Source organism: Gopherus evgoodei, chromosome 3 (genome assembly GCF_007399415.2).
Source record: "Gopherus evgoodei ecotype Sinaloan lineage chromosome 3, rGopEvg1_v1.p, whole genome shotgun sequence".
In the NCBI taxonomy this organism is placed as follows: domain Eukaryota; kingdom Metazoa; phylum Chordata; order Testudines; family Testudinidae; genus Gopherus; species Gopherus evgoodei.
Window position 1 is genome coordinate 77,763,570 of NC_044324.1, and position 72,089 is coordinate 77,835,658.

General features: G+C 41.1%; 1 protein-coding gene across 4 annotated transcripts; it reads right to left on the reverse strand.

Annotated features, from left to right (window-relative positions):
* Positions 1-2,815: 2,815 nt before the first annotated feature.
* CNR1 (cannabinoid receptor 1) lies at positions 2,816-29,893 on the reverse strand. Of its 4 annotated transcripts, none has more exons than XM_030555906.1 (3): positions 29,875-29,893; positions 14,489-14,546; positions 2,816-8,669 (listed from the first exon to the last, which is right to left on the reverse strand). In XM_030555906.1, exon 3 carries the CDS (start codon positions 8,604-8,606, stop codon positions 7,185-7,187), a length of 1,422 nt encoding a protein of 473 aa, XP_030411766.1. In that variant the 5' UTR covers positions 8,607-8,669; positions 14,489-14,546; positions 29,875-29,893; the 3' UTR covers positions 2,816-7,184. The 4 variants fall into 4 exon arrangements, with proteins under 4 accessions (XP_030411766.1, XP_030411765.1, XP_030411768.1 ...); XM_030555905.1 differs by lacking the exon at positions 29,875-29,893 and adding an exon at positions 28,152-28,259; XM_030555908.1 differs by lacking the exons at positions 14,489-14,546; positions 29,875-29,893 and adding an exon at positions 28,152-28,259.
* Between the last annotated feature and the right edge of the window lie 42,196 nt (positions 29,894-72,089).

Genomic DNA, 72,089 nt, shown 5'->3' on the forward strand with positions numbered 1-72,089 from the left:
ACCTAGGGAGGTGGTGGAATCTCATTCCTTAGAGGTTTTTAAGGTCAGGCTTGACAAAGCCCTGGCTGGGATGATTCAGTTGGGGACTGGTCCTGCTTTGAGCAGGGGGTTGGACTAGATGACCTCCTGAGGTCCCTTCCAACCCTGATATACTATGATTCTAAGTAGACCTTTTACGCCCATTTCTGAAAGAGGTTGAGGTATGCCAGCAATGTGGAGGTGCAAAGGTATTCTAACATCTGAAGGGAAAAATCCATTTTTTTTTACTGGGACAGTCTTATTTAATTATGCTGGGAAAGATATTTTTTGTTTCGGCACTGATCGTTCTTTCATTGGGTATCAAGACTTCAGCACTTAATCTGGTCAAACACTAGAGATGAAAAATACATATTGTTGTGAGTGGGATGATGCCATGACTTGTTAAACAGAACATCAGAAGAATAGGAATGATGATGGGTTTGATGTTAACTTGAATGGCCCAAATGATGATGGTATATCTGACTGCATAGTTCCTGAATAAGACCAGTTTTGAAATACAGTTGCTTGGGTATTTGTCATTATTTCCTCTTGTTTTGTTAAAAACAGACATACAATTTGGTTATGTAGTACTTTCAAGAGGAAATGTTGATTTGTGGCAATATGGCTAGTATTTACCAATGAAACATTATATGGCATGCTAACAAAACATGAGTATTTTCCTAGTTGTCTTGATAGTGAGAGTTTTTTCCTGAGATGTTCAGATTTTGATCTTAATTTTCTTTGCTTTCATCTTGTTAATTATTTCTCAATGATTAATGATCTAATATTTTCTAAAATATAAATAATTTGTCAAAGTAACAACATCAAGTCCCTGTCCTCTGCTCAGTCCAGGGGTGACCTCAATATGAAAATCTTAGTAGCCTTGGAAGCTTAAAGGTGGAAAGAGAAAGTTGCTCAACTTCCTTGGATCTAGATATACCACCAGTTCCTACAGAGACCTAATCCTAAGGTTACTGAAGGCAATGGGATTCTTTGGATCAGATCTTTGTGGAATTATAAACAACAGAGATTAGATTAGATAAACAAGAATTTGAATTGTCTTATCTGGTAATGGAAAGGATGTAAGCATAAATGGAGGTTTATTTATCACTATGGAACCCATTTATTTGGTCAAATAATATATCAGCTCCTACCATGAACTTTCCCAATTTGACTGACTCCCCCCTAATAGAAGACACTGGACCAGGAGATCGGGGTTCTATTCTTGGCTCTGCCGTTGTCTTGCTGGGTGACTTTGGACAAGTCACTTTAACGCTCTGTGCCTCATTTCCCCATCTGTAAAATAGGGATAATCATACTGACCACCTTTGTAAAAGTGCTTAGTACAAAGTACTATTAATGGCTTTGTATCAAACTTTAGTCGTTTCACTCTACTGTGGCTGCACTTCTTCACTAAGATGCTTGGGTCCCACTGGTACTTTGGGTATTCAACTGAAAAAGTGGAAAACATCTGTGAATAAATCTAGTCTAAACAAGTGGGATAGCTTTCAAGTTCTCCTTGTTGCCATTTTATAAGGTTACAATTTTACTTAAATTCCATTGAAAATATTTCTTCATGTAGGTTCCTACCCTGAACATTCTTAAATAGTCCCATTGGAGTTAACGGGTTTACTCATGGGACTGAGGGTGTGGGAGACTAGGCCTACTACAGTGTGAATACCATAGTTAGTGGGTTAGGTCACTCTGAATGGTGCAGAGAGACATAAATTGCGTTTTTCTTGTGACAATCAGCAATATTTCTCTTGTGCCCTAAGAGGAATTTCACCCTCATCAGGTGTTAAGTCAGGAGTTTTAGTTTTTGCTAGAAGCACTATAAAAACCCCCCACTACTAGTGTGTGCTTCAAGATATTTTTTATCAGCGTGTCGTCTAAACGTCCTGTCTATACTTCTTCACTGATAAGCACTAGCCACTTCTTGGCCTGCACTAGCTCCTGTGAGCCCTGAGCAGCAAATAGGTGGCCACAGCCTTGTGCCACTACACCCTTTCCTTTTATAGACTTCCTCTAATGCCCTTTGTGCTAGTTAATAGTGGCCAAACCTGGGGACAGTGTAACCCATCATGTTTAACTCACTGCTCTTATTATTTTTATACTTACCAGTAACTAATTCAGGGCTTTGTTTTTTGATGCACTTGGAAGATGAGACATATTTATTCCCCTCTTCTGACCTTTTATTTATCTTTATTGTATGGTACAGTTTCTTTCTTAATATGATTACATCTTCATGCATACATAAGCTTCTGACAGAGGCAAAAATTAAAACTAATAGTGCAGTATTTCATAACTTCCTTGTGCTGGAGTTTGGCTGGCAACTAAATACTTGGGGGGGGGGAATCCTTAAAATAAAATCATTCTTTTCAGAAAAAAAACAAACATTAGTAAGGCTAGAAATTCTAAGTCAGAGTTACACTCAAAAGAAAACAGGAAAATTAATTTGAAAATACAAATCGTCTGATTTGCAACACACTTTTCAGAAAAAGTCTGCCTCAGGCATAAGATATTGCTAGTGAAATTTCAAAAGTTTATGTTGGTATCAAAGTTAATTTTCATCCTTAACCTCATCTTAACAAATTTTATTGTCTAAGAATTTCCTTAAGATTTTAAAGGAGCAAAGAATCCTGTGGCACCTTATAGACTAACAGACGTTTTGGAGCATGAGCTTTCGTGGGTGAATACCCACTTCGTCAGATGCATGTCGACATGCATCTGACGAAGTGGGTATTCACCCACGAAAGCTCATGCTCCAAAACGTCTGTTAGTCTATAAGGTGCCACAGGATTCTTTGCTGCTTTTACAGATCCAGACTAACATGGCTACTCCTCTGACACTTAGATTTTAAATAACTCTTGGAAATGCTGTATCTGATTTCCCTGAAACTTTCCAGAAAAACTCCACTTTGAGAGAGCCTTCTGAATATTGGCATTCCAGGTTCCTTAGTTATGCGTTTGCAGTTCGAGGAAGGGAAAAATTTGGCTATATAATGACATAAGGGATTCAGTCTTATCCATGTCATCACACATTTGTCTCCATAACAGTATATATCTCTACCCTCAACGAAACGCAAATACAATGAAGACCCATGAAGCTTGATAACTGTTGTATATAACCAGTTGTTTACATATTTGACAAGGGAAAACCCTTATAAATAAAATCTACAGCCCCCGATTGTGGGATGAAGTGGCATCTTCTGGAATATACTCAGTAACTTTGACTTTTGGAAAACAAACATAATGGAATACTGTCTCTTTGAATAAATAACAGTTTACTTACATTATAGAAATAAAATATGGCATGGTAGTAATACATTGGAAATGTTACAGAAATACTATTCTGCTATAGGTAGTTAAATGGTCGAAGCTACTGTTAATGACAATCTTACCAGTACTTGTGTACAAAATATCATACAGGTTGCTAACAGAAAGCTATTGCAGCAGTTGCAAGGATGTTACCAGCTCAAACAAACATCTAACAATACAATATTCTTCTAAGAGGAAGTAATAATGTTAGATTTACAGACAATAAAGAGTTATGTTCTCCACTCTGAAACACTGGAAATAAAAGCTCTGGTAATCCAATTTCTCTATGTCATATTGTCACAAAGAAAGACTTTCCTTTCTCTATGACATTGCATCCCAAGAGGTCCTGTAAAGAGTTTATTCATAGGTAGCTTTTCAGATGTCACAGCAACTTCAATAATTGTCCTATCCTAAAATTACAGACTTTTTAGGCCACTGCTTGTACAGATGACTTTATTTACATACATTCAGCCCAATAAACAGCAGGTAAAATGTTCTGCTTATCTTACAATAGGCATCTTAACATTTTAATCAGAAGGCCAGTGCAAAAAAATGTTGACTGATTGCACAGCATCGAGGAGATACAATATTGTACAAATATACAATTAGATTGTTGAGAATCTAACTTTGCACATGATACATATGGTCTCTTTTATAGATATACTACACTTAAAGTTGATAAATACACTGAACTGCAACGACAGAGTTATTCATTTTATGAGAGTGGAGGGTGGTTGTGGAATGCTATTTAGGTTAGTTGTGCCATCACCAAAGGAAGGTGGGCAATTGCAAAATAGGATTACCTCAAGCAGACGTTTAAGTACAGCTAATCTAGGAACAGGAACTGATTTTCTAATTAAATATAATTATTTACTTTACATTTTGTAGGGACTTTTTTGCCACCTCAGTTGAGAAATGATGTTAAGATGAAATATAATCCACAAACCGTTCAAAAAACTCATATGTAAATGAAGATCTTGATATATGAATATTTCACAGGATGCGATTTCTTGTATCAATAAGCACCAAGTTTAGTGCCAAGACAGCCCCATTGTCCCATGATTTATCACATAAAATTTAGAACTTGAATCCACAACAACAAAAAAAACTATAAAATTTGCATTGAATTCACAAGAAGACAGTTTCAAAAAATGGCTCTTAAAATATCTTTTCATTTGACACTGTGTTCTTTCCTCCCAGACTGCTGCATGAAAAACAATGTATATTTGGAAAGGAAAGAAAGCTCTTTCATTGTTAGATTTCACCAGGAGTAGAGCAATACTCTGAGAAACCTCATCCTTAACTTATCCCATGGGCCTACTCTTACAAGGTACAGTGTACCTCCTCGTAGGGTTCTAGGCACTCTGCCCTCCCACCCAGGTTATCATGAGTGGCAGGAACTCAGCACCCTGTCAGGAATTACTCAGACATTGCAGGACTGGGCTCTTACAAAGCACCGTGCTATGACCAGTCTTAGGCAATGGACCTGAATCTTCACTGCTTTGTATCTTGGTGGAGTCATTTACACCAGTGCACAGTAGCAGTAAAATGTAACTGCTCTGATTTAGACTCAGATAGCACAGATGTAAATGACTAAACATGGAGCTAGATCCTCAGCTCCAGTCAAGTTCTGCTCAGCACAGTACCCTAGATAGGGTGGGGAGCAAAGATGACAATATGACACTCCTTTGCTTCCCCCACAATCCTGGGGCTGTCTGGTGTTTGGTGCTACTGGGCTGCTCTGACTCGTGAGCAGCTACCACATCATCCAAGAGGTCAATTCTGGCAGCCACGGATCATCAGTGATCCAGCCATGCTTCCTTTCCCTAAGCACTCCCCATAGAGCATGAACAGATGGTGTAGAGTTGGTATACAAGCCCTATGCCACTGAGGGATTCCCTTGTCTTGGGGAAATCCTTGGGTAGCTAGCTGGCTAGCTTGGCTTTGTAGCTGCTTTAGCATAAAGCAGCCAGAGCAGGGGGCAGAATATAACCTAATGTACCAGGCAGTGGAGAATAAGGCTCAATGGCTTCTTATTTAGAACGAGATTTAGAAAATATCCATGTCAGGAAGGTGATTTAGTTACATTCTTTACTAACAAAATCCAAGGTTTAAAAAAATTCCATTATAAAATGGAATTGCACCTTTGGATCTAAAAACTCTTTTTGCCTTAATTATGATGGCTTCAGGTTTCTATTACCATTGATACCTGTTTTTACAGTGAGACACCTGATTTCAAGCAAACATAGATTTAATACTCAAGGACTTTTTTGAGGAAAAAAAGTCTTATCTCCAACATTCTCAATTTTTTTTTAACCCTGTAAATACTGATTTTCTGTTGTCTATTTTTGTTCACGGCATAATTTGCCTCCTGCTCTTTCCTCCTGATTTAGTTTTACTTTAGAACAAGGCAAAAACCAAAGGTTAGTTTCTCTAATACATGGATAAGTCTCTCAGTGTGGATCTACAAGTATGTTCTGAATCTTACAATTAGTATGTTCATAGCTGGAAGAACTCATTTTTAGGAACAGAATTCATGTGCAAAGAGTGCAACAGGAAATAGTTTACATTTGGTCACAGTTTCCTATCCTAGTAATACTACTGTGACCCATGTTTTCTTAGTATATGTACACGCGTGAGAGCACACACACACACGCGCGAGAGACACACACTTATTTATATACACGCTCAAACATAAAAAATGTCTAATTTTGACAATACTTGCTCCTTGTTTAGTGAAGACTGGAGTTTGGCATCTCAGGCTTTAAATCTGTTTAATCCTGGGATATAGGAATGCAGCACAGTTCAAGTATATATCAACGCCACAGTGATAATGTTATACACTGAATCTGACACACGCTGTTTTCAGAAGTCCAGTGCTAGCAGTTGCCAATTAAAGAAGCCAGTATCCAGTACCTTTTCTTTTTACTGTTCATATTTACATAATGCCCACCAGAAAGGCATAGTCCGTAAGACAATAAATGTCCTTATGTATAAACACAGTGGTATTTAAAAGTCTGAACTAGTGCATTCCTTTCTGTGCAGTGCTAGTCTATATTCCCTTGTTGCTGTATTCTTGTACATAGATGAAAGTAAAATTAATGGGGATTTCAAATGTCAATAATTTTAGTTGAAGAAATACAATGCCTTTCCTCTAAATCCACAGAAGCCTACTAAACATGTAAATTTCCAAATAGCTCATAGGAGTTCTTCAAATACAGAAGGTATTTTCAATGGGGTGTTTACATAAACACATATTTCACATTATTTCCACACAAGTTTACATTATCACTTGGTTTAGTTAGACAAATATCAGTAACAAGTAATAGAACAGTATACATTTCACAGGACAACACATTTTACAGAACCTCTAAAACTCAGTACTGCCGCTTTTGGAAAGAAATGAAAACTTCTATGACTTATAGACATTTAATACATTTCACAATGGAATGAATATTATGATTACAAGGCTCTTATTTGATGACATGGCTTTATGATGTTTTAGTTTTCAATTAGGTTTCACAAGTTTTCAGATTCCCCTCCACTCCATCCCCAGTAACTTCTGAAGGAATTGTTGCTAGTTTGACATTTCTGTACGTTCTGCCAGAGTTTTATACTTTATTATTCAATGAGCACTTTCTTTAATTGAAAAAGTTTCTTTTTTAAAAGCAGTTTGAATCCCTAATTGTTAAACTCGGAGGACTGGCTGATGGCAATGATTCTTAAAACAATCGTATAGCTTATTATGACAAACTTAAAAATGTTACAGGTGAGGGAACAAAAGCTTTAGGTCATGTATTTTTTGTTTTAAACTAACTTCTATTCTCACAATGTTGAGAGGGCTTTGATTTACAATGCCTCTGCAGTTGTGTCTGTGGAAACAGACATTGTCACTTTGGCGATCTTAACTGTGCTTTTAATACAGCTTTCAGCTGCCCTGTGAACATTACCTGCATTGTTAGCATTTTTGTGCTGGCAGTCAGATTCCATACTGTTATCAAGAGGCTGTGTAGTCCCTTCACAGGTTGGAAACATGCTCCGGAAAGCATGTCTCAAGTCCTTGCTTCTTAGAGCATAGATGATGGGATTCACTGTTGAATTCATCAAACAGAGCATGCTACAGAATGCAAAGACAGTCTTGATGAGCTTGTTCATTTTCCCAAAGACATCATACACCATAATTGCAAGTAGAGGGCCCCAGCATATGATTAAAACCACCAGAATAAGGACCAAGGTTTTGGCTAACCTGATGTCCATACGAGTTTGATCAGGTCTAGTAATATGTACTTTACCATCCTCTGTGGTATGAATTATTATGCTTTTTTGAGTGCCACGCTGAATCATTCTAACAGCATGACTATGAGCTTTCCATAATATGTACATATAGGCATACACAATAAACAGCAGGAGTACAGTGGTGACCCCAATCCAGAACATTAGATAGGTCTCATCAATGAGAGGGAAGATGTCTGAACAAACAGAATTGAGTTTTTTGCAGTTCCAGCCGAGCAGAGGAAGAACAGCTATTACGATAGCTATGGTCCACATCACACAGAATGCTACGACAGCCTTTGGTCTGGTAACAATTCTTTTGTAAGCTAGTGGCCTGTGTATAGATATGTACCTGTCTATTGCAGTAAGGAAAAGGCTGCCTACTGAGGCAGTGAATGAGGCTGTAACTCCACCCAACTTGAACAGAAACACATTAGGACTGTCTTTCCGATGGAAAACATGGAAATCAACAAAACTGTAGACGAAAATTACACTGCCCAGGAGGTCAGCCACTGCCAAGCTGCCAATGAAATGATAGGAGGGCCTGCACCGGAGGCTTCGAGAGTGCAGGATAACACACAGCACTAGAAGGTTCTCCAGAACGGTGAAGGTGCCCAGGGTAAGGGACAGCACTGCAATGGCCAGCTGCTGGGTGGGGTTTAGAATCATAAAGCACTCCATATCCATGAAGTTCTCCCCACACTGTAGATTCTCCTCATTATCCTTGAAAGTGGATAGGGACTTGTTGTAAAAATCTGTAATATTGATCTGATCCGATGGAATGATACTTAATAGGGGATCATCTCCTGCAGTCATTTTTTCTTGGAATGGATCACCCCTGAAGGAAGATAATGGGAATTTCTGTGGGTAGTATCCTAGTTTTGAGGCCATGTCACTTTTAATATCTTCGTACTGGATATTGTTGGAACCCATGTAAAGAAGATCTGTTGTAATTGTTCGGAAAGTTGTGTCTGCGAGGCCATCTAGGATTGACTTCATAACCCCAGTCTTGTATTACGTAGGATTCAAAGAGACTTGGGAAAAAATACATGTGAGGAAATCCTGAGAAGGGGGAAAAAGATCAAACAATTAAGATAAATGGGGAAATAAAGTTTACAAACAACTCAGCTCAGTCATGTCAAATAACAATTCACTTTCCTTGCACTGAACTATAGGTCTAGACTTTGTCACCTGCTATAGTCAGAAGAGTTGATCAATTATTTAGAAGCAAAACATCAGAAATACATTAAACGGCTACACACAAGAAAGAAGCTGGAAAATGGGGAAAGATATTGCATAGAAAATTGTTTTTATTTTTCATCAAAATTTTCTGAGCAGTTCCACCAGAAAGATATTACAATTATCCTAGAATTGAACTGAGATGTCTGATTTCGAAGAACCTTGTGGAACAACATTTTCTGACTTTTTCCATTTAGAAACAATTGCCAGTGCAAAGATTACTTTAAATTGAACAATCATTGTCTTTATTTTGAAAGGTATTGAGGGTGTTGTAAATTTAACTGCAAGGAAAGAACAATGAAGGAGCCTATCAACAGAGATTGATATACCAACATAGGTTTCACTCTTCACCCTGTCCATATTACTGTATGTGTGTCAAGCTCTGTGTTGCAGTAATCTGAGCAACATATCAAAGGCCTAGTACCAGGATACTGGATATATAATAATTATTGAAAATTAATTATTAAATTGTTTTATATGCATTTGGAAGATAATGAGCATCATTATTCTGTTAATTCTATTAAGTGCACCAAGGAAATTGGTATAGCAGAATGCAAGAGAAAAGTGGTGGTATTCTACTCAAGCTGTGCCCGCAATCCCAGAATGTTTCTGATAAAATAAACAGTAGTGAAATAGTCAATATTGACATTTTAATTTGGATCAATAAAACTTCAGAGTTAACACCCCATAGAGATGAATAGGGGCAGTTCATTTTTGCCCTAAACCTACTAGGCCTGATTCTCACTTGCACTAAGGCCTCTTTACACTACTCTGACAGTATAAAAGGACCTTAAATATATACCTTAAAGCCACTTTATATTGCCAGAATGGTGTAAAAGGGTCATAGTGCAAGTGAGGAGACCCATTGTTTCTGTTTATATTAAGCCTTAATCAGACATTCAGAAGGTTATATCAGCAACTATAAGTGCTAGAAAATTGTTTTGTTTTGTGTGCGTTAAAATGGAAGCTTAAACTCTGGAGAAACTGATGGGGTCACCAGCAAAATTACTGTATATACTTATTCATAAGCCGACATTTTTTAGTAAAAAAAGGAAGCACCAGAGAAGGGCATCGGCTTATGAACAGGCATAGTGAGGGAGAGGTGGGACACAACCCCTCCCACCAACAGAGGGAGCAAGGAGAGGCAGCACAGCCAGAAGGGAAGAGGTTGGGCCAGAGTCTCTCCACTTCTGGCCACACAGCTCTCCCCCCAGCCTCTGAAGCAGCAGCAGCTCCGGGGCTGGCAGGCTGCAGCCGTGCTGCTTGGCCTCCTCCCTCAGGTGCTGGAGCACATGGCCCAGCCTGCTGGAACATGGTGTAGCTGCACCACCCAGTCTGGCCTGCCGGAGCAGGTTGCAGCCGTGCTGTCCAGCCTGCCAGAGCAGCTCCGGCCAGGCCAGAGACATCCTCCCCAGATAAGGTGGGAAGGGATGAGATGGAGAGAGTGTAGGGGTTCCGTGCTAGGGGTGAGGTCATGTGGGGGGTGGTCACAGGGGTTACTCCTTGACCCCCAGCTCCTCCTCCCCAAAAATTTCCCCACCAGTTTTTGTCCCAGTCCATCAGGGTAAAGGAGCTGGCACACTGGGACATTTTGTTTACTTAGGTTAACCTCCGTGCCTGGGGACACTCGAGGTAAACAAACCATCTCCGCCCACCAGCGGCTTATCCTCATGGCCCGGGAGCCAAAGTTTTCTGACCCCTGAATTATAGGGTTGGTTTATGAACAGGTCACAAAATTTTTCCATTTTTACTTATCCATCCGGGGGGGGGGGGTTGGCTTATAAACAAACCGGCTTATGAGCAAATATATACAGTACTAGTATTGCATACAACCACATACTGACTTCACCTGATCAGTTCGTATAGCTGGTTATAAATGTTAGAGAGCACACAAAGGGATTGGCTGGCAAAATCCAGAGAACCTGACTGCCTCAATCCTTGGAGTAAAGAGGGGAGTTCCACATTTATAAGAAAATATATCTGCTCAGTATTACTGAATATAAAAAAAAATATATAGTAAAAAGTATTAGTTTCCTCTCTGATGACAACAGAAACATTTCAAAATGGAGGTTATCATTGATATTTCCAAAAAGAAGCAGAGATCATCTATCTAGCTAGATATTGATACTGCACTTATGCTTTGGTATCTGAGCACCTAAGCTCTTGTCCAAAATCCACTGATGTCCATCAGAGGCTTTCCCACTGACTTCAATGCATTTTGGATAAAGCCCCTAGATAGCTAGCGTTAAAGGTAAGATATTAAGCTATACCTCCAGAGGACACTGCAACATCAATGTTGTAAAAATGGTGACAAAGTATATGTAATAACCGGAGAGTCTAATATGTAACAGAATGGCTGTGTGAGTTTTGTCATCATGTATAGGGTTCATAACTGGGCAAAGCAACAAAATCTTCATTATAAAACAGACAGGCAGTCTTAAAATGGATTAGGTAATTTAATTCTTACTGTCTGAATGGTGATGAAAGACAACTTTCCTGAAGAACCTATTGAAAATGAATTATAAAAAAATCTTACATTTAATGCACCTTTCATCCAAAAGGTACTTTATAAATGTTTATAGTGGATTTTATAGATTGTATATATTATAACAATGATTTTTCTGTCAAGTCTAAGGTGAACTGGACAACTTTCTAACAGTTTATAACAGTATGTGAAAAACACTTCATTAATTTCAAACTACAAAAAAAAAATCAATTAACTCTATACACATATAAAGATGATGGTAGTATTTAAATACTCAGTTGTCTTAGAATTTACTTCTGCCATAGGAACGACAGCTGTTTTAATCATTAAAGCTATAACTCAATGTCAAGAAGATCGTATCTGAGTCAAGACCGCAAATTGTTATGCAACTGAGTACATCTACTAGAAAGACAAATTATTGGGAAGGAGATACTAAATGTGACTCCAGCAGAAACTATGTATTTTCTCAGAATGAAGTACATGCCCTGGTTCAAATCCTACCTTTGTTTAAAATACAAATGAAACACATGAATTTGTGTGTGCGCATTTAAGGTTTTAGAAGGCGTATGTTACAATACCACTATGTATGCAGACACTAAGCTAACAAGATGGTTAATGGAAGCATTAGAGGCATTTCGATGATGTTTTTCTGTATTTCTACATTTAGATTATTATAGATTTGCACCTTATTGTCTTTGCATAGGAGTTTTTTCTTTGAAAGTTCATTAGTAATATAGTTTAGGCTTTTTGGGGATACAGCTGACATTAATTTTGTTTTTTGTTTGCTGCTGGAGTATCATAATTGGAAATCTCTGGCAGTATGTGTGGATGCACCTATTAAAGTAGCAGTTGATTTTTATTAAAGTTGCAGTAAAACAGCCATTCAAGTGACACTGAACTGTATTTTACTGGGGTTTAGCTTGTTTTAATATAGGTAATATGTTGTCTCTATATAAACTATAGCATGGATATATATTAACCAATTAGCAAACTTCCTCACTTCCAGCTAGTGAAAACAGAAGTCAGAGTTTATGGCTGCAGAGTTAGCAGATGACTGTGGGCCAGATCCTCAGCTGGTATAAACCAACATAGCTCCTCTAAAGTCAAAGGAACTACACTGATTTATATCAGCTGAGAATCTGGTCCCATATTTCACAAAGGCAGCCTTCATTCATGGACTCACTTGGTAAGATGTGCATGTCGTATTGTGAGATTTCATCTCTCAAATGTTCCATCTAGAAACAGTTTAGCACTATTATTGTACAAATTGAGAGATTGGTGACATGTGGAAGTGCCAATGGCAGCTGGATATCTTAGGGGACTGGAAATGAACTATTTAGCCATCCTCTTCTAAGCAATTTGTTTAAATCCAGCCCAGATCAATAGTGATCATCTGATAACAGAAATAAATGGGTGGGCTCCACTGCCATTTCCTGGTGGACAAGAGTCCACATCATGAAAATCACCAACACACTTCTCCCCTTGTTGGCAATAGTGTCCAAAATCTTTCATCCCAGGAGTGTCCCTCCAGTATAGTGTGGAGACATATTAATGCAGCCATTAGGACTTTGCATTGCAACTGCCTCTGCTGTCTGTACATGTTTTGAGGCTAGAGGACTTCAGTCTCCAAAGCTCTTAGTCTGGCACCTGAAACGAGCTCTGTAGGCTGGCTTTTAAAAATGGCTTAAAAAGAATGAAAAAATTGATTAAAGGTGAATTAGAGGCACTGCTGGTGCCAACCCTCAAAGTTTTAGTGCAATTACATAACTACATGAATTAGTTCACGGTAAATAGTGAATTCTAACTACAGACAAAAGTTAATTGATTAAAATCTCCAGCTAAAGAACAAAGTCAATACTCTTCCCTTTTATCTTAGCCTCCTCGCCACCAAAAAACAAACCAACAAACCAAATGCACACTACTTTAGGCCATATCACTTCTTCCACATAAGAAGTTTTCCACAAGCCTGTGGCTTTTTGATTCCCACTACCACAGAAAATGTACAAAGTGTCATCCATTAGCTAGAGTAGTTTTTAAAGACATGTTGGCCAGCTAGTCTGTCAATGACATGACTTGGTTTGATTTCAGTTTATCAATTATCCTTCCAGTTTGCATTATTAGGGCCCTGTAAGGTACTAACCATCCACACCTTCCACTGAGAGTTGTGGGCACTTGGCACTTTGTAGGAGTGAACCTTAAACAGCTGAAATAATTACAGCCAACTGGGCAAATTCTGCCTCTGCTCTCCATTGCATAGTTATGTAAAGCCTCTTAAGCGTTACATAGATGTTACCAGAATCCAGAAGCCGTATGCAGTAGTGATCATGGAAAGCCTGCTTAAATTTATGTTTGGATTACAGGAGGATCAACTCTCTCCTAAACCTTGTGTAGGTCCCCCATGCAAAGCTCATTTACTCATGGCACAAGAATACTACAATAATATGAATAACAATTCTCTCTTTTTTTTTTTTTTTGCAGTAGGCAGGTTATTATAATTATTGCCATTATCTACAAAAGCTGAATTTTTCTTCAAGGCAAAATGATCGACAGAGCAATTTTAATAACCTAATAAAATAAATAGTAAAATTCCTCCCAAAAAAATTAATATGACAGTGCTGCTAAAAACTGCAGATATGCTGAGAACAAGCAGTCAAAACAAACAATACTAAAATAATACAATGATAATAATCATGATTCACTAATTTCCATTTTGTAAAATATTTGGATTTCCATTTTACACAGTTCTTCCATGAGATTTACAGATAAATAAGAACTGGTCAAAGGGCAGCTTGTATAGTTGAAATATATATTTTTAAATGCACTGAAATATGTACCATATATAAAATCATATGTTGGATTGTAATCCTCTCCCCGAGTCTTCATATGTTGTTCACCATCTTAGGTTGTAAGCTCTTTGGGTTAGGAATTGTATCCTATGTTTTTGTACAATGCCAAGCAGAATGGGATTACAACCTTGACTGGTCCCATGGATCCTACCCCAGTAGAAATAATAGTAATAACAACAACAACAACAACAACAATTGACCATCATGAATAGGTAATAAAAAATGTTAGCTAAATAAGCTCTACTATAGTAAATGATAGCCTAAATGAATTAGAACAGGCTTATACAATTAACATTTAGTTTAATAATTACCTTATTATAAACGGTGGTGAACAGTACAGCCACCTAGACCAGAACGAGGTTTCCAAGTCTTAAAAAAGCAAACACAGAACATGAGAAGTGAGACTGAGTCTCAGTGAAGTGATGCAAAAAGCTTGTTGCAAAAGAATGTGAAAATGTTCTTAACATCCTGAATACTGTTTATTTAACTTTTTTTGATTTAAACAACATTTTAAGTGTACAGACACTAGCTACTGAGGAAAACTCCCATTGAATTCAGTGGAAATTTTGCCTGTGTGAGGACTTCAGATGAAAGATCATTAAAGATAATAGTAAGTGCTCTCAACAAATAAGAGTGGGCCAAAAATCAGTTCTGACATAAGTATGATGTTTATGAAAGTCACCAGACTAAATTCAATTTTGATATAATTTAGTGATGCAAGTTTTATGTTGAGTGTAAACTGGTCAGAAACCAGTGCTAAGTGATTGCTTGTTTTATTATTATTATTTTATTATTATTATTATTATTAATTATTGCTCAGAGGCCCCATCAGGATCAGGGTCTTATTGTTCTGGGTGCTGTACCATGGCCCAAAGAGTTTACAATCTAAATTAATAGAAGATACAACATGCTGGCATCACAAACAAGCAGAGAGAGTTGGGTGAGGGAGGATGAGGGTAACCGTGATGGGAAAGTATGGTTACAGAGACTGGCTCTGAAAAAAACAAAAAACAAAAAAACCCACCTTTCAGGCCTCCTTTATCTATATAAGATTCTAGGAATGTCACTCTGAAGCCTAGAATGTGCATAGAGTGTGAAGCAATGGAAACAATTCCAACCATGGCCGAGACATTTTTGTTCAGAATATCACTAGGTTCAACCATCACAGGGATTCATGGTCTGCTACCATCAAGTTTTAAGTTCTCAGCCATTTTGACTTTACGAATTAATCCAGGTGACAGCAAGGCACGGTATCTATGCCACACCAAGAAACCTAAAGAACTGTGATATCAGAGGTAACTCAAACCCATCACTACCCTTACTCTACTGCCAATCTGCATGCAACACTTTCATTGGTTGTATGAGGCAGATGGTGGATTACTTGGCCCAACAATCACAGTTCTTCAAATCCCCCCCACACAACCACAAACAGCACGCGCGCAACACACACACACACAAATAACCACAGTCACACATAGCCCCTCATTTGCAACCTGCACAAATCAACACATATTCCAGAACAGACACCAGACTGTGTCACTCTGAAGCCTAGAATGTTTGTTGCGTTAGTGTCAGGCGATGGAAACAGGTGGCTAGGCGCTCTTTTTGTTTAGAAATATCACCAGGTTCAGTCGCCAGTGGCCTGTGAGAACCAGATGGACTGTTGGAGTCCCAAAGGTTCTGTGGTGGTTGGAATGTGAACAGTTAATCAGAGAAGGCTGGAGGAATAAGGGCTACATGCGGGTAACTAAAGAGGTGGTCATGCCTCCAGCACAGCTCTGTGCACAAACAGCAACATGGTTCACTACAAACACAGGCGTGCAAACAAGAACCCCCAGTTTTGGCTCTTTTACCCATGGATTTATGAATTACACCCATGTGACAGGACAGGCATAGCTGCTAGAATATATATTAAAAAATATGGCACAAGCTCAACATTTAAAATCTTTCACGTGTCATTGTTAAGCAGTTTTTTAAAAAATGAAATAACGTTTTGGGAGACAATAAGCAACTGGCAGGACCGAGGAGGGTTCAGATTAAGAGCAGCAGTTGGAGAAGATTGATCTGGATTCAGGATAAACTCTGTTAAGGTGTGATACCAACTCAGAGTAGATTTGGCAAAGAACAACATAAGAAAACTGGTTTGATATAGTTTTTCATAATTAAATTCTGCAAACTAATTTCAACTAATGTGCACTTAATAGTAGCTGTGCCCATTCTGAGCCCAACTGAAGTCAACAGGGTGAATACATAGATACAAAGATCCACTACACAGAGCCCATTGCAGGATCTGAGACTAAATATGCACCAACAAACATAACGAAACATCTATTGCCTGGCCTCACAGCAAAATTTTCAAATGCTCATAACTTTTAAAAATCAACCTCCAGGGATTTTTCCAACCCAGGAAAAGCCTCTGTGCCCTATGCCAGCTTCCAAACTTCAGCCATTTTAGCTTTAGCCATGGATAAAAAAAATAGTGTGTGTTAGATTTTAACTGGTAGCATATTCCTTCTCCACCCTCACCAAACCCAGAACAACTGAAGGGAGATTGAGTTACTACAGAGAATTCTTTCCTGGATGTGGCTGGTGAGTCTTGCCCACATGCTCAGGGTTTAACTGATCGCCATATTTGGGGTCAGGAAGGAATTTTCCTCCAAGGCAGATTGCAGAGGCCTGGAGGTTCTTCGCTTTCCTCTGCAGCGTGGAGCATGGGTCACTTGCCGGAGGATTCTCTGCACCTTGAAGTCTTTAAACCATGATTGAGGACTTCAGTAACTCAGACATAGGTTAGGGGTTTGTTACAGGAGTGGGTGGGTGAGATTCTGTGGCCTGCATTGTGCATGAGGTCAGACTAGATGATCATAATGGTTCCTTCTGACCTTAATATGAGTCTATGAGTCTAAATATTCTAGGGAGAAAAAAAAACCTTGTTTGGACAGTGATTATAAATGGACATTTTCAGCCAAAAAGGTGGATGTTTTGAAGGGTATGACCAACCGAATACATGAGTTTATACTGGAAACTGTTCTGCAATCAATGTAAGGGGTACGTGCTCTAATCTCACTGTTTTGGATACTCTTTTTCGTGCAGACTCTAGTGCAAAAAGCTTTGCAGAGTTAATACATTGGTCAAGCAGGAATAAAAAGTGAAACCAAAGGAAGAGGGAAATAGCAGGGAAGACAAACATAGGTTCTCTTCCGATATTTGAAAATTGGTGAATGGTTGATGGGGGGGGGCAGCTGCTGGATGGGAAGATTTTGGTGGGGGCATCGTGATGGCTCTACCTGACAACAGGAGCTGCCCAGAAAAAGGCTCATATACCAATAGCTGTAAGATTCATATAGTCATAGAAATGTAGGGCTGGAAGGGGACCTTGATCAGTCATCTAGTTCAGCCCCTGCGCTCTGAGGCAGGACCAAGTATATCTAGACCCTCCCTAACCTACTCTTAAACCTTCAAACCAGAGATCCAATATATCCCTTGGAAGCATATTCCGACTTAACTATCATTATAGTTAGAAAGTTTTTCTAATATCTAACCCAGGGGTCAGCAACCTTTCAGAAGTGATGTGCCGAGTCTTCATTTATTCACTCTAATTTAAGGTTTCGTGCGCCAATAATACATTTTAATGTTTTTAGAAGGTCTCTTTCTATAATATAACTAAATTATTGTTGTCTGTAAAGTAAATAAGGTTTTTAAGATGTTTAAGAAGCTTCACTTAAAATTAAATTAAAATGCAGAGCCCCCCAGACCGGTGGCCAGGACCTGGGCAGTGTGAGTGCTGCTGAAAATCAGCTCGTGTGCCACCTTTGGCATGTGTGCCATAGGTTGCCTACCCCTGATCTAACCTAAATCTTTCTTGCTGCAGATTAAGCCAATTACTACTTTTACTACCTTCAATGGACAGGGAGAAAAATTGATCATGGTACTCTTTATAACTGCCCTTAACCTATTTGAAGACTTGTTTGAGGTCCACTCTCAGCCATCTTTTCTCAAGACTAAACATGCTCAGTTTTTTTAACCATTCTCACAGGTCAGGTTTTCTAAGCCTTTTATCATTTTCATTGCTCCCCTTTAGATTCTCCCCAATTTGTCCACACCTTTTGTAAAGTGTAGTGCTCAGAACTGGACATGGTACTACAGCTGAAACTTCACCAATGTCGAGCAGACCAGGACAATTACCTCCCGTGTCTTACATACGATACTCCTATTAACATGATATTAGTCTTTCACAACTACATCACATATTCAAATTTGTGATCCACTATAGCCTCCAGATCCTTTTTATCAGTTATTTTCCATTTTGTATTTGATTTTTCATTCCTAAGTGTAGTACTTTGCACTTGTCTTTATTGAATGTCATCTTGTTAATTTCAGAAAAGTTCTCATTTATATTAAAGTCATTTTGAATTTGAATCCTGTCCTCCAAAATGCTTGCAACCCCTCCCAGCTTGGTGTTATCCATACATTTTAATAAGTACACCATCCATTCCATTATCCAAGTCATTAAAAGAAAATATTGAATGGTACCAGACTCAGGACAGACCCCTGCGGCACTTCACTAGATACATCATCACAGTTTGACATTGAATCATTGATGACTACTCTTTGAATTCAGTCTTTCAACCAGTTATGCACCTACCTTAAAGTAATTTAATATAGACCACGTTTCCCTAGTTTGCTTATGAGAATGCAATTTGGGACTGTGTCAAAAGCCGTATTAACTTTTTTAGAGAAGACTGACCTCAGCATTCTTGATGTCATCCATTATTAGTTCTCTTTTTCTACTAAGTAATCCCGTGTCTATCTCTGGCTCCTCTATAGAACCTCTCTTATTGCCTTCTGTATCCTACTAGCTGTAATTTCTTTTGTGCCTTAGCCTTTCTGATTTTGTTCCTACATGCTTGAGCTATTCTTTTGTACTCATCCTTAGCCATTTGTCCATGTTTCCACTTTCTGTAGGATTCCCTTCTGATTTTCAGGTCAGTAAAATGCTCCTGATGGAGCCATAGAGATCTCTTACTATTTTTCCTCTCTCTCTTTTGCATCAGGATAGTTGTGCCTTTAATACTGTCTTTTTGAGAAACAGACAGCTCTCCTGAACTTTTTGCTCTTAGATTTTTCTTCTCATGGGATTTTACCTGCCAGTCCTCTGAGTTTGTTAAAGTCTGCTCTTTTGAAGTCCACTGTCCTTAATCTGCTGCTTTCACTCCTTCATTTCTGTAGAATCATGAAATCTATCATATCATGATCATTTACATTCAAATGACCTTCTACCTTCACATTTACAACCAATTCCACCATGTTAGTCAGAATCAAGTCTAAAATGGTTGTCCCCCTTCCTCTGCTTTCTGAAACAAAAAGCTGTCCTCAATACATTCCAAGAATTTAATGGACATTTTGTGTTTTGCTGTACTACTTCTGATGTCTGGGTAGTTAATACCCCCATTACTACCAGGTCTTGTATTTTGGATATTTCTGGTATTTGTTCCAGAAATGCCTCATTTATCTCCTCCTCCTGATTTGGTGGTCTATAGTAGACTTCTACCATGGTGTTGCCCCTGTTTTTTCTCCTTTTATCTTTTCCCAGAGGCTTTCAACAGGTCTGCAACACCTCTTCCCTTTTTTCCCTGCCTGTCTTTTCGGAACAAGCTATACACTTCCATACCAATATTCCAGTCATGAGATTTATTGCACAAGTCTTATTTAGCTTATGTACTAATACTTCTAGTTTTTCCTATTTATTCCCCATACCCCTTGCATTGTAGATTGTGTGAAGGGTGAGAAGAAGCTACTGCTAGGTGAAAAGAGGGGCAGAGAGACCTTTTCTCTTCGTGTTTCCTATGAGTTCGTTTGAAGCAAGTCCAAGGAGGGTTTTAAAGGCAAGGGGGGCGGGGGTTGAACTATAGCCTAACAATTAATATAAAGCCTTCTGAGCTGTTACAGGATAGCCTGATGTGATGATGCTTTTTTGTGCATGTGAGCAATTGGGCAGCAGCATTCTGTATATATGCCAGAGTCCAGAGAGCTAGTACTTAGGAAAGCCATCAAAACAACATTTCAGTAAAAAGGTGAATATTACTATATTCTAGTTATATGGTGCCAATAGTGTGCTAGACATTTTGATTAAGGATTTAGCAGAGGTGGAGTTGAGACAGTAGCATGCATAGGAAATATTGCTGAGGTGGTGATAAGCAGATTTACAGACACAGGAGATGTGGGAGGAGAAGGAGAGTTCAGAAACAAGAATGATGCCAAGGTTGTGGACAGTGGAGGGAAGTGGGAGATCTGGGTCAATAGGGAAGATATAACTCTATTTAGAGATGTTCCCCTTTGCCAAAAGAAGCACTTCTGTCTTTGAGACATTTAGCTGAAGAAAGCTGAGAAAACTCCCTTTGCCTACTGAAGGCAGAGAAAGTCGAAAGAAAACTCATTGAAGGTGTTGAAGAATGCTAGTCATCATTTTTTGACTTTTTGATGTTTTGACAAAAATTTTCTCAGAAGATTTTTGCTGTTTTTTGACGAACTTGACTGGTCAAAAAAAATTCAGAAATTCAAAATTTCAGCAACCAAAAAATGATGAAAAAGTATTTTTTCTTGCATTTTTCAACTAGCTATAATACTGAAAGATGCAGCTGCTTTGCACAGTTGAGTGTTACTCAATGTAAAAGCTACAAGTTGGGACAAGACGACCACAAGGGAGAAAGTAGACAGAAAAGAGCTGAGGCGGAGCATGGAATTATGTGGGACAGCACAGAGAACGGCTTGGCACAGAAAGGGATGATCACCAAGTACAGAGAAAGCAGCAAAGAATCCTGTGGCACCTTATAGACTAACAGACGTTTTGGAGCATGAGCTTTCGTGGGTGAATACCCACTTCCTCAGATGCATGTAATGGAAATATCCAGGGGCAGGTATATATATGTGTGCTAGCAAGCAAGCTAGAGATAACGAGGTCAGTTCAATCAGGGAGGATGAGGCCCTGTTCTAGCAGTTGAGGCGTGAAAACCAAGAGAGGAGAAACTGGTTCTGTAATTGGCAATTTCAAAGAGAAACTGCTGAGCTTCAGTTCATCTGCAAATTTGACACCATCAGCTCAGGATTGAACAAAGACTGTGAATGGCTTGCCAATTACAGAACCAGTTTCTCCTCTCTTGGTTTTCACACCTCAACTGCTAGAACAGGGCCTCATCCTCCCTGATTGAACTGACCTCGTTATCTCTAGCTTGCTTGCTAGCACACATATATATACCTGCCCCTGGATATTTCCATTACATGCATCTGAGGAAGTGGGTATTCACCCACGAAAGCTCATGCTCCAAAACGTCTGTTAGTCTATAAGGTGCCACAGGATTCTTTGCTGCTTTTACAGATCCAGACTAACACGGCTACCCTCTGATACAAGTACAGAGAGAAAGAGCAGGTTGATTTGAAGGTGCAGAATCATGAAGAGGGAACCAGAGACTACTGGATAACATTGGAGGTGATCTATGAAAGGATGGAACGGTCCACAGTGTGAAGTTAAGGAAAAACCTTAATTAACAGAAAAGAAGAAATAATTAACTACTCAGAGGTGGGCTGTTTCCATGTCATAGCAAAATTCAGAATAAAAAAGGTCATGGATATTGCGGAGGTAAACAGGATTGAAGGGAGGGAGGAAATTTACTGTACTTTGCTGAGAAAGTGAAGGTTAGAAACAGAATGGTAGGAAAAAGTCAATCTCTAAGAAGATTTTAAGAAACTGGAGCTGGGCCCATGACTCTTTTTTCCCCCATCTGAAAACAACAATATACAATTAAATAATACGGAAGCAGCAGATTTTAAGTAAAGTGCCAGATGCAAAGTAAATATTGACAGTGGTGGTTATGTAGGAACAACTATAAGAAGAAGGACGTGTGTGATTGGGGAATGGTGGGGAGCAAAAGAACAGGTGGTTTCTTAACAGATAATTGCTCACTGGAAAGGAACAGAAAAGTGTTTGAGAAAATGGAAGCACTGAGGCTGAGAAGAAAGAGAAGCATCTCAAATGTAACTACAGAATGATCAATGCAGGGGATATAATAAACAGAATGTGGAAAGGAAAGGGGTATACTGGTGATAACGAAAGGCCAGTGCAAAGAGGGTCAAAAGAGGAACTAACCATGTAATATTCATCTACTTTAGTTCTCAGGAGTCCACTTCTCGGGGAAATTATTGTTAGCCCATCATATAGTGGAATGCTCAGAATTTACAATAGCAAGGTTTTTAGTTAATTTGATGTCTCACTCCAGAACTCTCTTCAAGATGTACTCCAATTAAAAAATGGAAAACATTCTTTGGATTTTAGACCTCTATCGAGTTTTATAAAATTGAAATAAGATCAGATAATTCTTCATATTTGCATTCAGATTATAATATTCTGATATACTGCCCTTATATACACAAGAAACTTGTGAAATTATTTGCCAGAATGTTAAACCACTACACCAGATTGCTTGGCAATGGTGCATGTCTTTGAAATATGCAGATACTTTTCTTAACAGAGATAAGAATTATAGTAGATTCTGATATCCGCTATATCAGAACAAAAAGCAGAAATACATCCAACCAGTATAATATTTGCAGAAATATTTTTAAAAAAAAAGACAAAATTCATTTCTCAGTTTTAAAATTTAAAATACAGTATTAAATCTCTTTGGAGAAATGCAAAGTCTTAAAAGTGTTGCAATGGTGTTTAGCATCAATAAATCCAAATTCCTGATGCTAAACATTAGCAGACAAGTTAAAGAATAATAACTATATGTATAATACATGGCAGAGCTACTATATGTGAAATATCTGTTGGACATTGTTTTAATATATCCCTTACACAGCCTTTGTAGGGGGAAAAGCAAAAATCTAAAGTCAGTCTATCCATTGAGATCCTGTCAATGTATTTATTTTAGAACTCCAAACCCATTTTACATAATTTTCCAAGCACAGATGCAGTCTGCACTGTTAGGGAGACAGAAGTGGCTAAAAATAAAGATTCCTAATTATAGCAAGCACATTCAGATATTCACAAAGAGAAATAAAAAACAAAAACAAATAAACAAAAATGTTGAAAGGGTTTCCTAAAATGCAGGTGTGAAAATTACACCAGCTGGATCTGAAATAGATTTTATAGTATTCCCTAATCAACTGCTTCTGTTCATCACTTTTTAGTGGGTAAACATGATTTTCTCAGAAAGAATAAATACATGTTTGCCAGAGATAAAGCTTATACTGGATCAGGCAATATCTAATAAAATTTAGCCCTGATCTGTACAATTAGGACAAAGCCTTAAATCTGTATGTCTAGCTATGTTAACAGCTCAACATAAACCTAAATAAACTATATTGTATTAAATAGTATAGTTGAGGGTAAATAGGGTTAAATTGAATAGGAATTCAATAGTGAATTAGTTATTTTATCTGCAATATGAATCTGGTTAATTTGATCAGAAAAGCCTACAATGGGAGAAGGATTGGGCCCAAGGGTTGGATATTCATAAAGCCCTTGCATAATACACCAAACATGATCAAATGTTGTCCAACCTCATGTTGCTAATTGAACTATTTTTATGTTCATCAAAGGCAACTTCAGAAGTTCTCTCAACAAGAAACTGTTTTATAAGTAATTCTAACCATTCCATAGACAGCTCCAACCTGGCTTCTGTGATCAGTTACAAACACACACATTTCCAGTAAGACAGAATTACTATTCTTGAGATAAGGACTTCCACCCAGAACCTATCTGCACCTTTTACATCAGTACAGTGCCAGTCTATGAATAGAACAGAAGTAGAGAATAATTTTAACAAGATAGAGGGTTCGACCCTACTAAATCCTAACGTCTTAACTTTATATTAATAACGTAACGCTATTGCTGCCTATTCTTGCACATTTGCACGATTGCTTTTGAGTACAAGGGCCTGGCATGCATTTCTACTATCAATAGGAAAACAAGAGCAGCCTTGTTATGATTAAAAGGGTCTATCTATTTCCCTCAGCTTTCTGTCTTCTGTGTCCAGCTGCACAGCTGCTTTGAACTTGGCCAAATACCAGGTTTAGAGTCACTTGCAAGTACACATTTTAAATCAGCAGCAAACTGTACAAATTCTCTGACATAGAAAGGAAAATATCCAAGTTTTCACGTAGATGATTGATAAACGATTTTGTATGACATTCATCATTTCAGATAGTCTGAACTATTTGAGAAGCTGCAGCAAAACATCTTTATAGACATGTACTGCTTCATGAGGAGAATCAGATAAAGCCAATATAATCATGCACAAAGAAATGAAAAGAAACCACTGAGGACAAAAATGAATTCTGCATATACATAGAAACCTCTGACTGAATTGCCAGAGAAAGGTCACAAAGTTTGTATTTAAAAATACATTAATCTCTTTCTAAATATACAAAACTAAACCTAACTTTTTCTACAAGAAATTTGTGAAATGAGTGGCAGCGAGTGGATGAAAAAGACCTGTAGAGACAGGAATGAAGAGAAATTTGTAAAATTCTCAGGTTGTATTCAGAGAATATAAAGATTGGTCTGGTTTTCCACTTGCTTTTGAATATTATCACACAGCTCTATTCAATAAGAGGAGAAAGCAACTGAGTACTCAGTCTCTAGAATATAAACCTTTCAGCACTGAAATTTTCAGTTCTATTATAGTTTACAAGGATTTGTCATTAAGTCTACCTTATAGTCAAAAGGATAAAAGAAGGAAATAATTAAAAAAAACAAAACTATTTCATCCTTAAAATTTCAATAGCCAAATTAGAAAATTGTGAACACTGAAACAGAAAGATAGACTTACATTGGTTGAGACATGCCATCCTTTTAGTAAGGCATGAAAGCTCTTAATGGTGTCCTTTATGCAACTGAGCCAACATAATTAACTAAAGAACAACGGCTAAGATCAAAGGCTTCAACCAGCTTACTCTCTTACTAATAAAATCCTGATTCCATAGCATGATGTAAAGTATTTTTAATTTCATGTTTTTGAGATGTTACTGGTTAGTTGATGAGATAAATGCATAGGAAATAATCTCTCTTTACCTAGCCAACTTCCCTTCCCCCGACCCCCTCAGCAAGTAATCCCTGCTACAATCCCCAGTAATATACTTGTTTTTGTCAATTCCATTTTAAAATGTTTTTATTCAAATTGTTCTGCCTTTTATTCCAAAGAATAATATATAATAAAGCAATGAGGTACCTGTATTTGGTGGTGGCTACACAATTAATTTCAACCTGAAGCAAATAAAAAATTAAACATTCATCTTTTTAAGCTATTTAAAGGTGTTTCATGCATTTCTTTTACAGTTAATTTAATAAACTCTTTCTGCTTAATAAACACCTCCAACACAATCAATGAGCCTTTTTCTTTCTTGAGAAGGAACGGGAAAACCTATGGCAAGCAGTTATTAAGTGTAATCTGCAAAGAATAATTAACTGCTCTCAACTAATTGTTATCGTTTTAACAGTTTGAGTACTTTAACATTATTAAATACCAAAAACACCACTCTGGTCCTGCACCTAAGTTTGCTAGATGGGAATATTAGTATCACCACTACACAGAGAACAACATGTTCCTTTAGGAAATGGTGAACAATAAAACTGAAAATAAAGGATACAACTAAAAGGATAAAAATCCACCACCCTACATATAAGACTTTAAAAAAAAACCCTCTAAACAAATAATTATATCTTAAAGCATAGAAATACCTAAAAAGAAGAATTTTTCAGCTCTAGTTCACTGTCATACATTTCCCTAACTCTTCTGAAATATACTACCTATCATCAAACCTGTGTAATATGTTCATGTAATCTCCTTTCATACAGGAGACAACACTCATCATAATTTTAGGAAAATGGGAAAAGCTATAGATTTCGCCTTCTAACACCATTTTACTAATCTTAAAACAAAGTATCACAGTGAAACCTTTTCTCCTATCAAAGACTTAATACATACCTCATCCAGGGGTCTCCCCAACGTAGATTAGCTGATATCTTTGAAACAAAATAATGTCCATTTACAACAAACCCAGTTGGCTACTTGTAATTGTAAATCTGAAGGTTTATTATGATACACGCAAGAAGTTTAAGAACACCTGATTGGGTTTTTTTCTTTTTTTTCCCCAGTTCTTAGGTTTTAAAAAACCCAGGAATACTGAATATTCAAATAATATTCAATACTCAAGGTTTAGTGACATCCTCGCTGAACATGTTTGCATACTCAATTACAAGTTGACTTTTATTTCAGTTAAAATCTCAATAGCAGAGGGTTATCTTTTTTTGATGGGGGGGGGTGGAGGGAGAAGTATAGAAAAAAATCAATAAGAATGTTATCCACTGTAAATTATCAGTGAGTTAGGATTAGAGAAGAAATCCTCAATGTCAGATAAAGTCCTGTGGGAACCTAAGAGGTTGATTTCTCTGAGAGCTTCAGAATTACAGAAGAATAGAACTATATTAACCATAAGACCACAAGTCCTTAGCACCTACACGGCTCCTTCTTGTCAGGAACTGGATTTGTCCTTTCTATTCAATACACATCTATTAAGGGAAGTAATGAAACTGAGACAAAATTTTCCATTCAGTAAATGTTGTTCTATAACAAACTGTCTTTACCAATCTTAAGTTAGATTGCTGAGATAGTGTGTTAAAACAGAAATACAAGACAGACAGCCATGAAGAAATTACTGAGCATCATTCAAAACAGACAAAAGACCATGATTAATATACATGTGTAAAGAAAATAAACTACAATACTCAAAAGACTTTTGGTAGCCTTTTAAGAAGCATGTAGGTTTCAGTAACATACTCATTTTACCGACATGCTATTCATGTATGTACACACAGTAAAACAAGCATTACATACATACAGAACACACAGATTCACAGTGTTACCATTTAAACCTCAAATTCATGAAAATACACTAAAAATAAGTAAAGGTCATTGTTTTGGTGTGCAGGGAGGACTGTCTCTAATAATTATTTAATTAAATTGCAATTTTTTGGGGCAGTCTCCTGCATTTTAATATTCCTGTTTTGTTCAAGCCACGTAATTTGTTCTGATAATAAGGGACATTACTACTGTAATTTACAAGCTACTGCAAAGAAAGTTTATTGGTTTAACGGGTATTGTTTGAAGAGGGTTCTAATGCATTCCTCTACATTTGATGAGGAGAAATTTTTTTCAATAGGATGCGTGTGTCCCTTTGTAATATGATTGTAAACTCCTTGGGACACGGACAGCATCTTCCACTGTATTCTGTACAGCACCAAATAATCCATAGTATATTATACAGATGATTACATGTATTACTTAAGTGTGTTAGTAGGAGGTACACAGAGATAGAAAAAGAGAGAGGGTCAGTAAGCTATTTGTGATAGATACACACCTATTCAGAGGGGTTTGTAGAACAGGGACAGAGAGGGTCAGCAAGCTATTTGTAATAGACACACACACAGACACACAGAGGGTCAGCAAGCTATTTGTGACAGATACACACACACACAGCCACACACAGAGGGTCAGCAAGCTATCTGTGATAGACACACACACACAGCCACACACAGAGGGTCAGCAAGCTATTTTGATATACACACACACAGAGGGTCAGAAAGCTATCTGTGATAGACACACACACACACAGCCACACACAGAGGGTCAGCAAGCTATTTTGATATACACACACACAGAGGGTCAGAAAGCTATTTGTAATAGTCAGACAGATACCTGAGCCCTAAAATACTAGAGGAACTGACCAGCGACCCTGAGAGGCACACAGCCCCTTGACTAGCACCGCAAAGAAGTTGATCTGGCATTGACCCTAGGGTAGTAGCCGGTATCTCTCCCCCCCCCCCCCGGAGATGCGCTTCCAGGGCTGCCCTCCCAGACACACACTCGGGAGGAGACGGCTAGTTCCGTGCTGAGCGCCCCTTCCGCTCTTCCTTACCCTTCACATCGCCCCGGCTCGGCTCCTGCTCCGGCGCGCTGCTCCTTCTCGCCTGCCTCGTGCTCTTGCCAAGTGGCGCGGCGGCTCCTCCGCGGGACTGAGACGCGCTCCCACGCTTACTACAGCCACCCGCCCACCCCCAGCGGGGAGCACGCGGGCCGCCCCGCCCCGCCCGGGCCGGGCCAGGGAGAGCGGGGGAGGTGGCGCGGGGAGCTGGGGAAGGAGGGCAGGCAGGCTCAGGCAGTGCGCCGGGCGCTGCTCTCCATGTGCCGCTCCTGCCCCTGGCTGGGAGGAGGCCGCCCCCACTCCTCCTCCTCCTCCTCCTCCGCCGCCGCCGCCGCCGCCGCGCGCCCTGCTCCGGCCCCGGCTGTGTATGTGTCCGCGCCTCTCCTCCCAGCCTGGCTCCTCGCGCCCCCCTCTTTCTCTCGGGTCCCATTTATGAAGCTCCGTCCCCATCACGTGTTAATGTGCCTTTGTCCTGGCCCTGGCAGCGGCAGAGACACGGCAACAGTAACTAGCAGGGAAGGGGGCAAAGCACAGCAGCAAACTTCATTCACGCGCCTGGGGAGGCAGGGAGGGATGGTCGACGCCCTGGGGAAGCGGGGCTGGAGGGGGGAGGCTGCTCCGTGCATTGGGGTGCTGGAGGGAAGCGGGTGACCGGGGAGTGCTCTGTGCAGGGGGTTGCTGGAGGAAAGATGAGGCTGTTCTGTGCATGAGGGTGCAGGGGGAGGAGGGGGAACGGGGGCTGCTCTGTGCATTGGGGTGCTGGGCAAGGGGGGACTGTTCTGTGCATGGGACAGGAGGGGGAACGGGGACTGTTATGTGCATCGGGGTGTTCGAGGAGAAAGTGGAAGGTGAGGCTGTTCTGTACATGGAGGTTTGGGGGGGGAGCTGTTCTGTGCATTGGAGTGCTGGGGGAGGAGAGGGAGGGGGTCTGTTCTGTGCATTGGGGTGCTGGGGGAGGAGAGGGAGGGGGTCTGTTCTATGCATTGGGGTGCTGGGGGAGGAGAGGGAGGGGGTCTGTTCTGTGCATTTGGGGTGCTGGGGGAGGAGAGGGAGGGAGCTGTTCTGTGCATTGGGGTGCTGGGGGAGGAGAGGGAGGGGGTCTGTTCTGTGCATTGGGGTGCTGGGGGAGGAGAGGGAGGGGGTCTGTTCTGTGCATTGGGTTGCTGGGGAGGCGGGGCTGCTCTGTGCACTGAGATGCTGGGAGGGCAAGGGGGAAGTTGCGCTGGCCTGGGTATGAAAGCGTTAGATGGGGGAGATGATTAAGATCTCCGTTTCCAAGGACAACCTTGTCCCCACTTCCCCTCTCCTGAAGGGACCGTGTCCTGGGCAAGACTCTCTCCCTGCCCCGCCGCCTTCTGCTCCTTTCCAGCAACCTAGCAACGTCTCCCCTGCCTTTGCACACAACCTTCCCCATTCATCCCGTTATGGGCTTTAAATTATTAATGATTATTATCATCATCGTCTTGCTGTTGTCTTCTGCGGAGTGACAGCAGCTGGGGTGGGACAGAAAGGCATGGTCTGGACCCACTGCCAGCCAGGGGTGGGGGTGGGAATAACGCCTTTCCCAACCCCCAGGGGGCAGCAGATCTCTCCTTCCCCACAAAGGAAGGGGAGAAGTGTTGCCACTTGCCCTGCAATGTTGCTGCTGCCCTTTCTGCCCCCGATTCAGCGGGGCACTGCCCGGCACCCAGTGTAATTCACACACGTACAAGCTCACCGGCTGGCCACGTCTCCGCAAGCTGTTCTCGCTTGGTCCGGACCGGAATGGCGTCCGCCAAAGCCAGGTTCACCCAGCCCTCCTCCGCCTTCTGTTATGTGACTGCAAAACCCACCGAGGAAACATCCCGCCGGGCGCAGGCTGCTGTACCAGCGGGGAGAATTTAGGGGACATGCTAATTAGCTGGTTACAATAACAGCAGCCCTCTGCTTGCTTCCCATATGCACAGATCAAACCTTGATTGGGCTTTACATTTATCATAGTTATGGCTTAAAACGCGTTCACACACTAGGCTGATGAGCAAGAGCTGAATGATTTTTTTTTAACTGTCTCTCTTGGGCTGCACTTGTTCAGCAACCATGGCCACAAACCTATCTGCAAATCAAGGCTGCAACCTCTCCCTGTCCATTGGGAAGGCACTTGTCACTGTAGTATCTAGGCTCCCAAACTCTGGCCTATTACATGTGACTCCCCTCCTACCCCAATCATTTCTGTAGGTCGGGGATTGCACCTTCTGGGTTTGCACAGAAACTGGCACAATAAATAATAAATTACAGTAATCAAATAATAATGTCAGCTACAATTAAGGGAATCCCTGATCTCTGAGCGCTAAAATGTCAGCCAGGACTCAAAGACAGGAGACAAGCCTGAAAAGTTGGAACTTATTTTAAATACAATTAACTGAAAAACCAATATATATCTCACCCCCAGTACCTATCTCTATAGTAGTAGAAAGATGTGATTGATCCCACATGTATGAATAAAAATAATATAATTTACATAGTGTTAAAATATCAGCCAGTCAGTCCAAAGAACACACCTGTGAAGAAGCTCCTCATTTTTCAGATAGAGAAACTGAGGCAGAGAGGATAACACATGACTCTTCAAAAGTGACTAGAGATTTGCAGGAATCTAAGTTTTTGGCTGCTAAACTTGAGACACTTCAAAGTGGCCTGATTTTCAGAAAGTGCTGAGTGCCTGCCTTCCAAAAACCACCCCTCTTTAATGTTCCTCAAGTTGGGCACTCTGAGGTTCTCCAAATCACTAGTCACTTTTGAAAATGTGTGTCTGTCCAAGACCACAGAGCAAGCCAGTGTCAGAATCAGAACCAGGATTAGCATTTAAGACTTTCTGGCTCCCAGTCCCATGCAAAGCCTGCTAAACCATGACTTACTGCATCTATTTCTTGTCCATGAGGCTATTTCTGATTATAACTAATAATTAAATTAACAAGAAAGAGGCATAGTATTTTAAAAGTAGCATCGTTACTCTAAAGGAAAAAAGAGGAGGGAGAGCTAACTCATTTGTGCCCAACAAGCGTTTCTGAGGAAAGGCAGTCTATTTGCTTATTCTGAAATGCTGGTGTGTGGAAAGGAATCTTGTTTAACACCCCAGTAAATCATAGCAGGTTTCTTTGTGGCTTTACATTTCAGAAATTACTAACTTGTCTTTCTACAGGAATTTAACATTTTTATTTGATTCCTTTTCTAAGAGATATTTGTGGTTTAGGGTTTTAATTTAAACTGGTTGGGTTATACTTACCTTCCGAAAGCACTGAGGGCCATATCTCATCTCCTAAGGTAAATCACATTCAGTGGATGTTAATAGATAAGAACCAGCCCACAGAGAGAGTTTAAGGGCATATGTTATGTCAACTGCTTATTCCTTCTTCATGTTCACAGCATGTTAAAGACCCCCAATCTGAACTGGGACTTACTGCAGGGTAATTCTTCTTTCTGTCATTTCTAAACTCTACTAACAAGAGGGGATGTTTCAGTTTAGAAGTATGCTCTCATTGGCCATGTCTACACTAGGAATTATTTTCTTAAAATCTCTCAATGCGGTTACCACCAGCTTAGTTCATTAGTGGTACCAATGGCAACAACCTTATAGCAGAACAGACATTGGTAGCCAATGTTAAGCACCATGCTGCATAAACCAGTGGTTCTCAACCTTTTCCATACTGAGACCTCCCATCATCCTTTCCCAGGACCCCTTTCTCATTAGTAACATGGTGAAAGCTGGGTGATTACGACCCCGTGACACCTGGTCCCAGTAGAACACTTCTTGGTCCCAATTAGAGAACCCATGGTGTAGACCTTCTCTGAGTAAGGTTAGATGACAAAGAGCTTAAAATGGTGACTACCTGGAGCCTTGTCTTAACTAGCACTTTCCTCATTGCCATCATTGGTGTTAAAACCAATAGTATCAATGGTGAGACATTTTAGAGAAAAAAACCTGGTGTAGACACAGACATGGAAGGGAGTGGCAGTTACTTTGTCCCTCCAGATGTTTACAATGCATTCCTGGGGACAGTATCTCTCTCACACACTTGCTCCTAGTCCTAATATTGGGTTTCCAACTGGAATTTTATACATTTCTTCATGAATCATGCCAATCTGCCCCTCACAAAGCACTTCTTACCTCTGGTGGGAACAAGCAAGCTGAGACTAAATTCTTTCTACATCACAAAACTCCACCAATAGTTTCTGTCACAGTCATCATTTTTTCACTGAAATTTGGTATCTGTGGCTCCAGTTGAATATTAAATTCTGCCCATTTCTTTATGAATTTTAGGGGACATCCCAAAGGTCAAATGTTTATCTATTTAGATTGATTAGATGCATCTACCTAGTACTCTAGATGCCGTATTTAATAAAAACATATACAAGAATTAGGTTAGGTAAATAAGTAGTCACAAAGAGAATCTCCATCATAAATAAAATTCTGTCCCTGCGTACTCTGAAGATCAGCAGATATGAGATCCATAAGACTAAGAGGGGGAAGGAGTTCCAAAAATTACACCTCCTACTCTCAAAATTCCTTTGGCTATCCCTTGCCTCCTAAACCAGACAGCTGTTAGCTTGAGCACCTTGGCCATAGCAAAACACAGGAAAAGAGGCACTTTTAAAGTAACTAGAATCTTTGGATAGTCTATATTTTCTCAGCAATTCATCAAACAGACAAGGATGGTCTTGTGGTCTAGACACAAGACTGGGACTGACGCTATCTGAATTTGGTTCTGGGCTTTGCCCCAGACTTTGTGTCTGACCTTGGGGAAGAAGTTATAGACTTATTTTCAGAGGTGTTGAGAACCCAGAATTCTTGCTGACTTCAAAGGGAGCTCCACATACTCAGCATCGCTGACAATCAGGCCATTAACCAATCTGTGCCTCAGTTCCCTATCTATAAAATGAGGATAATAATGCTTCCTTTCTGAAATCCTTTGTTTGTGTTGTCTACTTTAACTGTAAGCTCCTCAGCAATGGAATTGTCTCTTACTAATAGTTTGTATAGCATATAGCACAATGGGACAAACTTGCATACGGCCTCAAGGCACTAAAACATAATAACAATAAAAACTCAATCAAAACTGTTATTGTCCAGAAGTAGCTTTACTGCTATCAAGTAAATAACACCCTCCCACCCCCCTTGAAAAGACAGAATACCTGCATGTGGATTGGTTATCCAGAAACTCCCCTGATTATCTATCTGCACATTTATCCAAATGTTTTTGAAATATTTATGGTAAAATTTTGTAGTGGCCACAAAAAAATGGTAAATAAAGGATCACTAAATTGTACTCGTAATGCTATTTTCTCCTTTCCTTTAACTGCTACATTAATTTAATCCCTGCGAATGATGCTGGATTGACAGCTCTGACAACTGATAGTTACTAGCCACCTAATTGGTATAGGCACTGAAAGTTCCCCTATATCAGCCCAACCCATCAATATGCCTCAGTCCTGATCTGTGGGTGAGATAGCAGTTTAGTCTGCATATTTAGTCCATTCTTGGCCTCTCAACTCAGATGGCCAATCAGGATGCTAATTATGCTAGTGATTTTTATAATGTGAATATATGTCTACTAGGGCAAGACTGAGACCGCCAACTCATTTCACACAGGACAACAAACAGCTATCGTATGTTAATGACTTTATGTAACTACTGATCTGAACCAAATTAAAACCAGTGATGCCAGCATTAAAGCCTCTATCCCATCATTAACAAACCCCTGAAGCTATCCAGTCTCCCCAAATGTCATTCTCTCCAGTTTCTTCCTGCTTTGTCCTTTTTGATTGGAGTTGAGTGATGATTAACCAGTTTAGCCACTGTTCTATGCAATTTAGGTTATGCACTCTGTGAAAATAAGAAGATGAGAAAGCCATGCAGCACAGTTACCACAGAATATTTTAAGAAAAATCTTAATATATTCCTAACAGGAGTGTTAATAACCATATTGGATGGAATGTATTTGAGATTAATCTTCTGCTTTATTGATATTTTCAGATGTTTTGACTGTTCTGCTGTGGGTGGTACTGCAGGGTGCTAACAAGGTTCATCTTTGGCTCTGAGGGAGGTGATATTGTGCCTTGTCACCTTTCTTTCCCCCATCTCCCACCAAAGGCTGCAGAAAAGAGAAGAGCTGGCAGAGTGGTGAGAGGCTGGGATGGAGGAACCCCACTTTTACATTCAAAAGTTTGCCAAGGTTATGGGACTAGGAATAGCTTAATTGAAGTCTTTCTTTGTCACAGGATTGCTGATGCTTAGGGAAGACCTCTTAGACATGTTCTTGTGGGGCACAGTCCACACTCCCCTCCCTCTTCCTTTCTGATTCTCTCTCTGATGCTCAAGTCTCAGCTCAAACACACTGGAAAAAAAATACTGTGTTTAGTATGAAATAGTGACACAGTTATCTCATTCTGAGCATTACCTTCTGGTTTCAGCAGCTCTAATTGGCTCTGGGCTTTGAACCTTTTTGCATTGTCAGTTTGCTAAATGTGCCTTGGTATAGCCTCATCACAGGTCTAAGGGCGGTAGTCTCATGAGCTAAAGCTCATAATTTTGGAGTAGCTTGTTCTCCAAGGTTTGAATGTTTGAGCAGACTACTTCAGTTCTAGCTATGAGTTCATGAGCTGCTCCATTAATGATGCATACAGCTTAGAGCACTTCATGCAGCATTTTTATATGTTCCTCGGGAGCTAAAGGTTGGTTAAGACAAACAAGGTTTCTTTTCACTCAACCATCAGAAAATTAAAGTCCCTGAAAAGCTGCTCCAGGTGGAAAATGCTGGTTACCATAGAGGGGAGTGAGTGTGCTTTGTTATAGAGAAGGAGTCTCTTTGACCTTGGGGATGCTGGTTTTGAACCTTATTTTTACATTTTTGTAACACAAAGGAAATCACTGCTGCTCCTAAGTGATCTTTCAATACAGAGAAACACCCTCATTAGTTTTTTTCACCTTCTTACCTTCTCTCATTAAACCACACTCTTTACAGTCCTAGCTGAGCAGCAGGGAACATTATGAGCTGACTGAAAAGCATCTTCCTTTGTTAACATATTTTTTCATCATTGAGCACCAGAACAGTAATGAGGCTGTAGATCATCTTTTCATCATAAATATGCACAGCAAAGTATAAAAAAAAGGAGCTTCCAAAAATAAATAAACAAAAACAACTGTGTAGTGAAGGGAAGGGATGGAAAAACAGGATGACAAAGCTTTTTCCTGATTCTATAAACCATGCATAGTGTACAGAAGCATCAAAGTCAGGAATGTCTCCAAATGACTGTGGGTGCTGTGAATGTTTCATTTGCCGGAAATAGGCACACGATCGTATCTCAAACTTCAGCACAACATACATAGAGATCAATCATCAGTATGGGAGAAAAAGGCTAACACTTGCTAAGGCAGCCCTAAAGTATATTGGTTCTGTTATAGAAATATACAGATTTGTTTTCTCTCTTGATTTTTGTTCACATGTTCTTTGTTCCTATTATACACAAAACCAACCCTCCGTGTCAATTTTTGAACAGGAACAATATATGTCTGTCTCTGCCGCGTACATATGCAGTGCCAACCAAGGAAAACAGTTATGGTTTTGAAAGAGAATGACACATTCTCAGCTCAAACCACCTAACATAGCCGTTTAGAGAAGGGACCTTCTCTTCAGATGTATCTGTACAGCACCTGGCACAATAAGCCCTTAGTTGTGATCGTGACCTCTGGGGGCTACTGTAATATCAATAGTAAATAAGAACAATTATTATAAAATAAAAAACATATTACTTAAGTGCTAAGCCAGTTTGCCCAGAGTAAGTGTTTTGTTATGCTGCCCTGTGAGCAGCGTGTGAGGGAGACTGTGACTCCTCAAGTGGAAATCTGCTTCCCAGTCTCCCTGCTGCTCTGGGGAGGGAGTAAACTGTGACAGGTCTATACCCACTGCAACATGCCCTTCTTGGTGCACTGGCATAGTTATGCCACTCTGTGTATTGGCTGGGTGGCATCAAGGCTCTGACGAGTTCCCACCTCCAACCATCCCTTCCCACCAGAGGGGCAGTGAGGGTGGGGGCATAGTGGCTTTGCAGAAACTGCTTCCTCCTGTGTGCAATAGGTGGTGCTATGCACTGGCAAAAAGGGTTAAGGAGCACCTGCTGCCCCCCCATTGCCTTGTACCAGCATACAGATTGGACCACAATCTGGCCCTAAAGCTTCACAGTTGGGGTATTTCTTTTACATCAGCTAATGCTTCTCTGCCATAGCTGCCTTTATTACAATTACAAGAGTTTACTTCACAGGTATGATCAAAGCAGGCTAATGATTCCAGACATACATAACCATTTTCTCTCTTACCACATCCTCTGAACCCCACACAATTATTTAGTTAATTACAGTTCCACTAGCTTCTACATAAAGGGCAGCTCCCTTTAAAATTGTGTATAAGTTTTCATTTAATAAAATGCTGTGGTTATGAAGTCACTTTCTTTGCTTGGGTATTTATTATTGCACCTGCTTTGAAATGGAAATTGAATTGCACCTGCAGGCTTGAAAATTCATCTAGCTTTATAGCAGCTGAAAGCATAGTAGGTGCTTTGCAAAAGTATGTTAAAAAAATCTGGGTCCCTGCCACAAACAGCTTACAGTTTAAGGTTCCAGTCCAAAATGAGATCCATGGGGACAGACCCATCTACCTTTGTAGAGCTCCATTAATTTCAGTGGGGTTCTGCACAGGCACTGGAATCTGCCCAAACAGGCCAGATGACAGGATTGGGACCTAACATCAGAATTACTGTAACGAGAGAATGACAGACAATAAATGGGGAAGGAGTTACAATAATAATATCACACAGTGACTGTTTTGGCATGTGATCTTGAGATCGTGTATTCAGATGCCATTGTAAAATACTAAGTTTTGCTAAGTTGCTTTGTTTGTTTGACAAATTCACTTCATTTAGGGGACACTGCAAAATATGTATTTGAAAATGGATGTTATTTTACATTAAGAAAAAACAACAAGAAACAACAACATTAAAGTTTCCATGGGAGAGCACAGTGCTTTCAAGGCTCCTCTATAAGAGGCTAAAAACAACTCTGAGAAGAAAATGTCAGATAAACTGCACCTGCATGCAGGGAGAGTTCTTAGAAATCAAAGGCACAGTACACAGGAAAACAAACAAACATCCTCATCTCATGTTGCCTATACCACAATATATAGATTTAGCAGTTATGTTATATTAAAAGTCAATTGGGTTACACCATGGTTGAAGATGGTCCAAAATGTTTTAGTAAACACTTTAAAATGTCTTTCCCCCCTTAAATCTGCTGTACCTTAAGGTACTTTCTACTCCTACCTCCTGGCTCTAGCTCACAGGGTTACATAACCTTCTCAATAGCAGTTTCAGCAGTGACAGCAGAAGCCATCTTGGATACATGGAATGTTGGTTTAAATTTGCCTCAGTTCTTACTCTCTTTCCCCCCCTACAGTCACTTTTAAAAGCCATTTTTGCCAAATCTCTTGATGCAGCTGGAATCTGTGCAATGAGCATGTTCTATTGAACAATAAAATAAGAAAGCAGAAGCTTTTTATTTACTTCAGTTTTTGCTTCAATTTCCTTCCACAATTCTTGTTTCTACAGTATAGCTGAGAAGCCTAAGAAGCTGCAGAAAATCCCCTAAATGTTCTGCAGCATCAGAATTACTCTGTATTAGACTTCTCTGTTTTGTAAGACCCTGTCTGAGAAAGTTGCTAGTTGGTTAATCCTTGTTAGGACTCAAAAGGATTGATCTTTAGGGTATTTAAGAGTATTAAGGTATTTCATGACCCAGTCTCAGCTAATTTGACCATATATGGCAACAGATGGGTAAAATAAAAGACTGTAGGAGGAGGTGTGGTGGAACCAAACTTCTATTGCTGCAAATTTGGGGTGACTTCAGTTTCAAGTGGTGGAGACGTGCATGAATGAGACAGGTCCTCCTGAACAAGTGACGAAATAAACACTTGCTAGAACTCCCACGCTGTTATAATTTCTTTATGCACTTTAGAGGCCTAGCCTGCTTTCCAGGATCAGGTGAGTCTTCCACTGAACTCAACAAAGGGGCAATGAGCTTAACAGGAGTATTGCCCTAGTAATGAGTGCAGAACAGACCCTCTCAGTTTTGAATTTTGTCCTTTGTGAACCTCTGCATTACCACCCCCTTTTAAAATATTTATTACTGTGGAAACAATTATGACATTGGTATGGGCAAACTGAGTAACATCCACAAGTTCCATATAAAGGTAGAAAATTGCAATGGTAAAGAGTTTGACTATCCATTCTCAGGCTCTCTCTCTCTCATGTAAGATCAGGTCCTTTCTGTAAAGGGAGATATATGACAGAGCTGAGTCCTGGTAGAAATTTATGGCCATGCAGCTAAAGCATAGAGCTAGGGTTAAAAATATAGAGTCAATCCTTATCTCTTGTATAAGCTCTGTGTATCTTAGTTTCCTCATCTCTAAAATATGGATAATCCTTCTCTCCTTCACCGAGGTGCTGCAAAGATAAATGAATTTATGTTTATAAAGTACTTTGAGGTCCGTGGGTGGAAAGTGCCACAGAAGCACAAGATATTATTTATCGTTATTGTGGTTTCCTTTCTGTAAGCCTCTTTTGCACTGTGGGGAATCCTAGTTAAGGCCAAATTCATTAAGAACATGTTCTTTTAATACACACTTTTTGTAAGTAAAAGTAACTGGAAAACGAAGGCTTTAATTTAAAATTTTCTACATTCATTATACTAGAATAAAGACCTTCTATATTCATCTTCAATATTTGTCTACAATATTCACTTCCTGCTCTGTTCATTTTAGCTGCAATGTAGAGACAGTATGAGGTTTAGGATTAAATAGGAAACTTCACCTGTAGTGGCTGTGGCAAAATCAGCTGCAGTAATCTGAGTTGTGCCATGCAGATAGGTATATCATTTGGAGTCAGTGCCTTATGCAGAGATATTTTCAGAAAAACACTACTCTCCTGTATTATTGTGGGTTGTAAACTCTGGAAAACCTGGCTCAGGCTGGAGGCAAGAAGGCATTATTTTTCTATAATGTGACATTTTAAAATAAGATTCCTCTCCCTAACAGCTCCAACTTCAAACAATCTGCCCATTGAGTTGGCACAGTATAGGCTGAAGCAGATGAAAGTCTCTACCAATTTGAGGCTTGTAAATTATCCAAAGCCCTATTCATAACATAAAAAAATACACGCAAAAACATCATAAAGATTTTTTTACTACTACATCTTTCCCTTTCATGTGCATATTTCAATAGGAGGTGGTGAAATGGTACATTAGTACCAGCTCATGGGGTCATAATAGGATATGTCCACCAATGGCATTAGCCTTGATTCCGTTTCCTTCTCTTATTCCCACAAATCTTTCTGATGCCCAGTATGCTTCAAATGATCTTGCAAAAGCTATCCATCATGTGTCCACCCTTGCTTCATTCAAAAAATTCCCCCAAGCTCTTGCAGAATGGCTTACAGAAATATTAGTTTGATTATTACATATTACTTGTATTGCACCTGACAGTCCCAGCTCTATTGCGCTAGGCACTGAATAAATTTCTCACAAAAGATGGGCCCTAGGCTGAAGAGTTTATAGTGTAAAATGAGAGGCAACAAGTGGATTAAATAGATGAGGGGGGGAAGGGGAGCACAAAGTAACAATGAGATGATTATTGCAAGCATGATAAGCAGCTGTCACAACACACCAGCTGCCTAACGTTTAGTTTTATACTTAGAAAGAAAAGTTGAGCCACGTAGACAAGCGTATGTCTGACTAGAGTAACTGCATCATATTTCTGTAACTTGTGTCCTTCTTCCTCCCTTCTCACTTCCTGGTGGATGTCATGCCCTCAGGGCTGTCTGTCATCTCCATCATTTATGGCTAGATCATGCCTTTAAGGGACTGGTCTGTGCAGGGCATATTGCAAAGCTGCACTGACATGAGGAGAGGGATCAGGCTCTGGGACACAAGCTCTTCCCAAGTTCCATGGTACACATCAGGAGGTTGCACCATTTTTGGGGATGATGCAGCCTGCTTCCCTCATGATAGCAGGCCAGCTCCCTGGGCCAATGTCAAGCTGGGACAGGGCCACAGTCCTGTTGCCTGTAGAGTGCTGTATGCCCTATGCACTCCCCAAACTGCAATTGTGGCTGTGCTTTACAGGGGCTGCACTGCATAAAGATGGAGAGGAAGAGTCATTGCTGCCTTCCTCCCCACTTACCCAAAGGCCGGTCACAATCTGCCCCTTAGACTGTAATCTCCCCAAGGCAAGTACTTTCCTCTATGGGTATGTTTGCACAGCAAAGAAAAGTCCCCAGCTGGCCCGTGCCAGCCTCACTGGGCTCGTGGGCTTGGGCTTCAAGGCTGTTTCATTGTTATGTAGACTTTCAGGCTTGGGCTGGAGCCCAAATTCTGGGACTCTCCAACCTCACAGGATCCTAGAGCCAGGGCTCCAGCCTGAGTCTAGAAGTTTACACAGCAATGACTGTCCTGTGGCCTGAGCCCCACCAGCCTAAATTGGGTGGCACAGGCCAGCTGCAGGTTTTTATTTGCTGTGTAGAAGTGTTTTCTGTGAAGTGCTTAGTACTCTTGGTTGTGGGTGAGACTGTAAAGTCCTTTGGGACTTGCTGAGAGGACAGAAACAAATTAACAAAACCATATAAAGCACTGGATTTGATGCTGATGGGGGAATTCAACTATTCAGACTTCTGTAGGGACAATAGTACAGCAGAGCACAAATTATCCAAAGAGTTCTTGGAATGCATTGGGGACAACTTTTTATTACATAAGGTAGAGAAAGCAGCTGGCAGGGCAGCTGATCTAAATTTGATTCTGACAAACAGGGAGGAGTTGGTTGAGAATTGGAAGCTGGAAGCAGCTTTCATGAAAGTGATTATTAAATGGTAGGGTTCAGGATTCTAAGGAATGGTAGGAGGGATAATAGCAAAATAAAGACAACAGACTTCAAGAAGGCAGACTTTAGCAAACTCAGAGAACTTGCAGGTGAGATCCCATAAAAAGCAAATTAAGTTAAAAGAGTTCAGGAGAGTGGGCAGTTTTTAAAGAAAAATTATTAAGGGCACAAAAGCAAACTATCACAATGCATAAGAAAGACAGGTAATATGATAAGAGAGCACACTGGCTTTACTAGGAGATTTTCAATTACCAGAAACTCAAAAAAAAAGTGTCATACAAAAAGCAGAAACTAGGTCAAATGACTAAGGCTAAATATACATATATAAAAAAAAATACACGCATGTAGGAACAAAATTAGAAAGGCCCTGGCAAAAACTGAGATTAAACTAGCTAGGGGCATAAAAGGTAACAAGAAAACAGTTTACAAATGCATTAGAAGTAAGAAGAGGAACAAGGACAGGGTATGCCCATTACTGAATGAGGAAGAAAAGACAATAACAATAAAAGAAAACACACTAGTGGACAAAGTGTTGAATGCCTTTTTCATTTCATTTTTCACCAAAAAGGTTAGCAATAATTGGACAACTAACATAATGAACATCAGTGTAAATGCAGTAGGAGCTGAAATAGGAAAAAACAAGTCAAGAATTACTTAGACAAGTGAGGTGTCTTCAAATTGACAGGGCCTGATGAAATACATTCTGGAATACTTCAGGAAGTGGCTGAAAAGATCTCAGCGCCATTAGTGGTTATCTCTGAAAACTTGTAGAGGATGGGAGAAATTCCAGAGGACTGGTAAAGGCCAAATACAGTGCCTATCTATAAAATGGGGAATAAGGACAACCCAGGAAATTATAAACAAGTCAGCATAACTTCAGTACCCAGAAAGATAATGGAGCAAATAATCAAACAATCAATTTGTAAGCACCTAGAAGATAATAAAGTTATAATAACAGTCAAAATAGAGTTGTCAAGAACAAATCATGTCAAACCAATCTAATATCCTTCTTTGACAGGGTAACAACTCTTGTGGATTGGGGGAAGCAGTAGATGTGATATATCTCAACTTTAGTAAGGCTTTTAATACTGTCTCACATCTTCTTAACATATGCACAATGTACCTTATGTGGCACATGACCAGGATTCATCACTGAATTTGGTCTGCTGGTTGACATTAGCTTCCCTAGTTTGGGCCAGGTACTGATGAGGAGTGTGACATGACTGCTAATCAGTACCCCCCGCCCCCTGATCAATGAATCACATGGCCTTCTCATAAGCAAACTAGGGAAATACAGCCTAGACAAAATAACTATGAAGCGGGTGCACAACAGGTTGGAAAACTTGTGTGCAGAGAGTAGTTTTCAATTGTTCACAATCAAGTTGGAAGGGCATATCGAATGGGGTCCCACAGGAATCTGTTATGGGTTTGGTTCTATTGGATATCTTCATAAATGGCTTAGATTAGGGCTGTCGATTAATCACAGTTAAGTCACGTGATTAACTAAAAAAATTAATTGCAATTAAAAAAATTAATTGCGATTAATCACAGGTTTAATCGCACTGTTAAACAATAGAATACCAGCTGAAATGTATTAAATATTTCGGATGTTTATCTACATTTTCATATATATTGTAGGCTGTGTTGTAATTGAAATCAAAGTGTATATTATTTTAGATTACAAATATTTGCAGTGTAAAAATGATAAAAGAAATAGTATTTTCAGTTCACCTCATGCAAGTACTGTAGTGCAATCTCTGTTGTGAAAGTGCAACTTAAAAATGTAGATTTTTTTTGTTACATAACTGCACTGAAACACAAAACAATGTAAAACTTCAGAGCCTACAAGTCCACTCAGTCCTACTTCTTGTTCAGCCAATCACTAAGACAAACAAGTTTGTTTACATTTACAGGAGATAATGCTGTCCTATTCTTATTTACAAAGTCACCAGAAAGTGAGAACCGGCATTTGCATGGCACTTTTGTAGCTGGCATTGCAATGTATTTATGTGTCAGAAATGCTAAACATTTGTATGCCCCTTCATGCTTTGGCCACCATTCCAGAGGACATGCTTCCATGCTGATGATGCTCATTAAAAAAAAAAGTGTTAATTAAATTTGTTACTGAACTCCTTGGGGGAGAATTGTATGTCCCCTGCTCTGTTTTACCCTCATTCTACCACACATTTGATGTCATAGCAGTCTCAGATGATAACCCAGCACGTTGTTCATTTTAAGAACACTTTCATTGCAGACTTGACAAAACACAAAGAAGGCGCCAATGTGAGATTTCTAAAAATAGCTACAGCACTCAACCCAAGGTTTAAGAATCTGAAGTGCCTTCCAAAATCTGAGAAGGACGAGTTATGGAGCATGCTTTCAGAAGTCTTAAAAAAGCAATACTCAGATGCAGAAATTATAATTTCTGCACTACAGCCAAAATGCTTCTGAAATAAATGTAGTCCAACTTTACTAATTCTAGGTCACTGAGAACGAAAATGATGCTTAAAATTGTTGATTGGCTCTAGTTTTCAAGATATGCTATTGGGTCAGTATATACGACCCTTGACTTGGGAATGGCGGAGGATAAGTGAGTTATAAAGGGAAGGGATCTCAAATTTAAACCAGAAATGACTAAAATACATCTTTGACTGGATCTATGAATAAATCTATGACTGGGTTAGGACAAGTATCAGAGGGGTAGCCGTGTTAGTCTGGATCTGTAAAAGCAGCAAAGAATCCTGTGGCACCTTATAGACTAACAGACGTTTTGGAGCATGAGCTTTCGTGGGTGAATACCCACTTCTTCAGGTTCATCTGAAGAAGTGGGTATTCACCCACGAAAGCTCATGCTCCAAAACGTCTGTTAGTCTATAAGGTGCCACAGGATTCTTTGCTGGGTTAGGACAGTACTTGCTTTTGAGGCAAAACAATGAATGATGCAGTCTGAAGCTGGTATTGCATCATACATGATATGAATTGCATCATGTTATTCCTAGAAGTCATGGATGATGCAATCATAAGGAAGCTTACATCACTCTGCTGAACAAATTGCCCTATATCAGCTCTAGAAATCATATAGTGTCGTGCTCTCTTATTTGTCAGTGTTTGATTTTGCAAAGGGACACATTTCTTCTTTAGCCAAAGTGAGCGGAGATGCCTCGTACTTGTGTGAACAGTGCAGATAACTTCTGCTATGTTTGTGGTGAAGTGACTTTTGCATCACAAAAGCGCAATATAAGCTCTATGGTTAAGAAAGCCTATCACCTTTATTTTGGCTGCAAAATTGGAGATCAGGACAAGAGGTGGGCCCCACACATATGCTGCAACACTTGTGCAACAAATCTTCGCCAGTGGTTGAACAGGAAATCTATGCCTTTTGCAGTGCCAATGATTTGGAGAGAGCCAACAGATCATACCAGCAATTGTTACTTCTGCATGGTGCCTCCAGTTGGGAAAGGTGTGTCAGAGAAGGAAAAAGTGAACTGTGCATTATCCAAACGTTCCATCAGCTATATGTCCAGTACCCCATGGAGAAGGACTGCCGGTTCCTGATGCACCAGAATCATTCTCACTTGAGTCAGACGAGGAAGAGGAAGAGGATGAAACTTCTGGTCCTGAACCATCAATGTCACAGGACCCACATTTTCTCCCATCCTCCTCCTCTGAACCACCCCTCATAACACAAGGTGAACTGAATGACCTTGTCAGGGATTTGGAATTACCCAAGAGGAAGGCAGAGCTGTTGGGCTCCAGACTACAGCGGTGGAATCTCCTGGCAGGCTATCAGGGCAAATGGAGCCCATCAATGTTTGCAGACTATTGCCAGACAGTGACAAGAGATGCTCCATTTAAGGAATACAAGAGACAAGCCAAGAAGCGCCGAGTAGACACTGAATAGGACTAAACTATGTACATAATAGTTTTTTGCCTTTTGTTTCATAATAAATTTTATTTATATAACCCTTTTGCTGATTTTTAAAGTGTTACATAAACAGGACAGGTGAAATATTATCATGTAAAGCAACCATAAACACATGAAAAGACCTAGGTTGACAATTTATGATTAACTCTACTATCTACACAATATACATAGACATAAAATGTAAAAACTTAAATATCTTAGAAACAGTAGCCAATCAGTTGTTTTAATTGTCATATTTGAATTCAGCACATCAAAATACATAATAAATATCACATTTTATCTCTGAAGCAGACGACTTCTCAAAAATTGTAGACCAGTGTTACAGAACACAAACCACCAAAGAAGAAAATCAACCTTCTGCTGGTGGCATCTGACTCAGATAATGAAAATGAACATGCGTTGGCCCGCACTGCTTTGGATTGTTATGAAGCAGAACCCATCATCAGCATGAGCACATGTCCCCTGGAATGGTGGTTGAAGCATGAAGGGACATATTAATTTCTAGCACATCTGGCACGTAAATATCTTGTGACGCTGGCTACAACAGTGCCATGAGAATGCCTGTTCTCACTTTCAGGTGACATTGTAAACAAGAAGCGGGCAGCATTATTTCTTGCAAATGCAAACAAGTTTGTTTACTTGAGCGATTGGCTGAACAAGAAGTAGGACTGAGTGGACTTGCAGGCTCTAAGATTTTACATTGCTTTATTTTTTAATGCAGTTTTTTGTACATAATTCCACATCTGTGAGTTCAACTTCCGTGATAAAGAAATTGCACTACAGTACTTATATTAGGTGAATTGAAAAACACTATGTCTTTTGTTTTTTTACAGTGCAAATACTTGCAATAAAAATAAATATAAACTGAGCATTGTATGCTTTGTATTCTGTGTTGTAATCAAAAGCAATATATTTGAAAATGTAGAAAACATCCAAAATATTTAAATAAATGGTATTCTATTATTAACAGTGAGATTAATCAAAATTAATTTTTTTAATCGCTTGACAGCCCGAGTTTAGATAATGGCATACAGAGTACACTTATAAAGTTTGTGGATGATACCAAGCCTGGAGGGGTTGCAAGTGTTTCAGAAACTGGATTAGAATTCAAAATGGTCTTGATAAACTGGATAAATGGTCCAAAATAAATGGAATGAAATTAAATAAGGACAAATGTTAGGTGCTATACTTAGGAAGAAATAATTAATTGCACAAATACAAAATGGGCAATGAGTGCCTAGGGAGCAGGACAGCAGATAAGGATCTGGGGGTTATAGCTGATGACAAACTAAATATGAGTCAACAATATAATATTGTTGCAAAAAGAGCAAACACCATTCTGGGATATATTAGCAGGAGTGTTGTAAGGAAGACATGAGAAGTAATTCTGCCACTCTACTCCGTGCTGATTAGGCCTCAACTGAAGTATTGTGTCCAGTGCTGGGCACCACACTTTTGGAAAGATGTGGACAATTTGGAGAAAGTCCAGAGGAGAGCAATAAAAATGATTAAAGGTCTAGAAAACATGACCTATTAGGAAAGATTAAAAAAATAGTTTTGTTTAGTCTGAAGAAAAGAAGACTGAGGAGAAACATGGTGCTAGTTTTCAAGTCCGTAAAAGTTTGTTATAAAGAGAGTGGTGATAAATTGTTTTCCTTATACATTGAGGATAGGACAAGAAGCAATGGGCTCAAATTGCAGGAAAAGAGTTTTAGGCTGGACTTTAGGAAAACCTTCCTAACTCTCAGGGTGGTTAAGCACTGGTACAAATTATCTAGGGAGGTTGTAGAATCTCCATCACTGAAGTTTTTTAAGAACAGGTTAGCCAAACCCCTGTCAGGGATGGTCTAGATAATATTTGGTCCTGCCTCAGTGCAGGGGACTGGACTAGATGACCTATGAAGGTCCTTTCCTGTCCTACATTTCTATGATTCTATGTTACTTTGGGGAGCAACAAGGAGAGCTGTGTGCATTAAGATAGAAAATTCGGGTGCATTAAACCCTTGAAACAATACACGATCCCACAGGATCGTCACACACAGTGACTGGAATACCTTACTCTTAAGGATATATACTGTGTGGACAGACTCCAGCCTTCTTTATAGTCATATGTAGTGCATAAAAAATATGGCAGTGTATAATTCCTGTTTGAAGAAACAGCATATTGATGGCAAACTTTTGACAGAGATTCCATGCGCTGCCAGCTATGTAACTAAAATTAGACATGGTGCAGTCAAAACCTCCTGGGCTATGATCAGGAAGTTATTGTACTCTGTGGAAAGTGCAAAGGTTACTGTTATGCTGAAACATCATACTTACTATTGGAAATGTGCACATATGAAATCACATCTAAAACAGAAAATGCTCTGTGGTTTCCATACAGTGCCTTCTCCAAATATGAGACGTGTAGCCTACAAATGGATTTCTGAAAAAAGAAGAGAAATAGAAAATGAGAAGTTAGTAATGGTAGCATCACTCTATCAATGCCATTAGTGGTCAGACATGGGATGGTGTCTTCTTAAGGCTGTTAGAAAAAACTCTTGTTCCAAACATAACCCAGCTTCAAAAATTTGTGCCAAAGGAACACAGCAGGAAAGATGAGAGATTGATGGTGCTCCAGGACAGAGTTTAGATTATTTAGGTGAATTTAACTGTGCAGTTGTGTGGGGGTTTTTTTGGAAAGTGGCAATTTAACATTGATTTTCCAGTCTCCTGAATGTTTATGGGTTTTGATGAGACTACAGTGTTCTCTTTTTCTTTTGGTACAAAGTGACTGATGGATTTTTTCAATGCTGATTACAGGTTAATAAGGTTTTTGCCTGGGAATAATACATGTACAGCACATTCCATATTGAACAACAGCAATACATTATATTCATCTGATGTATCACAAAGTGTGCACATAACACATGATCAATCACACAGGGACATGGGTAAATATGGTTTCTCAGTACCCATCACAACAGGAAATAATGAAGATTGCAGACTGCAAGAACATTAATGATTAGCAAATGTCAGCCACAATTTATTTGTATTAACTACTTTCAAATCAGAAATAAATGGATTTTTGATTTGCTAAATTAAACAAGACATGTAAAAGGAATAAAAGGAGTGGGAAGGATTTGAAAATTTAAATTGCATATTACAAAATCCAGACACTTTACATAAGGGTTTACAACTTATCCTGAACTTTCTGGCAAGGGGAGACAAAAGGTCTTGAATTGGTTTTGAAACATTTCTAGAGTTTGAAAATAATTTAAGAGAGATAAAGTTTCTCTCAAAAATTGTGTTATAAATGCACTCACATATTTCAATATCAGAGGAGCCTTTAAAAATTATTTTCCCAAACCACCTTCATCATTATTATTATTTAGAGGTTAGGAGACAAAACAAAAAGCCACCCAGACTTCAAGGCAGACTTCAGCCAAGGGAAATAGAAGCCAACCTTTTCCGTTTGAAGACCAAGCACTCAAAGCTTCCATATTTTAGTAACTGGGCATTTGATGAGGATGCTTGCTATCAAATGAAAGCAATTTATCTAACAAAGTATAGGGACTTTTTATTTTGCCCGCTGGTTATCTGGAATGGATGCATTCCTGAACACTATATTCTTTTATAGAGTGTAGGCCTTTTACTCTGAAGCACAGTCTCTTTGTATTCAGTTCAACGGCTTTTCCTTGGCTGCTCTTTTCCATTCCTTTTGTGCATATTTAAAATCTTCCTTCCCATGGCTGGAGAAGATCCCAACATTGGTTTGTACTCACAGTGATCACTAATGGTGAGTATTCTTCCTGGACAAGACCCATCATTTGAGGCATTTATAACAAGGCTGGACAGAGCACTAGAGAATGTTCTGTAGGGAACAGTTCTGTACCAGCAGAGGGATGAACTGGATGATCTTACAAATCTTTTCTATCTTTCTATGTTTATCATAGTGTAAGCAGAGTGAGAATAAGCTCTACCCTGACATCTGGTGGAAAGAATTTCAGAGAGTGTATTTGCATAGGCACGCCTACCCTATCCCAGACTGCTGAGCTGTGGGACTGCTTGGTGACAAATGACTCACCCTCAGTTGGGTGGTACTTGCTAGACAAGGGACATGGGTTCCAAAACCCAGTGAATTGAGAGAGGCTGGGGATGGGTATTTGTGCCTGGTGGTGCAGTCTCCTTGTGGGGCCAGAAGCACCAGTTCCACCCCCTCCTCTCTCCACTGTGGAATGTCAGAGTTGATTTTTTTATTCCCTCAAGAATCTAAATACAGGTTACTGAGCTGAATTCACTTTGGGCTAATGGTGCACTAGCACTGGGGCTCCCCTACTAAGAGCTGAGATCACTAAAGAGCTGAAATTACTGAGCTGAGAGCACTGAGTACTGTGCTAACTAGTGGGGGAGCCTGAAGATATACTGTGGAACAGAGCGGCTGGCGGAGTGGAGCAGTTGTGGGGACGGCTGGAGCGGATCACGGGACAGCTGGTGGCAGCGGAGCGGCTGGCAGAGTGGAGTAGCTGTGGGACGGGTGGAGCGGCCCACAGAGTGAGCGGAGCCGAGCAGTTTGCAGGGAGAACTGGAGCAGCTCATGGAGCAGAGCAGCTGGTGGAACAGAGCAGTTTCTGAGGACAGCCGGAGGAGCAGAGTGGAGCGGCTGGTGAAGCGGAGCAGTTCGTGGAGAAGGCGGAAGCAGAACCCATGGAGAGGCAGGGCAGTTGGCCCAGGACCACGTAAGGTGCCCCTTTCTACCCAGGCTGGGGGGAGGGACCTCTACAGATAAACTCTCGAACTCTGGGGTGGCATTGACCAGAGACTTTTGGGTTGTTGGACTTTGGGGTGATTGGACTTAAAACCCTAAGGGGAAAAAGGACAGTGCCAAACGTACTTGGAGGTGGGTTTTTTGTTTATGGTTTGTGTTATAACCCTGTTCGTGGTGTTTCTCCAATGGTATGCCGCATAAGATTTTGCTACACTCAGACTCCGTACTTGCGAGAGGGGAGTATTGCCTCCTAGAGGCGCCCAGGGGTGTGATATGTGAGTGTCCCAGGTCACTGTGTGGGGCTCGAGCCGGTTATGCATTGTGTTACTGAAACGGAACCCTGGATACTGAACCCGGCCCTTGTTGCTCTGCCAACTCAGAGGGGCAGAAGGGTTACATTTTTGGGGCTCGTCTGGGATCCATGGGTCGTACCCCTCGCAAGCACCTGTTGAGTGTTCCACTGTATTGGGGAATAATTGTGTTTATATTTGAGGAAACTACTGTTTGTATAACGGCTAATATGTCGGGTTTGCTGGGCCCAGTCCTGCAGCCTCTAGCTCAGGGGCGGCAGACTCAGCCTATGATTGGGCAAAAGCACTGGGACATATTGGAAAAGATTGTGTTGGCCTATGCTACGTCGAACTTCTTGTCGTAAGTTAAGGTTATTTGATGGGGAAGAGAGTTTGAACTCTGGTCGGAGCATACTACTGAAATGCTGCGGGAGTGGGCCGTACCCGATGTAGAAAAGCGACGATGTCTAATAGAGAGCCTTAGTGGCCCAGCATTAGATGTAATTCACACCCTGAAGCTCATTGACCCTGAGGTCAGTGTGAAGGACTGCCTAGAGGCCCTTGATAATACCTTTGGGAGTGTAGAGGGCCCTGAGGACAGTTACTGTAAATTCATTAATTCCAGACAGCAAAGGGGTGAGAAAATTTCAGCCTATATACAGAGGCTGGAGAGACTGCTTCAGAGAGCTGTTATGAGGGGAGCAGTGACTGCTGAGCAGAATGGGATCAGGACCAGACTGGCTCAGGTTGTAGAAGGACTCAGTAATCAGAACCCAATCCTACCTTCTTCTCCAACTAAGAGAACGGCAGGAACATCCCCCAAGTTACTCCCAGCTGATAAAGGAGGTCAGGGAAGAAGAAGAAAGGCAGGCGGCCAGCGAGTGTTGGGAAGCCCAAACATTGGAACCAGGCAGCACAACGCCACTGCCAATGGCCAGTGTACTGATGGTGAGCACCACAGAGGAACTTGCCCAACAAATGCAGGTCCTGACAGAAACGGATAGCTGAGCTGCAAAGCATCACTTGACCGAGCTAAGATTTCCAGGAATAAGGAGCCTCAGACGGTGACGATAGAGAAGTCAGTATCTAGAGTCAACGTCCCACCTCGCCGAAGGCGAAAGGACAATTCTTTTGCTACGGTGTGGTCAGGATGGGCATAGTGCTGCTAACTGCCATAAGGAAGAGAAACCCCTCCTTAGTGTATGAAAGCTGAGGACTAGTTGGAAGAGATCCAGTAGCTGCCAGAAGGTCCGGGGATGGAGACCACCTAGGCCTAGAGGATTTGAAGATTCCTTCAGAAGAGACCATCCAGCTGGGATCCCTGCAGGAATGATAGGGCCTCGAGCAGAGGTCATGGTGAGGATTGAAGGGGCGGAGTGTAAAGCCGTGCTTGACACTGGATCTCCAAGTGACTATTATATTTCAGTCATTCTACAACAGATGCTTAGGGCACCTGCCCTACAGCCACTGACTGGCATTGGTCTATGTGGCCTCAGCATGGATGAAATACCCCTATCAAGGGTATTCATAGTGCTCTGGAATTCCCAGAGCAGGTTCCTGGGGTAAAGCAAGAGGTAGACACTGCTGCCTTAATATGCCCTGACCCGAAAGGGACTTCTGATGTGTCTGTGCTGATAGGGACCAACTCCCAGCCTCTTCAAGGTGCTCGCGGGTTACTGCAGACCAACGGGCTGGGACCAGTACCTGAGTACCCTGATGATCCATACGCTTTGTGCTGAAGCCTTATAGGAAAATTGAGAGCACTAAAAAAGAGACATCTGAGCTACTGATTGGGGCACTGAATACATGAGTACAACCCCCTTAGTAGTGCCTGCAAGGACGGAGCAAGAAGTACTTGTCATGGAGTACCAGGCTGAAAGGCAGTAAAGGGGCATTAGCAATGATAGAGCAGCCGGCTGAAGGAGAGCTCCCGGAAGGAGTGCTGGTTCCCAGTGGAGTCATAACCCTACCTGCGAAGCCCAGGAAAAGGTGACTATACTGATTACTAATGAAACAAGTAGAGATGTTGTTGTGAGGCAAGGACAAAAGATAGCAGACACTCTTTGAGCCTGAATCAATTGTAAAACCGCAGTGTGAGACTCAAGTGCCAACAATAGACCCAGCAAAGTTTGACTTTGGAGATTCACCATTGTCCGAGGAGTGGAAAGATCGCCTAAGAAGGAAACTTTGTGAAAGATCCAAGGTGTTGTCATTGCATGAGTGGGACGTGGGATGTGCAAAAGGAGTAGAGCACCAACATCAGACTACATGACTCTCGACCTTTCAGAGAGAGATCTAGGAGGCTTGCTCTCTCCGAGATGGAAGATGTGCGACAACATCTTCAAGAGCTGGCTGCAAATGGCATCATTACAGAGTCCAGCAGCTCATACGCCTCACCCATTGTGGTGGTCCGTAAAAAGAATGGGAAAATCCGGATGTGTATTGACTACCGCACCCTAAACCGCCGTACTGTGGTTGACCAGTACACAATGCCTCGAGTTCAAGATGCCTTAGACTGTTTGCTGGGAAACCAGTGGTTCTCGGTGTTGGATCTTCGGAGTGGATGCTACCAGATCCCTCTGGGTGAAGAAGATAAGGAGAAGACAGCCTTCATCTGCCCATTAGGGTTTTATCAGTTCGAACACATGCCCCAAGGGATTTCTGGAGCACCTGCCACATTTCAACGTCTTATGGAGAAAGTTGTGGGAGACTGAATTTACTGCAAGTGTTAGTTTATTTGGATGACCTGATGTGTTTGGAAGAACTTTGGAGGAGCATGAAGAAAGACTTCTTAAAGTGCTTGATAGGCTGGAGGATTATGGTTTGAAGCTTTCAATTGACAAATGCCAGTTCTGCGGACCTTCGGTGAAGTTATGTGAGGCACATCGTGTCCCAAGAGGGTGTGAGTACGATCCTGATAAAATAGAAGCACTCAACTACATGGTCACGTCCAAGCAACTACAGAGCACTCAAGACCCTCCTTGGGTTTAGTGGTTTATTACCGCAGATTTGTGAAAAACTATGCTACAATTGTAAAACCCCTCAATGATCTTACCAGGGGATATCAGTCCAGCAAGGACAAATCTAAGACCAAGAAAAAAGGGCCTTCCGTGCAGAGACACTATGGCCCCTTCGAACTCTTTGGGCCATGGTGGGATGAGAGATGTGAAAGGGCTTTTGAGAAATCATTACTTGCCTAACTCATGCCCCAGTCCTAGTATTTGCTGACCCAAGCAAGCCATTTATCCTACATACTGATGCCAGTTTGGAGGGTCTGGGGGCGGTACTGTACCAGGAGGTGGACGGCAAGCGTAAACTGTAGCCTTTGCCAGCCGAGGACTGTCCTGATAGTGAAAACCCGCTATCCCACCCACAAGCTGGACTTCTTGGCCTTGAAATGGGCCATCACTGAGAAATTTCGAGACTACTTGTATGGGGCTCAGTTCCAGGTGTGGACAGACAACAACCCACTGACTTATGTGTTAACAAGTGCTAGACTGGATGCTACAGGGGCAAAGATGGGTGGCCGCTTGGCTAGCTATGACTTCAGCATCAATACCGATCAGGGAGAACAATGTAGATGCAGATGCATTGTCCAGGCGTCCACAGGCACCAAGACTTGCTGTGATACCCACGGATGAAGTGAGAGCTATTTGCAGTGTGAGCCGCCGAGAGCCAGAGTCCCATGAGAGCGTTCATGGATGTGTTGCTGAAACTTTGGGCCTGCCCCATGAATGCGTGCCTTCTGCTTCAGTGAACTATATCGCTTTGGACCAATCTCCCTTGCCCATGCTCAATGCGGCTGACTGATAGGAAGCCCAGCTGCAAGATATTGACATTTGTGATACACTACTTGCCAAAAGAGAGGGGCGAGGCCCAGCTGAGGTTGTCCCACCTGCTTCAGAGGGCAAACTACTATTGAGAGAATGGACCAAACTAAAACTGATTCAGGGAGTGCTACACCACATGACCACAGACCCTCTACAAAAGCAACGGAATCAACTAGTGCTGCCAAAAGATTACAGAGCCCTGGCCATGAGGGCCCTGCATGATGACTTTGGACATTTAGGAATGGAGAGGACCCTGGAACTTATCCGCAGTAGATTCTATTGGCCACGGATGGCTGAAGATGTTCGCAGGAAATGTGAGACCTGCGCGCGATGTGTTCAAAGGAAAACTCTGCCCACGAGGGCTGCATATCTGAAGAACATCACCAGCAACAAACCTCTGGAGCTGGTTTGCATTGATTTCTTGTCTTTAGAAGTGGACAAGAGGAATATTGGGAACATCCTAGTAGTGACCGACCATTACACGCGATATGCACAGGCATATCCCACATGTGATCAGAAGGCCACCACTGTCACTTGAGTACCGTGGGAAAAATATTTCTCAATTTATGGATTCCCAGCCCGGATACACTCGGATCAGGGACGAGATTTTGAGAGTCACCTTCTCAAGGAGGTGCTGAGGATAGCAGGTATTAAAAAGTCGAGGACAACGCCTTACCACCCACAAGGTGACCCTCAGCCAGAGAGGTTCAACCGAACCCTATTGGATATGTTAGGGACTTTGACCAGAGCAGAAGGCAACCTGGAGCCAACATGTCACATTTCTGGTGCACGCCTACAACGCCACAAAGAACGATGCTACGGGGGTCACCCCATATCTCTTGATGTTTGGGCGAGAACCAAGACTACCCATAGATCTGTGCTTTGGTGTATCAGAGGATGGCGATAGCTATGAAACCCATCAGCAATATGTATCCCAACTACGAGAAAAGCTACGGGATGCTTATCACTTAGCCACGTCTGCAGCTCGGAAGAACGCAGACCGCAACAAACAGCGATATGATGCTAGGGTGCGTCTGCAAGAGCTCCATCCAGGGGACAGAGTCCTGCTGCGAAATTCGGGTATTGCTGGCAAACATAAGATAGCTGACAGGTGGAAGGCAATACCTTACCTAGTGATGGAAAAGCTAGGAGACCTGCCGGTTTATAAGATCAAACCTGAAGAGGGTACAGGGCAGACAAAGACCGTGCACAGAAACCTTTGCTCCCTGTGGGGGAATTGGTAGGCAGCCCTTATGAGATTGGCCACAACCGGGCAACTGGGCAGAACGAAGGTGCTGTGCCAAGCCGCCTTCCAACGTGGACCGCCGACTCCCTGCAGCTAACCTACCCCTACTCAGCACATCTGAGAGTGAGTCTGAGGAGGAAGACACAACCATGGTGTATCCTGGAATGAAGACAAGATTTCAGTCTCGATCCGCTGAATCAGAAGAGAGCACTCCTCTTCCGCCCTAAACCCTATGGCAGAAATATTTAGGCCCATTCCTGACATCCCTGAGCCACTGGTGGGACCCCCGTATAATGACTTACACAGGCTATTGGACAGTGGTGACATACAGATGGAGGATGTCCAGAGCACCTGCGACCCTCCATTGTTAGAACTAGAAATGCAGGGGCTTATGCCAGTATCCGGGGGGAACTCACAGGAAACCTCCACATCCGTCACTCAAGAGGGATGTCCCCCATACATAGCAACAGAGATTCTCATAGGCGAGACAGGGTAATAAGACCAGTGAAATGGTTAACTTATGATGCACCTGGGTGATTAGTGAGGAGCCTATACATTTAGCACACAGGTTTGTGACAGCTAAAGTGGGCTATCTAAAGCCTTTGGAGGGGACCAAGAAGTTGGTATAGTAGGGAATGTGATTTGTCGGGACGACAAATTCTTGGCTGGGGGGACGATGTAAGCAGAGTCAGGATAAGCTCTACCCTGACATCTGGTGGAAAGAATTTCAGAGAGTGTATTTGCATAGGCACGCCTACCCTATCTCAGACTGCTGAGCTATGGGACTGCTTGGTGACAAATGGACTCACCCTCAGTTGGGTGGTACTTGCTAGACAAGGGACATGGGTTCCAAAACCCAGTGAACTGAGAGAGACTGGCGACAGGTATCTGTGCCTGGTGGTGCAGTCTCCTTGTGGGGCTAGAAGCACCAGTTGCACCCCCCCTCTCTCCACTGTGGAATGTCATGAGTTGATTTTTTTTATTCCCTCAAGAATCTAAATACAGGTTTACTGAGCTGAATTCACTTTGGGCTAATGGTGCACTAGCACTGGGGCCTCCCCTACTAAGAGCTGTAGATACTAAAGAGCTGAAATTACTGAGCTGAGAGCACTGAGTACTGTGCTAACTAGTGGGGAGCCTGAAGATATACTGTGGAACAGAGCGGCTGGCGGAGTGGAGCAGTTGTGGGGACGGCTGGAGCGGAATCACGGGACAGCTGGTGGCAGCGGAGCAGCTTGGCAGAGTGGAGTAGCTGTGGGAGGGGTGGAGCGGCCCAAAGAGTGAGCAGAGCCGAGCAGTTGCAGGGAGAACTGGAGCAGCTCATGGAGCAGAGCAGCTGGTGAGTGGAGCCAGTTTCTGAGGATGGCCGGAGGAGCGGCGTGGAGCGGCTGGTGAAGCGGAGCAGTTTGTGGAGAAGGCAGAAGCAGAACCCATGGAGAGGCAGGGCCGTGGCCCAGGACCACGTAAGGTGCCCCTTTCTACCCAGGCTGGGGGGAGGGACCTCTACAGATAAACTCTCGAACTCTGGGGTGGGCATTGACCATGAGACTTTTGGGTTGTTGGACTTTGGGTGATTGGACTTAAAAACCTAAGGGGAAAAGGACAGTGCCAACGTACTTGGAGGTGGGTTTTTTGTTATGGTTTGTGTTATAAACCCTGTTCGTGGTGTTTCTCCAATGGGATGCCGCATAAGATTTTGCTACACTCAGACTCCGTGCTTGCGAGAGGGGAAGTATTGCCTCCTAGAGGCGCCCAGGGGGGTGTGATATGTGAGTGTCCCAGGTCACTGGGTGGGCTCGATCCAGTTTATGCATTGTGTTACTGAAACGGAACCCCTGGATACTGAACCCGGCCCTTGTTGCTGCCAACTCAGAGGGGCAGAAGGGTTACAATAGATAATGCAAAAATAATGAATCAGATATCCAAAAACTTGCCAGCAAATCATTTGGCCAGCTAGAATGTGTACTGATGTTGCAACTTTGTGCATCTGAAAAAAATAAAAGATAGTATTTTTTTCCAAAGGATATAACAAGTTGTGAAATGGTGTTTGACAACTGTGTATCCGCCCATGAAAATTTGTGCTATCAATTATACAAGAAACCAGGTATTTTCTGCATGGCTAGTTTTCCAGGGTATCATCAAAGACTGTGAAGCGAACAATTTTAGTCACACAATCCCTTCAGATCTTCATTTCATTCTCTCTATATAGAAGTTATTAGCATATCTCTAAACTCCTATTCTTCTTTCTTTTCACTCGCCTTCTCCCCAAATTGTGTTAAAGTTAGTGTTCAGTGTATTGCAGTATTCAAGCTTAATACTCCCCCAAACAGAACAACAATCAAACACGTATATATAGTATTTAGGAAATACCTGTTTGGCAGGCTTAAATAGCCTCTTTTAGCTTGACTGTCTTCAAACAGCATTTAAATTACAAATAATAAAAATACTGCCCATTCTGGTGGGAGCTATGCAATGGTGCTGTCTGTGCATACATGATCTAGACAGATACTTAAACCTACTGTACGGGCATGGTAGAAGGGTGGCAGAAAGGTTGTGTCCAGAGCATGGGTTAGATCCTGATTCAGCAAAGCGCTTCAGTAGAGCTGACCTCAAATTCCATGAGGAAAAGACTTTCCCTTGGAAAATGCTAGTTCATCAGTTTTGAAATGTCCTGTGTGAACAGTTGATTTCAATGAAATTTTGTTAAAAACAACGAAATCAAACAAGGCATTTCAGTAAGGTTTTTATAGGAAGAGAGAGTTTTGATTTTTGTTTCAAAATAAGTTTTGATTTCAAAGATATTTTGTATTAATATTTTATGCCAATTACAATACCAATTATTAAACCAATTACAAAAAAAAACCCCAGCTACAATACCAATTACCAATGAAAAAAACAAGTACCAATTAGCATACCAATTTAAATAGTAATTACCAACTACCATTTAGAATCACCCCCAATGACCATTTAGAATACCAATTATCAATTACAATACCAATGACCCAAGTAATTACGAGTTATGTTACCAATCAATAATTATTTATATGATAATTTAATAATAATTATTAAACCCTAATTTTAAACTTTAAAATAAAATAAAATTTAAAAAACATAACATTTAACAGTATATAAGAAAGCCAAAATAGAAGTGAAACATTTCAATTGACACAAAACTTTCCTTCCCTAACCCTCATAAATTTAATTTCTTGGCATTTTGAAATTTCCATCCCTTTGTTCCATTTCAGAATGAAAAAAAAAATCACTATTTGGAATTCCCCCGAGCTCTACACATAAGTAGTAGGGCCCAGATACACAAAGGCATTTAGGCTCCCAGCATCCACTGATTTCTATCTGGGCCTAAGTGATGAGTAGGGCTGGGTTTAAGTTCGTGTTTTGTGCTTGGTTAATTGGGGCCTTCAGACTCCAAAATGAAATTTTTCATTCAGATTTAAGGTCAGAATCCGGCACATTTACTCACATTAAGTAGTATCTTACTGTATGAGGCATCATTGTCCTGAGATTGAGCTAGTTGCCATATTTATACGGGCACACTCTAGAGCTTCTTAAATGATAGATTATCATGTCACACAAAACTCATGCATAACTTACTTCCATAGTTTATATTATACCATTAGGAAAGCAATTATGGAAATATTTTCATTATATATAATCTATGAGTTGTTATAGTCCAAACCATTAAGCATAATACATTATTTACATTACAACTACATTAGAATTACATGTGTTGGACTTATCAAATCATATTAGATTGCTATTAGTTTGTGTGGTAATATATCTTATTTCAGAGGTCCAATGTGTTACAACTAATGTTTTCTTATGTGTCCGACTGTTCCTTAGGATATTTCAGGACAGCACCTGAGCTTCGTAAGGAACTACTCTTAATTCAAATCCCAAGAGGTCCCTTAGCAGATGTCACTATGAATGATTAGAGATATGCATGGCATAATTTATGAAATTACAGAAAATCTGTTTTTTCAGAGTCCTGGATTTTAGTTTTCTAAATGTGCCTCTAAAGAATATAACTCGCTAAAAGGCTCAGCACAGAACTCACAAGCCAGCCAGAGTTGGGGCAAAAGTGGCTTTAAACTACAGTGATACCTTCCTGATTCTGAGCTGTTGAGAGGCTGGAGAGGCCTCCAGAGTTATTCAGATGTACTTGGTGGGGAGAGGGGTTGGCGAAGTTATAGCTGCCTCTCCAGGCTGTCCTATTGACCATAGCACTGCCCAGAACCCCACAGCCTTACATGCTGCAGCCCCACTGTGACCACTGTTCCTATGGGATCCCCAGGAGACATATGAGATTTTTAGGACCCCTTTGTGCTACCTGGTAAAAAGGGTCTGGAGCAGAATGAGGATCTCACCTTAAGTGTCTCAGCATTCAATAGCCTATCAGAGACACATATTTGACAGGAGGAAATATTTACTTGCAATAGCAATCAATGTGTGACACAATGAAAAGAACAATCGCTATTCTGCGGCAGCTCCGGATTCCCGACAACTAACCTAATATTTCCCCAGACAGGATTTAACGATATTTGCCTGATTCCAGAAACTTGTATTCTTTTTCTGTAATTTTTCCTCCAAATCATGTGGTATAGTTCTAATTCTTGGGTTTGCTGAAGTGAAGCAGAACATTGATGATTCTGATGCTAGTGACTGTCATAAACAGATAGCTAAGGGTTAATGTCTCTTTCACCTGAAGCACCTGACCAGAGGACCAATCAGGAAACCGGATTTTTTTCAACTCTGGGTGGAGGGAAGTTTGTGTCTGAGGTCTTTGTTTTCTGTCTGCCTGTTTTCTCTGAGCTTTGGAGAAGTAGTTTCTACTTTCTAGTCTTCTATTTCTAAGTGTATGGACAAAGAGATCAGATAGTAAGTTATATGGTTTCTTTTCTTTGGTATTTGCATGAATATAAGTATAGGAGTGCTTTGATTTGTATTCTTTTGAATAAGGCTGTTTATTCAATATTCTTTTAAGCAATTGACCCTGTATTGTATCACCTTAATACAGAGAGACCATTTGTATGTATTTTTCTTTCTTTTTATATAAAGCTTTCTTTTAAGACCTGTTGAAGTTTTTCTTTACTTCAGGAAATTGAGTCTGTACTCACCAGGGAATTGGTGGGAGGAAGAAATCAGGGGAGATCTGTGTGTGTTGAATTTGCTAGCCTGATTTTGCATTTCCTCGGGGTGAAGAGGAAAGTGCTGTTGTTTCCAGGACTGGGAACGGAGAGGGGGAGTCACTCTGTTTGGATTCACAGAGCTTGTGTCTGTGTATCTCTCCAGGAGCACCTGGAGGGGGGAAGGGAAAAGGATTATTTCCCTTTGTTGTGAGACTCAAGGGATTTGGGTCTTGGGGTCCCCAGGGAAGGTTTTTTCAGGGGGACCAGAGTGCCCCAAAACATTCTAATTTTTTGGGTGGTGGCAGCAAGTACCAGGTCCAAGCTGGTAACTAAGCTTGGAGGTTTTCATGCTAACCCCCATATTTTGGACGCTTAGGTCCAAATCTGGGACTAAGGTTATGACGAAGTGAAGCAGAACATTGATGATTCTGGATGCTAGTGACAACGCATAGTCAAGAAGAAAGGAAGCAATATTGCAGCTAAACAACTGACTAGTAATATGAACACCACTTGTCACAGACATTCTTTAATGCCAATCTGCTTACAGGTTTTGATGGACAGGTCTGGGTTCTTCTGGAACCTGCCACCCCCTCAGCAGGGTGTATCTTCTTTATTTTTCCCTATGAATTTATTTGGTCGGTGCCATCCACCCCCTCACTCCTTCCTGGCAGGGTCACCAGAGCAACTTGGGAGGAAAATTCTAACCACAAGGTAACCCCCACTTACTTGCCAGATAGTTGGATACCTCCCAAGACATAACACAAATACATTTAATATATTCAACACCATAATTATATTAAACAGGACACACATATACAGGGTAAAACCACTATTCTTAGGGTCACCAGTGCCCACACTGATAATACCCGTGACTTTCCCCAGTCACATGACCTGATGTAGCCAACTGTAGATCAGTGCCCCATTGGTAAACATACTTTTGTTGGGGCCGTTGATGACCTCTGACCACGATCATTCTCTGCAGTGGTTTAGCAGTGGGGCTGACTGAGTTCAGTACAGCCCAAAGGACTCACAAGTGGGAGAAAGTGGTAAGTCCCTCCACCGGTTTAATATGCAGGAGATTAAATCCCCAAACCCTTACTCCCTGGCTTGAGGACACAGTTCAGTGAGTAGGGGGGTCCCCAAAATAATTTCTCTGACTAACTAAAAGATGGTGCACTCACAAACTCCATGAATGATTCTCAGGTTCAGAGATGACTCTGGACTCCTCAGTCACTGCAGAGGGGCTGATCTCTGCTGGCAGGAATCCTCTTCAGGCAGGACTCAGGCTGCTTCTGGTCTCAGGATTTCCCCTCACTACAGAGGGGTGCAGGGCTCAAGGTGCAGATTACACAACTGTACTAAAATCCAAACTGTCGTCTCCCAGCCCAGCATCCAGACACACTCACAGCAGGCAGCAGCCCTGGACTAGCAGCCAGAGCAGAGCTGACCATGTGGTGACTGGTCTCACCTAGGGAGCTGGAGGGCTAACTCAGCCTGGCTAGGGATGTTTCCCTGCAAAACTCTACAAACTGGCAGTCATCAGTGCAGAAGGAAAAGCCAAGCTGAGAGATCTTGCTTTCAGGTTCCTAGAGGCCAGTTCTCAGAAGGAACCCTGCATGCAGGCCTGGGACTCACCAGCTCCCAACACAGCCAGTCCTGCCTGGCTCCAGACTATCTCAAAAAATAATGGCTTCTCCCCTTTCCTGAGCTCCCTGGGAAAAGCATCTCACTCCCTATTGGTTGCCAGGCAGACTCTGAGTCTTCCTTGGCTTCCCTTCTCTACCAGGGACAGTGTGCCTCTCCCTGAGCTACCAGCAGAGTCCCAGGAATCTAGATAATCTCCTTTGGGGTTACACACCTTTTAAGACTCTCAAACCACTTCACAAACATTAATAAATTTAGCCTCATAACACCACCCTGAAGTAGATGTAACCCCGACTTGAAGTTTGCCCAGCCGCTGGAACTCTGGACTGAATCTCTGGGAAGTCTTACCCTATGGATTATAACAAGGACTACCAGAACCTTCTGATGCCATTTCCCAGCATGCTTGGAGTCAAGTGTGGAGACAGAATGGACTAGAAACTCCTGCAGATACCAACAGGGAGGCTTCTGCATTGGGTGATCTGGACAAGCAGTTTGCTCAGCCCCTTAATCGAAAGGGACAGCAGAGACAGGGATTAGTTTTAGTTTCAGTTTGAGCTTTGAGTTTAGAGGATTTGAAAAAGAGAGAAGCAGACCAGCTCAGGGATTCTCTGATTAACTCCACTTCCCTCCCCACTAAGGGAGCCTTTGAACAGCTGTGGAATTTAGTATGTGGGCCAGCCTTGCAGAGGCCAGTTTCCAGAATGGCAGGACTCCAAATTGACACAGATTACTGAGAGCCAGAGGGGCTCTGGACCTGGGAACCAGGAGAGGATCCCACAATACCCAGGGGTGAAGACACTAAGACGATCCTTTTGTTTGCTTGTGTAAACTGGCTAATGTTCATATGCTGCAGCACTTGTCTCCAGACTCATCCTCAGTGTAGCATCCAACTGGGAAGGTGTCAAGGTTTTATAGTCCTGCCAGCAATGGTAGCATTATTCATTTCCCAAGAGACAGCACCTTTTGTGTTTCAGGCATGGTGAGGAGTCAAGCTGGGTGGGGACACCAGGAATCACAAAAACAACAGTACCCAACCCAGTTGAGGGGAGGGGAGAAACCACTCCAGTTGCAAGCCACAGGGAGGAAGTTTGAGCCATGCTTCAGGGAAGGGGGCTATGCAGGCATTTTTCTTTTACAGAAAAGGAAACAACAGAACAAAGAAGTTGTCCAGTGTCACACAAGAAGTCTGTGGCAGACTCAGGAATAGAATTTAAGCATTCCTGAGCCCCGTTCTCTTACCTAAAAGGCATCTTTCTTCTCCTGAAGGAAGATCCTACTCAGAGTCTGATCGTGCTTTCCTTGAAGGTACTGGGAGTGTTGGGAATGCAAGGAAAGCAGGTAAGTCTGTCTGCATTTGATATTCAGAAAAAATGCAGATCATGGGAATGAAAAATCATGAGCCAAAAGCCGTATGAAAGCAAAAGTGTGGGTGAAAACATGACCATATTTGCTATGACTAGCAAAATGCATGGAGAGAAAAAGTCCACCCACCCTCTGATTCCTCCCTGTGGAGCATTGTTCAAAAAGTAATGATTAAAACTGATATTTTTGGTTAAAACCCAAACTGAAATGGCTTTTGTTTTCAAAATTCACTTTTTTGTGTGTTTTTGATTTTTAAAAAAAACCCTCACTTTTTCTTGGAAAAATACCATTTTCCAAACAGCTCTTGTACAATAGATTGGGCCAAAATTTTTGCTATGTCAAGTATACTTTCAGCACAGAAATAGTTGAAACAGAAACAAAATCAGTTGCAGCTTCCTTTCTCTCTGGTTGATTCTGTGCTGACCCTGATATTGATCAGAGTAATTTCAGTGCTGCTGTAATCTAAGACTGTTATCTGTGGCCCCAAAGGGGCAGTTCTTCACGTGGGCATAGCCAGACTGCAGTGTTCTCTGGCACTATGCTCGCCTCACCCATCAAAGTTCCCCTACTGAGGACTACGTGGATAGTGATGTAGGAGCAGGCTACGGCTCTAGCTGAGCTGGGGATTCCCCCACATCGGAGAAAAAATGAGGGAGATCCTGTAGCTTTCCAGTTCCTTTAGCACTGGGACTTGGTTTGAAGAGGTGGCACAAGAAAAAGAATCTGGCCCACTGTGTTAATAAGTTAAAGTGTCTGCCAAATCAGTGAAAAAATTGCCCTCTTAAATGAGAAAATCATCAGAAGGACAGATTTGGTGCCTAAGAACAGTACTATTTATCCATTCTTCATAGAAACACAAGTCTCCCGCCTTATTTTTAAACATCAAGTGTCAAATTAATCCATAGTGCAACATCTCTGACTTCAGTGGAGTTACAGTAGGGATGGACTTGGCCCTGACTCTTTACATTGCAAAGCAGATTGTTATATTGTACAATGTTTGGAATTAACAGGGCAGTTTTTGCCACCTTGTTGGAGCTGGTCCTGATGCTTCATTCGCTAATGCCTCTATCTATGACAGGTTAGTAACTGCAGAGCAGAGTGAGCTAGCTCCTAGAAAGCATGATTCTGCAGAGAGTTTGTGGGGCCTTCCATTTGTTTGGTTCCACCATCACTCTTCTAGATATATTGAGGGAATTATAGACTCTGTTATTATCATCAGACTCTTAATGTTGGATCCATTCTGGTCTGTTTTCCTTATTACCTCATCTATGCAAGACTGAAGTTCTGTTTAAGCTCCTTCTGAGTTCTACGCCCAAGAGTCTTTCCTTGTGCCTGTGCTTAATGTTCAGTTGTGTTAAACTGATTCCAGAGCAACACACATTGTTGGAGAACAACAGAGTCAAGTTTCTTCATTCTCAGAAAGAACTATGGGTGTTTTTTTTTTATGGCCACACAGCATCTTTCTCTATATCTCTATACTGACAATAAATTCCCTGATTGGTAATCTGATTTGTAAACTCTTTAAACAATGTGAATGTGTTCCTGTTTGTAGAGGTCATACAGTGTAGGAAGTGTGTGACCTAAGTGTGGTTTACTAATGTCAACATCATGATATCATCTTGGTAGCTTTGGAGATGTGTTATTTAATTCAATAACTTGACTAGAACGAATGAAACTAATGCTAGAACCCTATTAACCTACTGTGATTGAGCCATTTCCCTACTCCATCCCCAATAGAGCACACAGCCCCTAAGTTTGTGATCAGACTCATCCCAGTCCTGGAGTTTGGCTAACTAAAAAAAACCCACCCCAAAACAAAAAACCACCACAACATCCAGCCAACTGTAAACTCCTCCCTGAGCACTGCTGTCCTTCAAGTTTCCCTCCAGGTACCCCTAGTCCTAGCTCCTTTCTGATAGCCCGCTCCACCGCACTTACCTTCAGGCAGGATTTAATGAGCTGAACTCCCAATAGCTTTATGAAGGGTTCTAACCCATGCTAAGAAGATAAGTTGTCAGAAAAGCCTTGCCACTCTCTTACACAGACTTTATTTCATTTTTTCCCCACCATGCATTAGGTAAAAAAAGAAGATGCAAGAAACCTGCAAGGCAAGAGCATTAGCAATCTGTATTCCATATGGAATAAACAACCAGTCAGAGTTTACATGTGACTCAAAGGCAATGTCTTAGATGGGGAGAACACATAGGGCCTAATCATGTGAAGTGCTGAGCCCGCCCTGGAAAATGGGGAGAGCTCTCAACTCACCTCCCAGGAAGCGCTCAGCAACTCACAGGATCAGGTGCAGGGTGCCTGGTGAGGAGTGGTGAAATAAGGGGATTGGCATCTGAATCCAGTTTATGACACTTTATAGCTCCTCTACTTCAGCTGCCATCAGTGGGTGTTGACGGCACTCAGCACCTCACTCAAGGCACTTAGGATTTCACATTAGCATGCTGCTTCTCTCCTACATTTTGGCTTCACCTTCCTGGCTGAAGGCCTTTTAGAACAACAAATGTCATTAATTGTACTAATTTCTTACAGGGACTGTGCCAAGGTCAACAGGCCGAAAGATTTCACATGTGTCCTACCCTGAAAAATACAAATTTGTGCTGGATCTGTTTTCACATGTCCCTAATACAAAGGGGAAAAAAATACCACTTTCAAACTGAGGGCTGCAGTAATCTTAAAATCCCAGCTGGGTAACCTGCTCACAACCAATTTTGCAGATGCGGGCTTGCTGATGACAGAGTTTTGCATACCAGCTGTGCCCTCTCTTGCCTCTTTGTGTCCGTTCTGTTATTGAGAGTTGGCAGAGGATATAACTGGGAAGAATTCTTCACTAGCACATTTCAGAGTGCAAGATACTCATCTCTTTCAAACCTTTGCTGGCTCACAAGAATGGAACCATTCAAGGAAAGAAGGGAGACAGTGGAGCATACATGGCCATCACATGTGTGGTCTCATCATGTGCATACACATGATACCAACAAACTCAATAGTCCACAGTTGTTATTTTTCACCAATCCCATGAGTTGGGTTTTTAAGACCATTGCTTCCCTCAGTCTGGAAGTGGATAGTTTTCTTCTATTTCTTAAGACATATTAAAAAAATATTTCTTAAGGAGCATAAAATTTTGATCCTGTCAGCCTTGAAAGTGTTCCTTTAACATATTTCCACCTACACATGCTGTCTACACATACAAATAAGTAAATATAGTAGTACACATATACACACAGTCACACAAACACCACACTTTGCCTCGTAAGCAAAACACTGAACTATAAAGGATCAGAAGAAGGATGTATAATCTATTGAAGTCCTTATAATCAAGGCAGGAGATATCAACCTTCTTTTCTTTATCTTAATCCAAAAAATCTTGTCAGAGATTGTGCCCCTGTATTCACTCCTTTTCCCAAAAAACTGGATGGTTACATGGAAGAATGGACACATAACAAACATTGACTAGCTGTAAAGTGAAGAGAAATAAAACATTGCCTCTGGGAAAAATTGTTTCTGAAATTGTCATAGATTGCCTGAAGGAAAAGATTGAGGACAAAATATACAATCAGAAGGAACTATTTTTACCCAAAGGCAATTTCATTTCTTGCTGTTGCCTACAAAGACAATCAAGGTTTGTTTTATTCTGTGTCATGGTAGTGCTCAAAGGGCCCAGTGAGACTGGGGGATGCATCGTGCAAGTACAAATGTACTAATTCTGTTGATTTTCTTTTTACATATACTACCTACTAGAACAGTCTTGAGAGATGAGGGCAAGTCCTGAGGTGCTATCATTTGATAGGGATAGCCTTCGAGGAGGGAAAGAAGAGCTGTCTCTACCCACATGGCATCCAACTCTATTCTCTCACTGCTCCCTCACTTTCATAAAAAATTTTTGAGGCTGCAAATTCTTCTTAGGAAGGGCATGGAGATTGGCCATCCATTCTAGCTGAAATATATAGTGGACTCAGAATGGATAGCTCTGCTATTCCTGCTGCCTGTGCTCTGTGGCCACATCTGGAGAACATGAGGGGAGCTGGAAACAAGAAAAGTTTGCTTAGTCAGTCATACTAGCTCTTTCTGTTGCCAGTTCTGGTCTTCTCACAAAGCTGTACTTTGGAGACCCTGAGAGCTGGTATTTCTTAGCAGCAGCTTCTTGCTCCTGGCACCTGCATTTTAGATACTGAGTCAAACATTCACATTATATAGGCATGTTCAGTATCACTCTAAGGCTACTAAAAATTGTTTGCACATGTTTGTTTGTGAATGGACTGAGTTCCCATCTCTCTTCAACAATGCACACATTTTGAGTTAGTGTCCAAACCCCAAACTTTCTGTGGTTTGGCTTTATTGGTAACTCACACATAATAACATCCTCCATAAACTTGGCATCCCTAGAATTTTCCTAATCTCATCTAACCAGCGCCCTAGTTCCTCTTCCCTGGAGTGCCACACCTACCCTTATATTCCAAATAGAGTTAAAAAGCCATACTTGTAAAAAAGAGCCAGTAGAACTTCAGCAGCTGAAGGCAAGGTTCTAGCACATGATGTCAGGATGGGTCAACAGAACAGCCCTGCCATGCTGCTACTGGGCGTGTGCAAAACACACACACAATTTGTAGAGCCCTTGAATTTTATCTTTAATGTGAGTGATTAAAAGTCAATTGTAACAACTTATTTTCTCCTTTTTTTCCTAACCAGAGAGAAATAGACCATGCACAACATAGGCAGTATGTCTTTTCATCATATAGACACATACCCACACACCATATGTCACAATACTAAATAGTGACTTAGTCTATAATGTAGACTGGTGTTATTAGGTAATAGAAAAATAATATTATAGTACAGACTTAGGGCTCGTCTGAACTTACGGCTAAATTGGCACTGCTGCGATGGATGAAGCGGTGTTGATTTAGTGGGCTAAAGTTGATGGCAGAGCATTCTCCCCATCAATGTCTGTACTCCACATCCCCAAGAGGCAGAAGGTAAGTCGAGGGAGGAGTATCTCCCATCAACACAGCATGGTGTAGACATTGCTGTAAATCAGCCTCAGGTATGTTGACTTCAGTTGTGTAATTTACATAACTGAAGTAGCGTAACTTAGGTTGACTTACTGCTTTAGTGTAGATCAGCCCTTAGGGACTGCAAAACATAGTGCTGAGTTGTTAGCAGACATCTGCAATTGGTCTCAGATACCACTGTGGTGAGCTTGGTATAAATACTTAGATTTGGGGCTAGTCTACACTACAGGGGGAGGAGGGGAAATCAAGCTAAGTTACAAAACTTCAGCTATGGGAATAACATGACTGAAGTCAATGTACTTAGATCTACTTATCGTGGTGTCTTCACTGTGGGTGTGATTCCCCTTGTGCGTCTCGTTGAGGTGGAGTACAGGAGTTCGACGCTAGAGCGATCAGTGGTTGATTTTTTGCGTCTATACTAGACACAATAAATCAACTCCTGCTGGATCGATGGCTGCCCGTCGATCCAGCCAGTAGTGTAGACAAGCCCAGAGATACAGACATCATTAAATCAAACATGGAATTATTAGTATGTGCATGTGCACACATTAACTGGATTATTTGATATATGAGAGTACTCTTGTGAAATTTCATTTCCATTATGTTCTTGTTACTTGTCCATCTTATCCCATGGAATAAGTACTTAGTGCAATCTGTGGTGTATCAATCAATACCTGAATGTTGCACTTTAACATTTTGTAACCGTCTCTTTTTTTAAAGGATCACTGCTGTTTTTGGTTGTAACTGAACCCCAAATTTTGAAATCTTATTTATTGCTTTTATCCATTTGTATTGTGGAGGTGCCCAGAGGCCCCAGTCAGGATCAGAGCTCCATTGTGCATGGTTTTATGCAAACGGAATATAAATCAACATAAGAATATAAGAATGGCCATACTGGGTCAGACCAAAGGTCCATCCAGCCCAGTATCCTGTCTACCGATAGTAGCCAATGCCAGGTGCCCCAGGGGGAGTGAACCTAACAGGTAATGATCAAGTGATATCTCTCCTGCTATCCATCTCCACTCTCTGACAAACAGAGGCTAGGGACACCATTCCTTACCCATCTTGGCTAATAGCCATTAATGGACTTAACTTCCATGAATGTATCTAATTCTCTTTTAAACCCTGTTATAGTCCTAGCCTTCACAACCTCTTCAGGTAAGGAGTTCCACGGGTTGACTGTGCGCTGTGTGAAGAACTTTCTTTTATTTGTTTTAAACCTGCTGCCCATTAATTTAATTTGGTGGTCCCTAGTTCTTATATTATGGGAACAAATAAATAACTTTTCCTTATTTACTTTCTCCACACCACTCATAATTTTATATACCTCTATCATATCTCCCCTTAGTCTCTTTTCCAAGCTGAAAATTCCTAACCTTTTTAATCTCTCCTCATATGGGACCCATTCCAAACCCCTAATCATTTTAGTTGCCCTTCTCTGAACCTTTTCTAATGCCAGTATATCTTTTTTTGAGATGAGGAGACCACATCTGTACGCAGTATTCAAGATGTGGGCGTACCATGGATTATATAAGGGCAATAAATATTATCCATCTTATTCTCTATCCCTTTTTGAATGATTCCTAACATCCTGTTTGTTTTTTTGTCTGCCACTTCACACTGCGTGGACGTCTTCAAAGAACTCTCTATGATGACTCCAAAATCTCTTTCCTGATTTGTTGTAGCTAAATTAGCCCCCATCATATTGCATGTATAGTTTAGGGTTATTTTTTTCCAATGTGCATTACTTACATTTATCTACATTAAATTTCATTTGCCATTTTGTTGCCCAATCACTTACTTTTGGGAGATCTTTTGAAGTTCTTCAGTCTGCTTTGGTCTTAACTATCTTGAGCAGTTTAGTATCATCTGCAGACATTGCCACCTCACTGTTACCCCTTTCTCCAGATCATTTATGAATAAGTTGAATAGGATTTGTCCTAGAACTGACCCTTGGGGAACACCACTAGTTACCCCTCTCCATTCTGAAAATTACCATTTATTCCTACCCTTTGTTCCCTGTCTTTTAACCAGTTCTCAGTCCATGAAAGGATCTTCCTTCTTATCCCATGACAACTTTATTTACAAAAGAGCCTTTGGTGAGGGATCATGTCAAAGACTTTCTGGAAATCTAAGTACACTATGTCCACTGGATCCCCTTTTCCCACGTTTGTTGACCCTTCAAATAATTCTAATAGATTAGTAAGACATGATTTCCCTTTAAAGAAACCATGTTGACTTTTGCCCAACAATTTATGTTCTTCTATGTTTTTGACAATGTTATTCTTTACTATTGTTTCAACTAATTTCCCTGGTACAGACGTTAGACTTACCAGTCCGTAATTGCCAGGCTCATCTCTACAGCCCTTTTTAAATATTAGCATTACATTAGCTAACTTCCAGTCATTGGGTACCGAAAGCTGATTTAAAGGACAGGGTTACTGGTCCCAGTGACTTTTCATTGTTAAGTTTATCAATTAATTCCAAAACCTCCTCTAGTGACACTTCAATCTGGGACAATTCCTCAGATTTGTCATCTACAAAGGACGGCTCAGCTTTGGGAATCTCCCTAACATCCTCAGCCATGAAGACTCAAGCAAAGAATTCATTTAGTTTCTCCGCAATGACTTTATCGTCTTTAAGTGCTCCTTTTGCATCTCGATCGTCCAGGGGCCCCACTGGTTGTTTAACAGGCTTCCTATTTCTGATGTACTTAAAAAACATTTTGTCATTACCTTTTGAGTTTTTGGCTAGCTGTTCTTCAAACTCCTTTTTGGCTTTTCTTATTATATTTTTACACTTAATTTGGCAGTGTTTATTCTCCTTTCTATTTACTTCACTAGGATTTGACTTTCACTTTTTAAAAGATGCCTTTTTATCTCTCACTGCTTCTTCTACATGTTGTTAAGCCATCGTGGCTCCTTTTTAGTTCTTTTACTGTGTTTTTTAATTTGGGGTATACCTTTAAGTTGGGCCTCTATGATGGTATCTTTAAAAAGCACCCATGCAGCTTACAGGGATTTCACTCTAGTCACTGTACCTTTTAATTTCTGTTTAACTAATCTCCTCATTTTTGCATAGTTCCCCTTTTTGAAATGAAATGACATAGTGTTGGGCTGTTGAGGTGTTCGTCCCCCCACAGGAATGTTAAATGTTATTATATTATAGTCACTATTTCCAAGTGGTCCTGTTACAGTTACCTCTTGGACCAGATCCTGTGCTCCACTCAGGACTAAATTGAGAATTGCCTTTCTCCCTGTGGGTTCCTGTACCAGTTGCTCCAATAAGCAGTCATTTAAAGTATCGAGAAATTCTCTCTCTGCATTTCGTCCTGAGATGACATATACCCAGTCAATATGGGGATAATTGAAATCCCCCACTATTATTGAGTTCTTTATTTTGATAGCCTCACTAATTTCCCTTAGCATTTCATCGTCACTATCACTGGTCCTGGTCAGGTGATCGATTATAGATCCCTACTGTTATATTCTTATTAGAGCATGGAATTACTATCCACAGAGGTTCTATGGAACATGTGGATTCATTTAAGATTTTTATTTCCTTTGATTCTACATTTTCTTTCCCATATAGTGCCACTCCCCCCTACACCCAAGACCTGTTCTGTCCTTCCAATATATTTTGTACCCTGGAATGACTTGTCCCATTGATTGTCCTCACTCCACCAGGTTTCTGTGATGCCTATTATAGACTCATAGACTCATAACTCTAGGACTGGAAGGGACCTCGAGAGGTCATCGAGTCCAGTCCCCTGC

What these genes read in the sequence shown, in the direction of transcription:
- CNR1 (XM_030555906.1), bottom strand. Translation starts at nt 8,606, where the DNA reads ATGAAGTCAATCCTAGATGGCCTCGCAGACACAACTTTCCGAACAATT.